Below are 56843 nucleotides of genomic sequence, written 5' to 3' on the forward strand. Positions count from 1 at the left end.
GGGGAAGAGAAAGGAAAGAGGTGGGGAGTGAGAGCTGTGATTGGCTGTGCATCTTCAAACTGGTGCCTGCTGGGGATCCTCAAAAGGGAACACAGTTCCTGAGGTTGGAGACTCAAGTGTTCCTTGTATAGCCATGGCCCAGCAGTTCTGGGGTTCCTGTCTTTTCTCATTGTTTATGGCTGCCTTGGCTCAGGAGACTCTGAATCCTCAAAAATCGAAGGTAAGAGCATGTGTGTATGTGTGTGTGTTGTGCGTATGTTCCTCCAGCCCCAAAATGTCACACAGAAACACACACACACACACACACACACACACAAACACATGCACCCTGCTGACTCACCCACCCCAAGTGATTTCAAATATCTGATAAATAACTTGTCTACCATGAGTTTTAGGGATCTATCCTGTTCTTGAAGGGAGAGAGCTGCCTAGCAGCCTTTCTTTGCAGATTTCTGCCTCTGATGCTGTCTGCTGAGGCAGCTCTCCTACCTCTATGTGTCATTGTGCTTTATTGTGTTTTCCATGCACTTTCTCTGCTTCTCTGCACCTAGTAGAGCTTTGAACAAGTCCCCATCTGCTTTTGTCAGTCCCCCTTGATGGCTGTCTGACACCCAGAACCTGCCCTATTCCATGCTGATCTGTAACTTGGAGCAGCTCCATGGGTCCTAGGAAACAAGTGAGTTGGGAGGGAGGCTGGCCATTCTCAGACCAATTGGACCAAACCTAGGAGGAATGAGTAGAGAAGTGGGCACTGAACTGGGTTCCAAGGGCTTGGGGCTTAGGAAAAGAGGAACTTTTCTTCAGTGATTACTAAGACACAGAGACTGAATTCAGGGGGTGGGGATGAGGGGATATGGGGGGTGAGGACAGGGCTTGACACTGTATAGGGCTTCTCCTCAGATTTTGGTGCTACTCCAAGGAGCTGGACAATCACTACACTGTGGCTTCATAAGGAGCCAGGGAGGAGGGATTGGTATCCAAGACTATCGATCCACAGGAGTCAGTAGCCATTTCTGTAAAAAATGTGTGCATACATCTTAGAAGGCAAAATAGGGCTAATGCAGATGATGTGAGGGACTGATGCATTTTAACTTTAAAATCAGAGAAACATGTTGAAAACCTCTACCTCACTTGTGGCTGCTATGTACACATCTTTTGCCAACTGCAGCTCCCTTCTGTGAAAGGTGAGGGACTGCCTCATCACAGAGCACAGACCTTAGCTAAACAGAGAACCCACTGGTGATTGGGTCCCACTTCTAGAGCTTTTGATCCAGTATGTCTTCTTGGAAGCCCAAGCATTTCTAAGATGCTCTCATGATGCTTATATACATCCTTAAGTCTGACCTTCGAGCTTTGACCTCTTTTATTGGGCATGTGAAGGGTAAGAATATATGTAAAATACTGATTGGTAGCTGTACAGTCATAGGTTATCTACAGTCAAGCAAGGTCACAGCTCACTTGAGAGGACACTATCTATGGGCACCCAGATCTATTCACCACTGATGCCTGCTTGGGTGTGGAATTCATCAAACAGAAATTCTTCAGTTCTTAGGAATTTTAAGACATTGCATGAAAAACCTTCAAGTGCTTTGAAAATGCTGACACATGTTGAGGATTAGGGTCTATCAGGTGATACCATCACAGCGCTTGTGTTTTATTACAGGTGGAGTGCAACAAAGGGGTGGCTGGCACCGTCTATGACTACGGAGCCAACACCTTAGATGGTGGGGAGCATGTCCAGTTCCGGCAGTATGCAGGAAAGCACATCCTCTTTGTCAACGTGGCGTCCTTCTGTGGCCTGACAGCTACGTATCCTGGTAAGAACTCAGATCTCAATTTTCTGTCAGCACTAGCTGGTCACATCACCGTACTGTGACTGGAGAAGGTTTTCCGTGTTGCTGGGACTGAGGGATGAGTAAGAACAATGACTCTGTGAGATGGGAATGAATGGGAAGCCTAACTCTTCCCATTCTGCCACAGTGATGCCAGGATTATCTCCATCCTTGAAATCTAAGGTTTTCCCCAAGAGTTGCTGGACAACCATTAAGAACGCATCTGTGGTTGAACAAGTGGGCATTGTTGCCCAGCTACCACAGAGAACAAGGAAGCTTCTCATAAAGGGATAGAAAACACTCAAGCCATGTGAGCTGGCATCAGGTAGTGTGGAAGGATTTAAGGAACTAGACGGCTGCTCTGGATTAAGAGTTGTCAGGAAATGAAGAAGGGGGCAATTATGTGATTGGTTATCTTTAGAAATCATATCTGTATGGTGAGAGAAACAGAAAGGCTAAAGCTGTAACTGGTAAAGCAGAAGCCATTCATATTGGCAGGGTGATATGTGGTCATCTTGTGGTGTAAACACTGTGTGTGTGTGTGTGTGTGTGTGTGTTCAGATATGACTGTGGAGCAGTCTTGATTTGCCATGGTTAACAAAGGTTGTGTACTGGGATGTTGACATTCTCTTGAGTTGATAGAATACCGAACCCTCCCTGTGACTCCTAGGCCACATTGGAGATTGGTTTGCATTAAGCCAAGAGTGAAAATGGGAGTTATAATACAGATTATGTGGCTGGGGATATGGCTCAGTTGGCAGAGTTTTTATCTAGCACGCACAAAGCCCTGGGTTTGGTCCTCAGCATTGTGTAATAATGCACAAACCTGTCATCTCAGCCCCTTGTGAACTGGAGGCAGAAGGACCTCAACCATTGATTAAACCTCATCCACTCGATGGCTTTTTAAGACCCTGTATCAAAACAAAAACAAACACCGGGAGGCTAGGGAGATGGCTTGGTACATAAAGGGCTTGCTGAAAATATATGAAGACCTGCATTCTGTCCTCTAGAACCAAGATAATTTCAAAAGTTTATTGACTAAATTGCTGCAGGTAAATGGACCAAAGTAATGCAGGAACAAGTTTTTACAAATTCTACACATTGACATGGCAACAAAGTTGACTAATGAAAAACAGCAGGCTCTGTTTAGAAACAGTTTTTGAGACAAGATCTCACTTTCCAAGTCATGTTTTAATGGAACTATAGTAATTACAAATTTCAGGAATTTCTCCTTTCTAAATACTATTTAAATTTGTATAATGCAATGTCTCATCTAGGACACATGTGTCATCAAATTTTGGCATTTTGAAGTTATCATTCAGAGGAGGATGCTTGACTTAGCCATAGTTATATTTAAGTGATACACACACACACACACACACACACACACACACACACACACCCACTTCAAGGCTTGGGCAGTGCTGGACTGATGGTCATCTCAGGCAATTATGGTGATGCAGATCTCTAAGACCAGCACTGGGAAGGTGGAAGCCGGAGGGTCAGAAGTTCAAGGTCATTCTTGGCTACACAGTGAGTTGGACGCCATCCTAGTTATACACGAAACACTGTTTCAAAAATTAGTTTCATCTAACATTTATTAAATATATATTTCCATATAAGATATACAAGAAATGTACTGAAACCTGAAGACACTCTCCGTCTGGGAAGAGGTTCTGAGTGGAGACCCCAGCTAGCAGAGCTGAGGCTGAATGAGCTCAATGTCTGGTTCTGAGGTGGAACTCCAAACTGAAAATAACTGAGGACAGAAGAGTGGCTCTGGCGAGCACACAGCTAAGAGGCTCTTGATCTGTGAGGAGCAGTGGAAGATGGGAGGCCTCAGGGTAGAGAATGCCATGCAAACAGGCTTCATGGCATTTTTTGTTGTTGTTGTTTGTTTTGCTTTTTTTTTTTTTCTTTTTGAGAAGCTGTCTCACTATATAGACTTAGTGGCCATGCCCCTGCCTCTGTCTCCCACTTGCTAAGATTATAGATAAGCACCACCATATGCAACCCGACTCTGATTTTCTGTTTCTTTCTATCACTTCTAATATGCAGCAGCAAAGAGTCTTCTGGGAAATCGTCAGGAGCATCAGAGGTGCCATCATGAGACTTGGTGTGGGGGCAGGGGAGAACACATTCATTTTGTTTGCCTTTTCCTTATTTTTCATAAGTCAAATCAGTCTGTCTGTTTGCTTTAAGTAAACTCTGTGTGCAAGGTGAAGAGCAATTATTTGGGAAACCCTGTGCCACAAAACCAGTAGCCACGGAGATGAGTTCCCAGAGACGTTGTGTTGTAGTGATCGGCTCTTCCTACTTACTGTCTGCAGCTTTTCATAGTCCTCAGTGTATTCACATGACGCGAGTCACATGACGCGAGGGTCAGCACAGTGGGTCCTTCACATCTCGAGTCCTCAGTAGGAGCTCTGCAATGCTGTTCATCCTCTGCCTACAGAACTGAACACACTGCAGGAGGAGCTGAAGCCCTTCAACGTCAGTGTGTTGGGCTTTCCGTGCAACCAGTTTGGAAAACAAGAACCTGGAAAGAACTCAGAGATCCTCCTTGGACTCAAGTGAGTGCCGTGTGGGGCCCCAGAGATGCCTTTCCTCATCTGCCGAGTTACCTTCCCATTCTGGAATCTTCCAGGGGAAGGTGATAGAGCAATGGGTTGAAGAATGTCACCATGATGCCTTGAATTCCATCTAGCCCAGCCAGAAATGCCCAAGTACTCGTCCCACACTCGGCTCCACTGAGGGCCAGAGTAGGGAAGATCTAAGGAAAAGATGTTCAGGGAAAAGAATAGAGATGTGCATGGAAATCTGAAGTCAAAACATCCCCTCCCTACTGTCTTAGAATTCTTCAGTTCCACAAAGCCCTTGCTTGGAATCTTGAGCCCAGAGACTTGTCTTCATCCCTCTCTTTCTGCAGTCCTTTCTGTCCCTTTGTGAGGACCACTGGTAGCCATTCCTATTCCTCCTTGACTTAATTTGGATTCTCTTGAGAACGCTTTGCTTCACTGCAGATACGTGCGACCAGGCGGTGGCTATGTCCCTAATTTCCAGCTCTTTGAGAAGGGGGATGTGAACGGAGACAATGAACAAAAGGTTTTTTCCTTCCTTAAGGTGAGTGAGCAAGCATGGCCACACAGAACTCTCTGGAAGCAACGGGGCTGGCATTGAGGATGAGCTGGGATTCATAAAAGGGAATAAGCTCATGGAAATGAAGCATTAGTCTCAAGCAGAGAAAACATACATGATAGCGCTGGCATAGACTAACCTCCTCTGATGAATACTAATGATTTGCTTATTTAGTGAGCATCAGTCAAACCCCTACTTTTTCAAGGAACTGTGAAATACAAGTTAACACTTATTAATAGGTTAATCTCTTATCTAAAGGATCTACTATAAAGTCAGGAGATGACATAGACAAGGATAGGAGAGACTGCCAAAGGATAAGAATTACAGAGTAGTACAACCACAATTGCTAGGAGAAGACCCTTCCCCACATGGATCACTTAGTCACTTGTCCCAAGAGTGACACAGCTGTCCCTGTGGATGCCTTCACTCATCCACAGTAACTGAAACAAAAGATCAACTTACTGGACATAAAAGGCAATTATTTATTCCAATAATGTACAGTTAGGCTATACCACACGAGCTGCTTTTTACAGCACAGAAAATGACCATGCCAAAACATGGTGACTCATTTCTATAATGCTGGTACTCAGGATGCGGAAGCAGGAGGATGGCCGTGAGTTCTAGATTTAGTCTAAATAGTCCTTTCTAGGCCAGTCACAGCTATGTAACAAGGCCCTCTTTCAAAACAAACAACACAGTGATATTATCCACACAGAGTTGTGTAATAGAAAAGTCCTACTGGGACAGTTGCTCATGCCTGAAATCTCAGCACTTAGGATTATATATAATACTTTTGTATTATTATATTAAATATATAAAAATATATACTCACCCACCACCACTACAACCCTTTCCCCTACCAAGGGCTGACCTTGAACTTGGAGAACCACCTACTTCTGCCTCCTAAGTGCTGGGATTAAAGGTATGTGCTACCATGCCAGACTGAAGTTATTCTTTTACTGAAACCTCTTGATGAAAGCATGAGACTAGAGGAGAGGCAGGAAAGTGGGGTGCTTTTCACTGTCACCTTCTAACCTGGTTAGAGTGCCTTGGAGTGCTAGTGGCAATACACTGACTGTCTGTGATGGGCCAGAAAACACATGAAGGAGTTTAAATGTTAAGATGTACAAGTGGTGGGCAGAGGAGACTGGACAATGGACAACAGAAGCAGAAATGAGACCATATCTCCTTTTTTCTTATCTCTGCTCCAGAATTCCTGCCCTCCTACCTCGGAAGATTTTGGCTCTCCAGAATATCTCTTCTGGGATCCCATGAAGGTCCATGACATCCGCTGGAACTTTGAGAAATTCCTGGTGGGACCTGATGGAGTCCCTGTCATGCGCTGGTTCCACAAGACTCCTGTCAGAATTGTCCAGTCAGACATCATGGAGTACCTAAACCAAACCCGTACCCAGTAGGACACACTTTGCAAATAGTGCCTTTGCCCCACTCCTTCACCAGCCTCCATATGACCAAAGTCTGCGTCCTTACTAATGTGTGTGCAAACAGCTCTGGTAAACATATACAGACCTTTATTTGTGGTACGCATATACATGCATTGAAAATTAAGTCAAAGAAAAATAATCCACCCAGATATCTGACTATGATATATCTAGCTTTTCTAATCTAGTCCAAAAGGCAGTCATATTTTTGCATTGATGATTCGGACAATCCCATATATGTAAAAAGTGATCTACAAAGATCCTAATCTACCATTCACCGCACTGTCGGGTTGAAGGAAGTGGGAACAGGTGGCCAGATCCTCTGGGTCCCAGCCTCTTCTCCAAGCTGGGCATGCTTTGTCAAGTTCTCCTTCTGTTTGGCCCCTTGGTACCATACCACCGATGTAGTTTTCTTAGGGAATTCTGAAGGCTTAGAGAGCAGAAACCTCACTTCACATGAAGGGGAGGAGGGCATTGCCACCACAGTAGGTCCCAAGGTCCTTCTGGCTCAGACCTTACCAGAGCCTTTCTGAGTGCCTTTTTGTTTGTGCATTCAGGTCATGGCACCTGGGTATAGATGTCCCTCACACCAACTGATGACGCTTGCTCTCACCCAGAGTCTTCCCAACTTCAAATTCATTCCTATTATCACTGTCTCCCAATGATAACAGTAATAGTAATAATAATCTAATAAACAGAAGAGACCCACAGCAGCTGGACTCTGAGTGATGTTTTTTAGGACATATGTGCTTTCCTGACCTCTCCACTTACATACTCCATTCTGGTTTTCTCAGAAGTGTTCTAGAATCTTCCTTCACACTGCTTTTAGCAGGTTGTCCAGTAGGCACATTGCTGTTCAGATCTAAAGCACAGATCTATGTATGTAGCCCAGGCTGGCCCTGAGTTTCCGGTCCTCCATTCCAGCACTTCAAGTAGCTAGGATTACAGGTACTGCAGTGATGTCCAGTTCCCAGACTGATTAGAGGCCAGACTCTGTGCCTCCTATTCTAGTCACTTAGCTAAACCCTATAAGCCAAAAGAGAACCTCTTGCTTCTGAAAGAATCTCTCTCTCTCTCTCTCTCTCTCTCTCTTCTCTTCTCTCTCTCTCTTTCTCTAATTAATTCATACTTATTATTCAAATCTGAAAACACATAAATACAGAGCAACATGTCAAAAAGTTATAAAACCTGATCTTGATCAGAGGTGCCACAGAGGAAGTGCTGTTGGCAATGGGTAGCTGGTACCGTGGTACATTTGTTTAGTAGGAGAAGTAGCTCCTCTGGTGTCTGTAGTTTCCTGGCCCTTGAGTGTCACAGGGTCAGGTCTAGTGACAGGCTCTAGGGCTTGTCATAGCTACACGAATAGAGGACCTTACAGGGTAGTGGCTGTGAGTTTTGAGAGTGTAGAGACTTCCTGCTCCAGGTGTTTAGGGTAGGGGCTTATTACTCTGTGATTTGCTTACTGACAGTCTGCACATGGGAGCATTTGTAATCTTCAGCTTTTATCTGGAGCTGGTGGTGGTAGCAGTCAGTACCAGCTACATTTCCCAAGCCTTCGGTAATGGGGTCCCACAGCTAGTGTTACAGCTTTTGATTCATGGGTGGTCAAGCCCCTTGGTTCTTACAGCAGCTAATGTTACAACATCTGGCCTAGAAATTTGAGACATTTGATTCTCAGGGCTTAGAAGGCTTCCTGGAACTCTTCTAGCAATGGGGACTGGCACTCTCTTTCCCTCATCTCCTTACAGCCCATGTGCAGTGTGCCTGAGAATCTGGGATGTCTCAATTCTGCTGCTAGTCTGAAAAATACAGATACTATACTGTTGGGAGCTGACTTTTAGCAGAAAGCAGCTATCACTTTGCAGCCATCTCTAGCCATATACCCCTGACAAGAGACTTGTTTTTCAACAGCCTACAACAGCTGAGCACACTCTGATAAACATCTTGTTTATCCCACATATCTTGTTTTGCTGTTTAGTGACCCCAGCTGCATGGTGCACGTGGTAAAGTGTCTTCAGCTGTGTTCCCCTGCTTGTGCTTATAAATACCCAGGATTTCCTTGCAATGAGAGAGACAATAAGGAGACAATAGAGGAGACAATAAGAGAGAGACAATAAACAGGTCACACACTCTGTTTTGTCTCCATTCTTCGAGTCTCTTCCCCTTCTTCCCCAACTCTCTCTCTTGACCAGAGCACTTAGCCCCAAAGTGTGGGGCAGTGCAGACCACAACACTATACCTCTGAATAGGAGGAAAATAAACACATTCTGAGGCACCTACACTAGTGATTTTTCTTGGCAATGTGGCCAAAATACAAAAGCAACTTGAAGGAGGAAGGGATTTTCTCTGGTTCATAGTTGATTATGCTTCTGACAGCTTGGTGGTATCTCCCTGGCAGCAGAAGTGTGAAGTAACTTCAGAGAGCTCAGCAGGACAGGCTGTACCCCATAAGGCCTGCCTTGTAGTGACCTACATCCTGAAGGTACTACAACCTCCCCCAAAGCCACCATCAGCTGGGGATCAAGTGTTCAAACACAGGAGTCTATATGGACATGCCATACCAAACCATAGATAGCCAAAGCCAGGGGAAGCAGAAACCGAAGTTTCCTTGCTCTGTGAGATGTGAATTTAGGTTTGGAGTGTGTCCAAGTGATAACAACAATAATGGTAATAATATAAAAAGCCTTTATAAAAGGGAACAAAACTTTTTTTTTTTCATTTTTCTCCTCACCCATTCTTATGACTGATCTTAGTTCTCAAGGAAAATTATGCACAAAGCCTCCTAGAAAGGGGCAAACTGGCTAGGCGTGTCAGCATGCTGCAGTACTCTGAATATTAGTATTACTTTTCTAGTTATCACCACCATAAGTATTATTGCTGGAGAAATTTCCTTAAGCCAGAAGTTCCCACAACCTATCCTGTAATCAGATAAGCTGTGATTACCCCACAAACAACCTAATGGGAAGTTAGCATCACTAAAAGTGTGGGTCACAGAATCTTTAATGAGGGTCCTTGCTCAGAGAACCCGGTTCTGGGACAATAAACCCACTTAATCCCTGGAAATTCCAGTTTCCTGCTGCATTTTCGAGTCTGTGGCAGAAAGTTCTGTTCTGGGGTTTCCTTACTTTTAAAACAGAGCTATGTAACCAGGTTGGTTTCAGACTCAAGGCAATCCCTCTGCCTCAGTGTTGGCAATGCATATGTACACCACCTCAGCTAGAAGACAAAGGGCTCCCCATCCCTCACATCAGCCTTTCTCCAAGGGCCCCTCCACCCTAAGAAGATGGGTTCTGACTGCCCCACCTCTGTAGCCTAGCAGGTTCCCAGAGCCCCTCCTTTATCCCCAAACCCCTCCTTTTCTCACAGCAGTCCAGCACCGCCAGCTCCCAGGCTACTCCGAGGGAATTCTAGTCTCAAGCCATTCTAGTCTCCAGTGTCCAGGGTGTAGGCTCCAACCTCCCCATAACCCCTCTCTACCTCTTTATGAGTCTTTATGATTCTTGGAATCAATCTGAAGAAGTTCAAAGAGAGTGTAACCCTGCAGACACCTCTAGCTGAAGACTGCCTTTACGCCTCGCCCAGTAGCCAGCAAATTTGGCAAGCGAGGCGCACTACGTATAGCGGTTTACTTTTCATGCAACAGCTCAGCCAACGACTTGCACACGCACACAGGCGCTCACACACGCGCCGCACTTTACACATTTACTTTACTTCGCTGTGGATGGTCTTTGTCAGTTACTCCATAGCCAGATTTTTCTCCCTGAAATGCCTTGTCCTTGCGATAAAGAAAAATATCTGACCCTGACTCTCGTGTGTGATGTCTTCGTTCTGACCAGAGAAGACGCAGTATCTTTTCTCAACCACCTCTCTGGAAAAAGAAGAAAAAGAAAGAAGAAAGAAAAAAAAAAAGAGGGGAGCATCATTAGTATAAACTAATTCCCCACTAATTCTCCCAACCGAGCAGAAATAAAGTGGGATAGATTCATCTGTCTTTCCCACCTGCCAGGACACGGCTCCATGGCTTAGCTGGTTAAAGCGCCTGTCTCGTAAACAGGAGATCCTGGGTTCGACTCCCAGTGGGGCCTCTTCTGTTTTCACATCTTCTCAGTAGAAATGTAACTGTTACAAAGTTACTATCTTTACAAGATTGTAACCCGGCATGGTCCTCATACTTTTTAAAACAACACAGTTTTCATGGAGATAAACCAGATTCAAAACTTGGCCCCAAGAATAATGCATGGACAGGACCTCAATCATTTTCATAACTTTACATTAAACTATAGTAAGGTTTAGGGGCAGCCAAAATCATAGAAAACGCACGATCGATCCAGATTAAACATCTTCAGTGCAATCGGCCATTGTAAAGGAAAACTAGAACATTTGAAGGGAGAGGCCGAGCACTTCAACCATCCCCTCCCTTTTTACGTCGTAGGAGAGGAAACTCGGAAACTTCCACATGCTACGCAGGCACCTGACCACCAAGTCACACGGCCAGGCCAGCTCTGTCTTTGACATTGTGAAGAGGACACTAGGAAGAACACCTCAGTTACCTCTTAAGAAAAATAATCAGCATTACAGATGATAGCCTGGAAACTACAATTTTCTAGACCCAAGTATGCCTAGAGCAAAGGAGATTGAGGCAGAGAGAAAAGAACAGCTTGGAAAACTGAGCCCACCAAGGGCTTCATAAAAGGTTTATGCCTCCTCATCTCGCATTGTCTCATCCACTAACTCAACAAACATGGTTTGTCTTTTATGTGTTAATTATATTTCCAAAGAGGAAATACACCTGTGAACAGAGCTAACTGAAAACCCTGGGGAACCTTACATGTCAGTGGAGGAGAGGCTTATACACAAACACAAATATATACAATAAGTAACTGTGAACTACTGATGAAGTCTGGGGCAGAGGGTATGGACTATGTATGAGGTGGGGCAGGTACTTAGAGAGTATCCTGTCACATGAAATCACTGGCAAGTGTTCTTAATTTTTTATACATTTATTTTGTGTGTGTGCGTGTGCGAGCATGTAGGCATACGGAGGTTAGAGGACAACTTGTGGAAGTCAGTTTTCTCACCATGTAAGTTCTGGGGACAACTATGTCATCAGGCTTGTTGGCTGGTGCCTGTACCCCTTGAGCCATCTCACTGGCCCTGTTTTAATTTTTTTTTTACCCAATGAACACTGTCACAATATTAACAGTATATACAGTAAGTACCATAAGTAGCAATGTAAAATAGTAAGAAATTGCCCTTAGCTGTGCCTGGTCTCATCTCTGGCCATTTTGTTGGGGACCCTGTTGAAGTAGGTACCAATCTTCATTTTCAACCCTCAGCTGCTGCACATGGTGGTTGAGGCAGCACTGACAAATTACTTTAGCTCAATGGGCAGGAGTAACAAGCTCACCAAGTAGAGTTGACTGGAGTGGATGGATAAACGTACATAAAACATCTGAAATAGACATCTGACTCATACATAAGTGGTTAATGCAGTTCAGTATGTGGTAAGATAATTGTTCTAATCTTAATTAATTGTTTGTGCAAAAGCTCAGTTCCTCCACCTATACATACCGTTTCTCTCTCTCTCTCTCTCTCTCTCTCTCTCTCTCTCTCTCTCTCTCTCTCTCTCTCTCTCTCTATTTCTTTCTTTCTTTTTTGGGGACAACTTTCTCTGTAGCCCTGGCTGTCCTGGAACTCACTCTGTAGACCAGGGTGGCCTCAAACTCAGAGATCCACTTGCCTCTTCCTTCCTAGTGCTGGGATTAAAGTTGCATGCCACCACTGCCTGGTTTGTCCCTTATTTTAAATGTATGAACATTCTAGGCATGTTTTGATATCCCCACTCCCCAAAGATAAGTCTTTAATCCCCTGTATCTGGTATTAATGAGACTTTGTTTGGAAATAAACTCTTTCTCTGTATAAGTAATCAACTTTTGTTGTTGTTTTGTTTTATTCTGTTTTGTTGTGGAATAGGGTTCCTTATAGCCAAGGCTGACCTTAAACCCTGATCCTGACACCGTCACCTCCCAAGGGCATCCTGCTTCATCTAGCAGGAAGAGTGGGCTCTGGGTTTTGATAATGATCTTACTGTATTAAGGTGGGACACAGCCCAGTGCTTGGAGCTTTTGTAAATGTAAAGAGGAAGATTTAGACTCAGGGATAGGCACATAAGGGAGAGACTGTGTGACGATGGAGACAAATTGCAGAGACTTATCACAGTCAAGGAATGCCAAGAAGCTTGTGTTAAGTAAGCATGATAGGGTGTCACTTTTAGATGAAGCTTCTCCAGGGGGTCCCCACACAACAGGCACAAATAAAAACTGGAGTCTCCCTGCTGCAGTGGGTCACTAAGGAAGAGACTGGGGTTCAGAGGCAAAGAAATGAAAAATCCAAATGCTTTTTTGTTTTTTTCCAAGCTTGGTTTATTAGTGGCTGGTGCCTACTCATTAGCAGTCTGTCCTGTCGTGGAGTACTGGAGATTGAGGTCTTATGCTTTTGGTGGTTATGTGTCTGAGAACGGCTGTTAAATTCTTAAGAGATGTTTCTGTGCAATGTTTTGTAATCATAAGCCTGGTTTCTGTAAAAGCTCACTGAATGGTTGTGACCTGTTGACTGTTGAGCTAAGATTTGGTTTTGTACACAGAGCAGAGGTATTGGTCAGAAGACAGTCTTCCTTATTCTGTCAAAAGATCACTGAGAGCTGTTGGTTATCCATGGACTCCTAAGCTTAATAAACCCTGTTGGTCTTGAGTGACTCATACAATAATGAAACCTGACGTGGTCTCACTCATGTCTGTAATCTCAGCACTTGAGAGGCAGAGACAGGAGACTTATTTAAAGACAGCCTGGGTTACATAGAGCAAACCTGGCTTATCCCCCAACCCCAAACAACCAATAATAACAACCTTTGTACTCTCCACCACAATAAAAGACAGATTGTGTTTCGAGTTTTAAGACCTGTGTGTCCCTGCCCATGTATTGGTAATGGAGTACATCTAGTTGTTAGTTTGTCCTCCCAGAATGAAGTTCTTGATCATCAAAGGTGGGTTAGTGAGGTAGGTAATGAATGATTCACTCATTATAGTGTCACTGAATTGACAGCTGGTCCTAATGTAGATGTTTCTTTGGACTTGTTATGGCTATGTCATGATGTCGAGCCACTTTGGTTTCCTATAGGCCGCAGCTGTGGCGGAGAAATAAACAGAACTGTAGAGTAGGTAGCCTGTGGCTTGTGGCAATCCTTCCTCAGCTTCTCGAAGGCTGGGATTACAGGCATGTACCACCATACCCTCTCTAATGAGTTTTACTCTTAAATGTCTTAAATTTGAAACAGCTATAAAACTCCTAGCGACTCAATGCAGTAGTGAAAGCAGTTGAACTGTATTCCGGATCTGTTAATTCTCTGGTTGGCTACCGATAGAAGCTCTGGAAAGGGTTCTGTGATTTATTTTCTCAAACTCCGCCACCTTCTGGTAGACATCTGAATCTGCAATTCCTGGTCAATTGACCCCAAGTCGTCAGAGACTTGAGACTTTTCCCAGCAGAGGCCCTGACTTCAGGAGAACAAGATACTATATTTGACCTATTTGAAACCTCTAGATTTGTGTTAGTTTTCTAAAGGGTCACTAGGTAACTGACAGATTTATGATATTAGGCGCAGTTTTAGCTTTAATGCATTGTGATAGGCATTTTAAAAAACCGTCTTGTAAAGGAGTACTAAAGGGCTACGACCTCATTACACTCTTGGTGTACGTTAGTTGTTTGAATTGATGTGTCCTATGATAAAACTGTAGGTTTGAAAAACTGTAACTGCCCGAAGGCTTCTTAGTTAAAAGTATTTGCCCTCTCTGAGGCTCGAACTCAGGACCTTCAGATTATGAGACTGACGCGCTGCCTACTGCGCTAAGAAGGCACTGAGTTCCAGTTTCTGGGTAAAACTATTAATCCTAATTTTCTTCACATTTCTGTGTTCTTTTGAAGTTAGATTGTTTTCCCCACCACCACCTTCCCCACAACAAAAATTAAAAAGTGGTGTGCCATGTCCACCGCCCCACCCCGAGCTGCAGGAGACCACTGACAGCTGCAATGCAGCCCATCAAAACCGTAAACTCAATTAAAACACTGAAATCTTGTTCCTGTGCGTCAAAGGCAGTTCGTGAGCGTGAGCTTTTTAGAGGACAGCGGAGGCGGAAACTGACGGAGCCGCAACCAAGATTGTTCCCTAACCGCAGCACCTGAGCGCCCTCTATCGGTCCAGGCTCCAAACAGAGTAATAAAGAAGAGAAAGGAAAGATGGCCAGAGGGGAGAATAGGAGGGGGGAAACAATTCACGTAGTTTTCTTTTATGTGTAAGTTACTTAAAAGCGCTGTAATCCGCAGAATTGACCTCACAGTATCATCTAGGGCACTATCCACTTGTCACAAATAAGTTGTCAGGAAATACTAGTAAGAGACTCAAATAAGGACACAGAACTTTGCGGTCAGTCGGAAACTCATTCGTTTTTATGTATTTTCTAGAAATTAAATCTTTTGCATTTGAGGGTTTTTGTTTTGAGACAAGGTTTCACTCTGTAGCCCAACCTATCCTGGATCTCAGTATGTAGCTCCAATACTCTGGCTTCAGTCTCTCAAGTTCTGGAATTTAAGAAATAAAACTGTTATCAAAAGTTTTTATCATCTCTGCTTCACTGTGAGGAAAGTGCTAGGGGCTTAACCCAGTTCCAATGGTGTGGGGTTAAGAGAGGCGTAGTGAGCACTCAGTCCTGCCCAACCCTTCTGGAGCACAGCGCTTTGGAGCAGCTATATCACCGGAGCCCAGGGTTCCAATCAATCTGCATTGTCTTTGCTCATACAGGCAGGCAAAAGCTTTCCTCACATTTTACATTTTCCAGACCTGTTTTGCTGCCTTCTTCACTTCACATTGTTGCCATCGTTCCCAAACAGTTTATCCCTTCTCTGTTGTGTCTCTGTGATAACCGATTTTATGGAGTTGTGTCCGTGTATCTTACCATAAAGACCAGGTGACAAATAAACAACTCATATATCGTGTTGTGTAGCAATGTCCTATCCCACATGAATTCTTATTAGTCCTCAGGATGTTAAGGGGAGGCAAAACAATAAGCTGTTCTAAAGGGAGATAAATATTACATACTGCTTTGAAGCCCTTCAACTCACAAAAGGAGTAACTCAATGACTTCAGGAAGTCCCTGAAACTGACCAGCTTCACTAGGCTCCTCCTTCCCCAAGCATACACATATAAGCTATAAGTACTTTTGAGAATTTCTGAGAGAAGCAGCACTGTCTAGAAGAGTCATAGATCAGCAGAGACACCTGGAAAAAAAACAGAGATTAGCCAAGATTCTCTGAAGAGGCTCAGACCAGCCGAGCTGTCTGAGACAGTCTCTAATCTATTAAGCTTTTTGTGAATTGTATAGCATGCTACTTACTGGTTCCCAGTGTTCCTGGCTGTCACCATGCTGAGATGGGTTGTTGTAGTGTAGCCCCATAAGTAACACCTCACCTGTCTTCCTAAGGAAACTGAATAAAACTCGTTCACCAAGTTGGACTTCAGGGTTATCCTTCCGTTTATGTCAGTTCCCTATCAGGTGAGAAGGCACTTGTTCATGCCTTTCTAGCAATAGAAATCCACATGTAATCCACATGGCATTAGTATGTAATATTAGAGAACTTGTAAAAGAAAGTACAGTGGCTAAATATGTTATGGTGACAACTGTCAATTCAGCGTTTACTAAAAGCCAGATATTTTTGTACACACACACACACACACACACACACACACACACATATTTGTTAAAATATGAAATACTCTCTCTCTCTGTTTTTTTTGTTTGTTTTGTTTTGTTTGTTTGTTTGTTTTTTTGAGACATGGTTTCTCCGTGTAGTCTTGGCTGTCCTAATACTCACTCTGTAGACCAGGCTGGCCTCGAACTCAGAAATCCGACTGCCTCTGCCTCCCGAGTGCTGGGATTAAAGGTGTGCGCCACCACTGCCTGGCCATCACCTTTTTTTTAACTTCTGATTTTTTAAAAATAAAAATCAAAGTTATACAAGATTTCTAGCTTGGCATTTCTAGTAATTATACTTGTGGTTTCTCATTTTTAAAAAAATTTTATCTATTCAGAATTTGTCCTAGTGTCATATGTGGCATGCTGGTTTAAGCTCACATGCTCCTGTACACAGTGGTCCAGTTACCCTGACATTATGCTGTGAGCAGTCCACCTGGGATGGCTACTCTTAATTGTCAACTACGTAGACTTTAGAGTTAACCTAGAAGACAAACTTTAGAGTTAACCTAGAAGACAAACCTCTGGGGATGTCTGTGAGGTAGGAAAGCCAACCTTGAATACAGGAGACTCTTCCATTGTTTAGGGTCCATGACTGAATACAAAGGAGACAGCTAGATGGGACACAGTCCAGTTGGCAGAGTGTAGTTTCTACCCCCATTGCACATCTTACGCCTTTCGGGGACCAGAACTTGGGTTTTGGTTTTGTTTTGTTTTTTTTTTTTTTTTTTTTTTTTTTTTTTTTTTAGAGAGAGAAAGAGAGAGAAAGAAAGAGAGAGAGAGAGAGAGAGAGAGAGAGAGAGAGAGAGAGAGAGAGAGAGAGAGAGAGAGAGAGAAAGAGAGACAGAGGTTGGATATTTTAGCCACAATGATGAGAAGTGAAATTAAAGTGGAATCTGTTTCTATTTGAATTTGAGCTGCACCTCCAAATATTATCCTCTTGTCTAATGCCACATGAACAAATTTTATCCATTGGTATCAGCTGTTTGGTTGTCACATCCTGAGGTACTTTTTTTCTTTTCTTTTTTATTGGATATTTTATTTACATTTCAGATGCCATCCCCTTTCCCCATTCCCCTCCCTAGAAAAGCCCTATCCCATGCCCCCTTTTCCTTTTTGCGTTTATACATTTTTTTAAAATGTTAATCAAAGGCTTTATACGTTTGGTAATGCTCAATCAGAAGTGTAACCCAATACCCAACCTAGATATATCAACTATCTTTGACTGGTGGAGACACGTGAACATCTGCCTCCATGTCCCCCCCTCTTTCTCTCTCTTTCTCTCTCTTATCACCTAGTTTCTCCTCTCCTTCTTCTCCCCCTCTCCTTACTCCTACTCTTCCTCTCAGTACTCCTCCCACCTTAGCTCCTCCTACATATCACCCTTCCTGTTAAAATAAAACTTTTCTCTAAAAATACAATTAGAGCATAATTATACCAATTTGTACCAGTGAGGTACAAGATAGTCCTAATACCCAGTCCATCATTTTGTTGACTAACCAGCACCTCTGTCATCCCTCCTAACTAAAACACTTAGTTCTGAACCTGACTTTTTTTCTTGGCTTTAGAATGATGTCAGCTGAAAACCATCCACTCAAATCTTTTCTCTCAAAGTAAATAGCCAGGATTGGCTATGAGACTATAAGTTTTCAACCCCATAAGAAATCCAGAATAACTCAGTTAACTGAAATTATGGGAAGCACAAAGCATAGCTTCTAAAACTTAGCCAATTTATAGATACCACTGAATACCTGGACAGTCCCTATACTACAAAACATTGGAGCATCTGATCGTCAGCCTTCTGGCCCAGAATCATCTGACAGATCTTAGTGATGCAGAATTATTAAGGGCTGATTACTCTGTCTTGGCAGATATAATCAGTCGACTATTCTGCAAGTGTGTCCTTTTCTGGACAGTAATTTGTCTGTAGATGGAAAGAGGCAATTCTTGCCTAGTGGTTGTCTCACCACAACTGGAGTAACTCCAAAGATGCTCAATTTCTTCTTAGAATCCAAGACAGGAAGCTGTCAGGAGCAGACAGGTCTCTAATCAAAATGAACATTAATACAGAAATGTTTGTAACGTCAATTCTGTGGACTTCTGACGTTTTGAAAACCAACTATCCATGTAAGGTAATCTGGACTGTTGTCTGTTAACTCCTCTCAGCTATTTCTAAATAAAATATAGAAAACACCCTATCAATAAACTCAAAGCCATGAATTTGCTATAGGCCCTTAACTCACAGGCTAACCATCTCAAATAAGTTTAAAAAAAGTTAAAGAAGGACTGGGTCTAAGCCTTGTATTCCTAAATTGTGTTATACAGGTGCAATGCCTATGAGAGTATCAATATTCATCTCACTTTTATATCAATAAGAAGCTTGTACCAATGAAAACCTTAAATTTGAAATCAACGTAAATTTTGTACCATTTAAGAAATTATAACTTCATCTTGATAATAATTATACAGATTTCTACCAATAGGTTATGGCTATGCAATAAATCCTAGCTAATCCCCCCTGTTCCAACAAAACCACTACTTTTCCTTAGAAAGACAGCCCAATATTAACCACCTCAGTCCCCAAGCCCAGGGAATAGGGGTGCCGACTCTTCATTAACTTCTTCAAGCTGATAATGGGTGTTGAGATAGTAGAAGAGGGGTGGGGGGAAAGAGTAAATTGATAAGCCTCTGACTCTGTGTCTTCACTGCATCCAGATGGAATTCCAGGACATCAGAGGTTTGAGCAGGTCTGCTCAGCTTGCTTGATGAGTAGATACACCAAGGCTGTGTATTCTGCAATATACAATTCTCAAAACAAATTTTAGTATCAAGATAATTTTTTTGCAGGGGTCATTGGGCTCTATTTTATTAGTGAGGGGTCTCAAAATTTTCTATTTCTTTCAAACACACTTTCAAAGTTGTCCTCTGACTTTTACATATTTTGTGGCACATAGTTGATAATTTTTTTAAGAGGGCTGACATTTTATTAAACATGTTGGTTCTAACAATTTTTCTTTTTTTTTTCCTTTTTTATTGGATATAATATTTACATTTCAAATTTTATCCCCTAACCTCATTCCCCCCACCACCCAGGAACCCCTTATCCCATCCCCCCTCCTCCTGCTTCTATGAGGGTGTGCCCCTACCTACCCCCACTCCCACCTCCCCACCCTCGAATTCCTCCCCACTCAGTGTTCAGCCTTCATGGGACCAAAGATCTCCTCTCCCACCTATGCCCAACAAAGCCATCCTCCCCTACATATACAGCTGGAGTCATGGATCCCTCCCTATATGCTCTTAGGCTGGTGGGTTAGACTCTGGGGGGCTCTGGTTGGTTGGTATTGGTGCTCTCCTCATGGGGCCACCAACCCTTTCAGCTCCTTCAGTTTTCTCTCCAACTTCTCCATTGTGAACCCTTGATCAGATCAATGGTTAGCTGTGGGTATCTGCCTCTGGGTATGTCAGACTCTGGGGGACCTCTAAGGAGACAGCCTTATCAGGCTGCTGTCAGCATGCACTTCCTATCATCCACATCATGGTCTATTTTTGGTGACTGCACATGGGATGAATACCTGAGGTACTTTTATGGGGCCTCTGTGCATTTTCTTTACCTTTGATAAACTTGATGAGGTTGGCTGTAGCTGCTTAGTCTAGTCTAAGGGCAATGGGGAACAATCACCCACCCTTTGGCTACATATAACAGTGGCCACACTTCTGTGTAACCCTGACTAGCCTGGAACTCGCTTTATAGACTAGGCTACCTTGAACTTTGTCTGTCTATGTACCAACTGATGGAATTAAGGTCACAGTGCCGCCATGCTCAGCTCAGCGCTCTAGTTCTTTACATCTTACTCAATAGACTGCAATCTTCATTGAAAACTTTGAATGCTTTAAAGGGCATCTCTGTACTCACTCATTGGACCTACACATTAAAAAGGCACACCACCCTGTACCAGATAGAGGAAGATAGCCTCACTGGGATTTCTCACTACAGAATCCCCACTCAGACCTTCCTTCTGGGTAGGGAACTCATTTTTGGTTACATGCTTCAGCAGCTACTATAGGGGTCCATGCAACCACTAACATAGCAAGAACTCACAGTATCCCATACCAAATAAGGAAAGATAACCATTCCAGGATATGCACTCGCATCCCCTGCATAGATGCTCCATCCTTAGTTGCAAACCTTGGTACCAATAACTATAACCATGCAATTACTCCTCCCTGATTCATCTCTGGTTCTGCTGGATCCAGATTACCATGTCAATTTTTGTTTGACAGACACAACACACACATGTATCCACCCTAGGAGGAAGCCATGACAGACCAACATAGTGATTGCACTAATATCCGATTTTGTAAACAATGCGTTTCTTATTGGAACAGGCATATAGTGAGAAGTTACAAGGAGCAGGGGAAACTTGAAAGCAGCTGATGATTTTTCTATTGCATACACAGCTTACCACAGATTCATAAGGATCAGTAGGCACCTCCTCCCCTTACAAGGAAGCTGCACCCTGATAAAGACATTGTAAGTTAAAGATATTACAAATTCCTTATCACAAGAATAAAAATTGATTTTGACAATATGGTCTATTCTTTAGACTTTGGAAGAAATATATACTCTTTTTCTCGTTGTCTTTGTTTTTCTGAGATGGGGTCTCACGTCATCTAGGCTGAGCTCAAACATGCTATGTAGCTAAGGTTGAACTTGAACTCCTGATTCTCTTCCTTCTGCCTTCTGTCACAGTCATGCACTACCACAAAGGGATATACACTCTTATATACAGCTAGTGAGAATATAAAACAGTAGGATTTTTATAGAAGAGAATTTGGGAACAGCTAACAAAATTCACATGTATTCTAATATATATTATATGTATATATGTATACATATTATATGTGATGTTAAGCCTGTGGTCCAGCTAATCCAACATGGCTGGCTATAAAATAACAGTCCAATAATACAGTAGTTGCTCAGTCCACGAGGCTGGATTTCTCAGCTGGTCTTCATTATCCACAGGAATCCTGAAGAAATAGACTCCAATGCTACTTAAAGAATGGACTTGCTCGTGAGGTGAGAGCAGGCAGGCAAAGATGAAAAGCTTTCTTCTTTCATGTCTTTTACATAGGTTTCCAACAGAAGGCATGGCTCAGATGAGAGGTGGGGCTTTTCCAGCTCAAAAAATCTGGATAAGGTGTATCTTCCTACCTCAAAGATTCTGATCAGAAGTTGAACTTCTCACTTCAAATTAAACAAAAACCCTTTACAATTCTGCTCTCCACTTTCAGGTTTTAGATAATTCCAGATGTAGTGAAGCTGGCAACCAAGAATAGCCACTACAACGATATATATGTGATGATAGAGAAATAATAGATGATGGATTGATAGACCAATCGATAGATGATAAATCAATAATGATAGAGTAGACAGATGAAATAATATAGGATAGACAGATATTGAAGGACAGGAGATTAATAGAGAGAGGATAAATGATAAATAGTGGTAGATCCATAGAAGATGAATTGATGGTGGATATCTGACAGACAATAGACGACAGGTAAATAGTATTTACTTGGCTTCTTTCCTTAAAGAGTTTACTTGTTTTCTTTTTCCTTTAAAAAAAAAAAACAGGAAAATCTGATTGTTTGTTTCTTTGTTTGTTTAAATTTGTTTTCCCTAATGGCCTGATCTCTGATGGTCAATTATTCGAGTATTTCTTATGTGTTAGTTTCTTTCTCTTTTAATTCTTTACTGAGGTCTATCAATTCTAAGTTTCTCTTTTGCACAAATTCTTCACCTTTACATTTTGCTTACTTTTATTTATGCTAATTCTTCAGAGTCCCTATGACTTTCCCCCCCTTTTTGTTACAGTTTCATTTGATTTATTTTGTGAGTAGGAGTTGGCGTGCCATAGTTGGTGTGGAAGATAATACGTAGAGACCAGGGACTGGGGTTGTCAGTCAGGCTTGCTGTCTTACAGCCCTGTTCTGTGACTTTCTTAATCTCTTTTTAATCTTCTGTTTTTAAAATGTTAAGTGACAGATTACACTTCCTTTATGGACATACATTTATCTTGCCTGACTTTCTTCTGAATCTTTGTTTAGTTAGTTTTTAAACATACGTATTTTTATTATTTTATATACAGAATATGTATATATGCAGGAATGCAAGTGGCCACAGAGGCCAGAGATTTCTACTGGGGCTGGGTTACAGGCAGTTATAATCCACCTGATGTGAGAATTGAACTCAGGTCCTCAGGATGAGCAGTCTGTGCCCACTAAGCCAGCTCTCCAGCTCATACTTAGGGTTTTTGTTGTTGTTGTTGTTGTTGTTTTAAATCTAGGGTCTCACATAGTCCAGCCTAGACTCGAACTTGCTTATGCCTCTGAGGATGAGCTTGAACTCCTGTTCCTCCTATTTCAGCTTTCTAATAGTGCTTAAGTTACAGACATGTTCCCCTGTGACTCAGGTAGTTTCAGTATATGGTTGGTGCATCACAGATGCAGAACTCATGAATAAGAACACATTGATTAATCAGAATCTGAATAAATATAATGTCATAATTTTATGAGAAAAGCATACCCATTGCCTTATAAAATTTATTAAAGGCCTTCAGCATGGCTTTCTTACCTTGGAACTTTTACATATCTGCCAGCTATATAAATAAAAACATAGAGACTTACATATTTTAAAGCTTAGGCCTTTAGCTTGGGTTACCTCCCAGCAAGTGCATCTAAATCAATCTTGTTCTAGCCCATGACCTGCCACATGGGTAGTTCTTTACCTCTCTCTCAGTCCTTGGTTTCTTCTAGTGCCCCTGGGCAAACATCTGGCATCTGCCTACTTCTCCCAGAGACCCTCTCTCTTTGCCCAGAAATTCTACTCTCTCTTCCTGCTTCAGCTATTGACTGTTAGATCTTTATTAAAGCCAATAGACAAATACCAAGATCTGACTAGTACTTAGCTCTCTGAGCCGCTCCATCATACACATAAGCGGGTATTTTGGTCTTTCCAGAATATGCTTTGTTACATAGTGGCCTGGCTTCTTCTTTGTCCTTTCTTTTTTTGGAAAGGGAGAAAAACAAATGTCCCTGGGATTTAAGTCTTTTCCTGGACTCAGATGTAATTTTATTGATGCTAGATAATCCAGCTCTGTTTTATCTGTTTTGCAAATAATTTTCCAGGTATTGCCAATTTTTTGTTTCATGTGTTTTGTTTTTTCAAGACAGGGTTTGTGTATGTATGTAGTCCTGACCATCCTGGAGTTCTCTCTTTGTAGATTACTCAGAGATCTGCCTGCTTCTGCCTCCCAAGTGCTGGGATTGAAGGTATTTGCCACTACCTCTTAGCCAGAATAACTAAATTTTAACGAGTCATTTATATTTGTTTATATACTTTTAGTCTCCAGAGAAGGCTTTTGGCCCTCAAAGGGATCAAAGAAATTAACCCCAATGGAATACAAACTTTAGTTCTGCAGTTGTAAAAGCAGTCTGATTCTCTAATGTGGTGACTCTCACTTGACTTGCCTAGGGAACTAGTTAAAATACACTTGCTTTGGGACTCATTCTCAGAAATTCTAATATTATTTGGTCAGTGGCCTAGAAATGCAAATTTTAGTAAGCCTTTTAAGTGCCATTGGCAAGTGACTTTGCAAAACACTGGGTTATCACCGTGAATAGGACGATGATCTTAAAGTGAGGCCCATCTGCACTAGCAAAACCTAGTACTGAGACATAAATTACACCGACAGCACTGTGTACTAACTCATGACCTACACCAACAGTGCTGTGTACTAACACATGAACTACACCAACAGCACTGTGTACTAACTCATGACCTACACCAACAGCACTGTGTACTAACTCATGACCTACACCAACAGCACTGTGTACTAACTCATGACCTACACCAACAGCACTATGTACTAACTCATGACCTACACCAACAGCACTGTGTACTAACTCATGAACTACACCAACAGCACTGTGTACTAACTCATGAACTACACCAACAGCACTGTGTACTAACTCATGACCTACACCAAACAGCACTGTGTACTAACTCATGAGCTACACCAACAGCACTGTGTACTAACTCATGAGCTACACCAACACTATGTACTAACTCATGACCTACACCAACAGCACTGTGTACTAACACATGAACTACACCAACAGCACTGTGTACTAACACATGAACTACACCAACAGCACTGTGTACTAACTCATGACCTACACCAAACAGCACTGTGTACTAACTCATGAGCTACACTGACTGCGCTCTGCCGTGACTTAAGTGTTGCATCTCTCCTATGATCACATAGACAGGAGCAGTTATTTACTGGAATTCAATATACCCAAATTTTTCCATATAGAATATCAATTAACCCAATAATCCTCTTAAATAAATATTGCAATCTGCATTTTAAGGATAAAGATACAGGTTTAGTGTTCACTGTAACATACTAAGTGGCCAAGTTCAGTTTCAAATCCAAGACTGTCTCATTTTGGAACCCATGACCTTCTTGTCATATTTGTCTTCTATTTCTTTAGAGTCAAGGGTGACATTTATAGCCATAGGTAAAACAAAACTGAGTAACTTAGACTAGTCTCAAACCTTAGCTTTTCCTGCCTGAAGGGTCCTAAAATAATTTTGATATTTCTTCTCATGAAGGGAATGCACCAGCCTAGTAAAGTGTTGTTTAATTCCACTTACTCCTGAAGGAAGAAAATATAAAATAAAACCTCAGATATCTATGTAAGAGGTTCTCTATGAAGAAGAAACAGATCAAGTCAGGAATGGTGACACATGTCATTGCTGTCATTCCAGCACTTGGGAGGATCAAGGAAGAGAATCTGGAGTCCTAGATTCTCTACTACATACTGAGATGGAGGCCAGCCTGGGCTATATGAGACCCTAACTTAAAATACAAAAACGAACTAGAATGGAAGGAGGGGAGGGAGGGACTTGTAGGAACATACAATTTTTTCATCTCTTAAGCTTTATTATGTTGTTTCTGCTGTGGATATTGTCTTCTCATCCTCCAGTTCTTCAGATTCAAGAGTAGAGGTGGAGAATAGAATGGGCATGGTGGCATACTCCTGCAATCCCAGCACTTGGGAGCTGGAGGCAGAAGGCTCAGAGTCAGAGATATCTTCAGCCACATGGTCAGTTCAAGGCCAGACTCAAAACAAAAAAGAAGAAGGAACTGTTTGACATACAGCTCTGAGCAATTCAATAAGGAACCATCTAATAACCTTGGCAGGGCAGCCTAGGTGTTCCAGAAGGGGTGGGACAAGAGTCTTTAATCATCTTTAGAGTTGCTGCCTTTCTTCTACCTCGTTCTGTGGAGCAATTTACTCTAAAAAAACCCAGATTTTTCAGGTGATAGAGATGGGTTGAAATTGTACCAACTCATGGAAGAAATAAAAAGAGAATCTTAATGTTTTTAAGGCAGTTAAAACAAAAAATATAAATCCTGACTATGGTGAGCTTGAACAAACAAAATCTGCATCTGTACTCCATACACTATCAACCTAAGAAAGTCCACCTGTGCTGTTTGCAAAACCTTCACTTAGTATTTGAATTGAAAAATGTGAAAAGTCTTATAAATCTTAACAAATTGTTTAATTTCTTCAAGCTTCAGGCTATAGATGAGGATAATAATAGTTCCCACTTAAGCTACTAGGGACCTTCCTGTAAAGTGTCTATGGTGTTCTAAATGATTATTATTATTGTTACTATTTTTATTGTGTGAGTGTGTGTGTGTGTGTGTGTGAGAGAGAGAGAGAGGGAGAGAGAGAGAGAGAAGAGAGAGAGTGTGAGTTCTTATTCATGAGTTCTGCATTTGCGATGCACCAACCTTATACTGAAACTACCTGAGACATAGGAATACATGTCTACATGTCTATAACACACATGCACACATGCACGCACACATGCACGCACATTTGAGTACCAGTGGAGGCAGAATAAATCATCCCCAGAGTTATAGGTAGCTATGAGCTACCCAATGTGAGTGCAGGGAATCAACCACTGGTCCTCTGCGAGAACAGAAAGTGTTTTTGTTTTGTTTTGTTTTGTTTTGTTTTGTTTTGTTTTGTTTTGTTTTGTTTTTCTGTTGAGCTATCTCTCAGGTCCTATTATTGTTGTTATTAATACATTTCTGAAAATTGGGGAAGCAAATTCTTCTCTCCCTTGGTAGTCAAATGAGATTAGTGGATAGAAAAATCTGACGCAATCCCTAATTGTAGCCAAAGTGGTAAATATAAACCGGATGCTCCAGGGAGACTTGTCTACCAGCGGCAGTCTCTCAGGGAGGGCTGGCACACTGGGTGAAAGCTGGTTTTATCTTCTCCTGAGTCAACCTTAGAACCAGGAGAGAATTTTTTTTTTGTCACATGACCTGCCACATCGAAACTTTAGAGGTCTTCTTGGGTCCCTAGCCTGATCAGACCCATTTAAATTCTCCCTGACCCTGAGGACTCTGGTCTGTCAGCAGCATTTCTCCTGACTATATTTCTATAGCTGATCACATCTGCTTAATAAATCCCAACAAACAGAGGTATGTGCTGGTGATCTCCCTTTCCACCAACACAAGACTAAAATATCCCTGGGTTTTGTTTAGTTTTTTATGGTTTTGAGAGGAGGAATACATGAATGTTCTGGGGTACACATGATCAGCTAGGCTAAGTAAGATACTTCAGCTAACTGAATTCTTGCTCTAGCAAAGAAACAGCCAACTTCAGTAAAGAATGAGAGAGAAGGTTGTGGTTGAACAGACTCTTTAAAACATAACATAATGAAGAGCAATTCAAGAATCAAATTGTGCGAACAATGGACAAGTCCAAATTCTTGAGGATGTTTTTGAGGAAGACAGGATGTCATTCTCTTTCTCTACTTTATCTGTGAATGCCTGCTTTCCTCCAATGACTCTTCTCTGGTTAGACGCAGTCCCTTGTCACTGTCTTTTTGTCTCCATATGCCCCTGGTCTTGGTAATTGAACTATTATAGCTATCCCAAACACAGGTTCAGGTGCTTTATGATTTCTCAAATCACTGGCTGGTTATGTTAACCCAGAGGTAAAAGACCCCTGGAGACTCACTCAAGCTGATTCTTGTATGCCAAACTTAATATTTGCCTTCTAAAGATATTTGTGATTTAAGCTGTGTATCCTACGCAATGTTCACATCAATGCCCTTCTCTTTCTGTCCATTCCATTGCCAGCCTCCTAGCATCTTGGATTGAAGTTTGGGTTTCTAACTCCTCTGTCGTATAGCCATGCCTTGCTCCTGTTTGTCACCACTGCCTTGCCTGTTAATGCTATCCCCGTGCAGGTTGCCCTCGACTCATCCCCAGTTTCCCATCTCTTCTCTCCTCTCATTCTTCATTGCCCTCTGTAGTAAGTGTCCTTAAGACCCAGTCCAGCCATCCTACTCCTGTCCTGAAATACATTTTTTTGTGTTTTTATTGTTTCAGACATGGGTGTGTGCTTCTGAAGTCTTTGGCCATCATTTATAGGTATTGGCACTTTCTAGTCTTTGCTATTTTCCATTTTATTCAAGGCACATAGTCAAGATTTTAAAAATGTAATACCATGAGCTTGCAGTGGAAAAATAAAACCAACTTTCTCACTCATAACTCACACTGCCTGATCTTTTGGGGAACAATCACGGCTGTGAATAAGGCTGTTCCTTAGGAAATCACTGAGCCACGGGTGGTGGTAGCCCAGTCCTCATCACCTGTCCATTATGATTAATTGACATCAAAATGTTCTACAATCTTCCCATGGTCCTCTATCACACATCACACGGATTCTAGCAGTGTCATTCAGACCTGTCACTTCATAACCAGGTTTTGATCATATAACAACAACAACAAAAAACCCAAACCAAACCAAACCAAACCAAAAAACCAAAACAATTAAAACAGCTTCCACAAACTTGTCCAGTAAATGGAAACACATCTCTCTTGTCATGATAAATTCATATGTAATTTCTTTGGTTAAACTTTCTTAGAATTAATCCCAACATGTGGTATCTAAATCTCTATCCTACAAGGGAATGTCTATGTTAATTTTCAAATGTATTATTCGTTTCCTCCAGCTTGTCTTTTAATTGACTCTAAGCTTTTTATGCATATTGAACATGTTACAAGGAGAATCCTCTTTTATTTGTCATATAACCTTCTCAGTGGGCAAGTAAGTGTTTTTTTTTTTTTCCAAAATTTATTTTAGAGACATTTTAGGTGAGTAAAAGAGTTGAGCAAAGGTACAGAGATTTTTCTTAATCCTGTCACCTCCATGCATGTGTATTTTTTCCATGACAAAGGACTATTTGTTGTAATCAATGAGCCAACATTGATGTATTGATTGCTCCAAATCCAGAATTTACGTTGCAATTAACCTTTGACATTGTACAACCTGTTCATTTGGGCAAGTTAACCTTGGCATTTATCCATCATTACAGAGAGCATGAGCACAGAAGCCATGGAGTAGTTTCACTGTCTTAAATCTTTGGTGTTACAATGATTTTCACGCTGTTAGTCACTGGCAGCCAGTGGGGGCAGCCCCCCCACTGGCTGTCATCCCCACTGGGGATGACATTATCCCCACTGGGGGATGACATTATTTCAGAATATAGCTTTCTTTCTTTTCTTTTTTTTTTCTTTTTTTGGTTTTTCGAGACAGGGTTTCTCTGTGTAGCCCTGTCTGTCCTGGAACTCAGAAATCCGCCTGCCTCTGCCTCCCAAGTGCTGGGATTAAAGGCGTGCTCCACCACCGCCCGGCTATAGCTTTCTCAAATTGGCTTCTCCAGTGTCTTTTCATGGTTTGAAAGCTCAAATTTTAGTACTGAATAATGTTCTGTTATTTAGATGTACCATGGTTTATTAATCCACTCACCAAATGAAGGATATTTTAGTTATTTCTAAACATTGGCAGCCATGAGTAAAGCAGTTATACACATTTGTGTAAAAGTTTTATATGGACATAACTTTTCAGCACATTTGGAGAATAGGAAAGGGCTCAGTTTCTAGCTGAGTCTGACAGCTTATGTTCAGTGCTATAAGAATACGAAGAGCTGTCTTCTAAGTAACTGCACCACTGTGCATCTGGGCAGCAGCAAATGGGAATGCCCATGGCCCTATGTCTGCCCAGCGTTTGTTCTTGTCTCTGCCCTAGCTTATCTACGTTATAGCATTTGATGTTGTTTGTGTTCTAGTGTTTGGTCTTGTTTATACACCACCATTTGGTCTTGTCTATGTACTACAATTTGAGCTTAACTGTGTTCTAGCATTTTGTGCTGTCTGTGTTCTAGCACTTGGGGATGTCTGTGCCCTGCACTTGGTCTTGTCTATGTTCTAGCACTTGCCATTGTCTGTGTTCAAGCTCTGGGGACTAGTCTAGCATCAGATTGATTAACCCTAAATTACACACTCCCTTAGCTGTGAGGAATCCAGGTAAACAACATACTGCCACCTCCATTGGCACCATTGTCAGACAAAAGGAATACTTAATCAATATGAAAAGTTGACCCTCCCTTTTTTCTACTGACAAGTTGTTCTCCTAACACAAAGAAGTGAAGAAAGGACGTACCACTTTGCCTGAATACTGATTTGTTCATGTGTTTCAGATGTCTCAATGAGAAGTTTCTTCTCGAAAGAGAGAAAGGAGAGGAAAGCGAGCATTACATAGAACAACTTTGTCCCCAGGAAGAATTTTCCAGATGTTTGAAATGTTACCTATTAATTACTGTATTTATCACCACTGCTGTGATTTCTGTGGATGGCATATACCGGCTTTTTCCCTGTGTGTGTGTGGGGGGGGAGTAATTTTTTCTAGTACTTTCAGAATTTCTGCCTACTTGTAATTTTTAAAGTCATCCTTTTCTTCCTTGATTTTATCAGGCCTCTCTCCTTTGAAACTTCAATGAAGCTCATTGATGGAAATTTCCCGGATGATTTCATTCTTATGGGCTTGACCAAGTACCCATGGCTGGATCTTCCTCTCTTCTTTGTCCTCCTGACCTCCTACATGTTCACATTGCTAGGAAACATTGCTATTATTTTGGTTTCTCAACTTGATTCCCAGCTCCAAAGTCCCATGTATTTCTTCCTTACCAGCCTTTCATTTTTGGATCTCTGTTTTACCACTACAACTGTCCCTCAAATGTTGTTTAACTTACAGGGACCTAACAAGAACATCACTTACATAGGCTGCATGGCCCAGGCCTATGTGTTTCATTGGCTAGGCTGTACTGAATGTGTCCTTCTTGGTATCATGGCCTTAGATCGCTATGTGGCCGTGTGCAAGCCTCTGAGGTACTCTGTCATTATGGACCACAGGCTCTGTCTTCAGCTGTCTGGCACTGCTTGGTTCACTGGCCTGGCCAACTCACTGCTGCAGTCTACACTTACCATACAGTTGCCCCTGTGTGGAAACCGAATGCTGGACCACTTCTTCTGTGAGCTTCCTGGGCTTATTAAGATGTCTTGTGGGGATACCACAGTCAATGAGATTACTTTAGCAGTGGTGGCCACATTCTTGATAATGGGTCCCCTCTCCATGATACTTGTATCTTATAGTTACATTGCCCAAACTGTATTTCGAATGCCTTCTGCAGCAGGGAGACTCAAGGCTTTCAACACTTGCTCATCACACCTGCTGGTGGTGTCTTTATTTTATGGACCAGGGATCTACATCTATATGCAACCCCCAGAGGATGGCTCCCAAGACCTCATCAAGGTCTTGACTCTGTTTTACTGTGTCATCACTCCCATGGCTAATCCATTCATCTACACTCTGAGGAACAAAGATGTCATAGGAGCTTTGAAGAGGCTTCTGAGGAAGGCCATTTCAGCTAAGGGGATATAAAAAAGCATTTCTTTATTCTGAATGGAAAGGTCCAACAATACTGTGAAACATCAGTCTGCTTTGTCTGAAGTAGGGAATTGTTGCCCTAAAATTTGTAATCTCATGCTGCGGCTTCTAGAGTGGATTACAGGCGTATATCACCACACCCAACTTATTTTTTTTACATCAAAACCACCCTCACACCTCCAGTGCCAGGAATGGGTTACATCTTGATGAGTTGTTGGCCAAAGGGGTCCCTAGACTCACCCAAACATTGAAAGTTGTTGTTAAGGCTATTATGTAAAGCTATTATGTAAAGTATTATGTAAAGTTATTGTTAAGGTTATCCTCCACAACCTGATGGTAAGGCTCTCATATTCTGATGGTTAGTAATGACATCATATATATCATATATATCATAGAGCATTGAAAAATTGATCTGGCACCAAACTAGAAGCTTCACTGTTGAAAGGTTCTAGACACACTACTGGAGAAGAAAAGTAATATCAGCAAGCTACAGAACCTGCAATCTATAGCAGCAACCACCTGCAAAAATACGCTGGTACAGTAGTGGCACTAATGGGAATAACCAAGTACTTTTTAAAAAAATTAGATGGAACCCACACCTTACCCTACTAATGAGATCAAGAACCTGAGACTAGATAGATCATAGGCTTAGGGGAAAACCTGCTACTATATTATTCTGCTAAGTAATAATATAGTATAATAATAATATAATAACAGCAATAAAATGATACCAATGACATATCAAAGCTATGCCCATTTGCTCAACTCTCATCAGAGAAGCTTCTTTTTGTGTTAAAATGGTAATTAATGCAGAGACCCACAACTGAACAACATGCAGAGAAGGAACCACGTTGGAGCACTCAACCCTAAATGAAATGTCTTTGTCAAGCCCTGCCTTGCAAGGCTTGAGGATCTATGCATAAGAGGAGGCTAAAAGATTTCAAGATCCAGAGGTGGAAGATGACTCCAAAGAAACAGTGTCCCCTAGATATAACAATGTTGACTCACAGAGACGTGATAGCACACACAGGCTAACACAAGCTCAAGCCAGACAAAACCCCTGCATGGAGAAGGGAAAGTCACAAAATCCCATCTCTAACCAAGAAGGCATTTGAAATTGATACTTGCTAGGAGTGGGGAAATCAGTCCCCTCCCTCCAACAGAGTGACACTGAGGTAGAGCAACCATGCTTCAGGGCAGGCCCCATTCCCAGGAGTGGTTGGCTAACACAAAATGGGCTCCATGTGTTTTGTGTGCGTCTTGTTTTGGCTTATTTTAGTATTTTTTTGTCTTACTTGTTTTTTGTGTGTATTTTCCTTTATTTGCTTGTTTTGAGAGAGGGAAAGAACATAAAGAGTATAGTTGAGGGAAAAACTATGATCAAAATACATTATATGAAAATTTTAAATATTAATAAGCCCAAAAAGTCAAGTCAAGATAACTTTTACTTATGGCCATACTATGATTACCTTCATAAAAAAAATACTTGAAGGTTGAGGTGAAGATGCTTTGGAAATTTCAGTATCAAATTACTGGACAATGAAATGCCAAGAGCACATGAAGTCTTTGGACAAACAGAGCTAAAAGGAATAACCTCAAAAAGCACTGTACTGTGGTAGAACTTTAAATAATGGTCAAAATGCTGTGAGTTTTTTTTAAGTATAAAATTACTCTTATGAGTTCTTACATGGAAGCATTGAAAGAACTTTTCAAATAAAGAAAAGGAGACATCAAGATCAAAAGGAAGTGATAGCAAATAATACCTCTGATTCCATAAAATGCTACTGTGGTCCATAATTAAATTGGGTCTGTACTACGTATCACAAATTGTAATGAGCTAAATGTTAAAATTGTGAGGTTATATTTTTATTTACAAATATATTTTTACTACAGTTATTAAAAATGAGTATGTATATGCTGGTTGAATGAATGGAAAATAAGGGAAAAATTTGATGACCATAAATGATAAATGTGTATATCAAGGTGAAAAAAGTCCTATGCTAGGTATGGAGGCCCAGGCCTCAGGAGCAGAGGCAGGTGGATCTCTCTGAGTTTGAGGCCAGCCTGGTCTATGTAGCAAGTTCCAGGGCTACAAAATGAAACTGTCAGAAAAAAAAAAAAGTTCCCAAAGTTAGAACAAACTGAAATAAACAAACAAATTCATAGGCTGGGGCATTGGGGGGCAGGATGAGGGGACAAATGAGAACAAAGTGTAACACCACACTATGAGACGCTGAAGCAGCAGGGGAACTTGGGTGGTGTAGAAAACAGGGAGCCAGCCTCTTTAAGAGAGGAAGCTGCTCCTTAGCCATCCGTTCCCCACTTTTTTCAAGAATCTTTGAACAGGTGTGAATGACTAAAGGCTAATGAGCGTGTCTAATGAGGGAGAAAGGCAGGAGGGTCCAGGGGACCTATGGAAAGTCCCACCTCTGGGGACCCTCCCATCCTCTTGATGACAGCTGTTTGTCCATCTGAATAAAGTTTGTCCTTCCTGCTCTTCTATCTCCATGGCCTTTGCCTCTTGTGTCCCTTGCATCTTCTTCTGTTACTTCACTTTCCAGTCATGTTTGCTTTCTTTGGGTGTACAATTGCTTTCCAGGATGTACAATTCTTTGTTCGCCCCACAGAACATATGACATAATGAAACCCACTATCTATTCTAACCTAAAACATGAATTTTAAAGCAAAATATTGTCTTTCACTATCATGCCAGGTTTGGTGGTTCACACATGGAATCCTAACACTTGGGAGGTAGACACAGGAAACTCAAAAGTTCAAGGCCAGCCTTGTCTCCACAATCCCCCATCCCCACCCCCAACAGTAACAATTCCAACAAAACAAATGAAGAAACAAAACAGAACAATATCTACTATGATAGGTGATATCCACATGTAACAAACAGCAGGGGAGGCACTATTTTAAATGGTTCCAGACACAATGCTAGTGAATGTATGTAGAGTGATATTGTGATAGGTGCACACATTGTGAAATAACAAAATCAAGCTAATTATAAATGTCCATAATATAGTTACTTGTTTTGTTTTTCTTGAGACAGGGTTTTTCTGTGTAGCCCTAGCTGTCCTGAAACTCACTCTGTGGACCAGTCTGGCCTTGAACTCAGAAATCCACCTGCCTCTGCCTCCTAAGTTGCTGAGACTAAAAGTGGATGCCACTACTGCCCAACAGCAATGGTTTTCTTAATGGTAGACCTATTCTTAGTAATGTTTACCTGGGATGGGGTGTACGTGTGGAAACATGATTTACAAAAAAGCCAAGAGCTCGTTTTATCTTTTTACTAAATGGGAAATTTTATTAGATTTTATGTTTATATATTTTATATGTTTTTCCATTGGACGAAGCTTCTGTTTGTTGGTTAGTCAATTATTGCCTTAACCATAGAAAAATTCTGTTTAGAGAATTACTCCTATTTGGGACATGCTATTAGATCACATATTGGATGTGTAATTAATTTCAATGGGCAAATATTTAAATCTGTTCATAAAGTTTGGCCTATTAGAAAACAATTAAGATTGTCAGAATTAGTTAAAGCTTTGGCTTTCTGTTAAGACTTCTACATTGTGAATAGCATCATGATCTCCTCGTAAAATAAGTACTTGACATCCTGTACAAAAACATTTAAACATGAACTATATTAGCCATCTGTGTTAAAGAAAAACACATAGTTTAAAAGACTTTTAACTATGATAATTAAAAATTTATAATTAGTTACAGGGTCTTCCTCAAAGGATAAGTATAGCTAAATGAATTCATCCATCAAAGAGGGAAAATAAGAAAATGATCTTCATATCAAAGACGTCACTTGACTGAAGGAAAAAGACTATATTCAGATACTGATAATCCACTCGTAAACTACACAACTTGAAGTGATGAATTGTCTCACACCAGACATAGACCAAGGTCACCTGAGAACATGGTTATGTATTCTCCAGGGATGACAGACAATATTTGTCTTTAATTCTATTGACAATCGAGTATCCCAAGTAATTGAATGTTTCTCTAAACTTTTATGTCTTATAAATTCATTTATAGTTAGATTTAAAAATTTTTTATGATACTTAATAACATTTGACTTGGCATATTCTTAAGCATTATAAAAACCATGCTAATTTGGGCTGTAATAGAGTTGTAATGAGTATAATATGTCTTCTTATTACTCATGGTTTTTCATTGTGACTATTTATTCAGAAGTCCTATATTACTTAAAACTAATTTTTATGTTTATAAAATTCAAGCATTTTCAGTCTTTGTTTAAAAAAAGGGTTTTGCCATTATTCAATATAATTTGAATTTTAAAATCTGGTTACATTTTTATAAAAATTTATCTATTTTTATTTTATGTACATGGATATTTTGCCTGCATGTGTGTCTGTGTACTACATTCACGCATCGACCACAGCAGAGAGCTGGAATCCTCTGGAACTGAGATTACAGATGTCTGTTCAGTGCCACATGTATTCTGGAAATCAAATCTGGGGTCTTCTGGAAGAGCAACAAGTGCTGTTAACCAATGAGCTAGCTCTCCAGCTCCCCAATGCTAGTTTTTAAATATTCCCAAATAAATTCCATTTTGGGATCAGATGTTAAACAAACAAAATAACTTCAACCCCATTTACTCAAGTTAGAGACGCTTGTAGGTTTTAGTTAATTGTTTTTATTCAAATATATATGAAATGCATCAATCTCTAATAACAACATTCATGGTGTTTTATACTTTGAGTACTGATGTCTCTTAATCAAATTAGTGTCCAAGGTATCCTGTACTACAATTAGCAAGGTTTACAAACTAAGCAATACTAGTATACTGCTAATAAGAATGAAATTTACAATACTACTACAGTGATTCTTTAAAAAGTTCCATTTCTGTTTTTAACCACTAAAGTAAAGAGTAATATCTGATTATTGCTTACAAGGACTATAAAATCATGACTGCTTAACAGGTCTGGTTTCTTGTTTCTCTCAATCACTGTTAGTAACATTTGGTACATATCTTAGGGTTACCAATGCTGTGATGAGACACCATCAAAGCTACTCAGGGAGGAAAGAGTTTATTAAGCTTACACTTCCACATCATAGTCCATCACTGAAAAAAGTCAGAACAGAAGTTCAAACAGAACAGGAGCCTGAAGGCAGGAGCTGATGCAAGGCCTTGGAGGGGTGCTGCTAACTGGCTTCTTCTTCCTGGCTTGCTCAGCTTGCTTCCTTATAGGACACAGGACCACCAGCCCAGGGGTGGCATCACCCACAACGGTCTGGGTTCTCAACCTTTTATAAGTAATTAATAAAATCCTTCACAGGCTTGCTAACAACCTGATCTTATGGAGGCTGTGGTGGGTTGAATAGGCTTTGGCCAGGCAGTGGCACTAATAGGAGGTGTGACTTTGTTGGAGTAGGTGTGACCTCGTTGGAGGACTTGTGTCACTGTGGGGGTGGGCTTTGAGACTCCTAGCTGCCTGAAGATAGTTTACTCCTGTTTGGCTTCAGAACAAGATGTAAGTTGACCCTGAACTCAGAGATTTGCAAGGCTCTGACTCCTAAATGCTGGGATTAAAGGCTCATACCACCACTCTTAACTTGTTCTGTACCAGTCTGGGTTTGAACTCAGAGAAATGCTTGCTTCTGTCTCCTGGGATTAAAGACATGTACTATCATGCCTGGATCTAAGCCTTTCATGGCCACAATTCCGGATCTAAAGCCTGTGTTGTTGAACCCGATAAAGGTTATTGAAGGTAGTTCCAAGATGGCATCCACGGTGTTATGTGCACCTTGGCTGCTTGACCGTGCACTCCCACAGATGGGGTGGTTCATGTCGAGTGGCGCCCATTGCGAGGAATGTTCAGCTCATATGTGGAAGACCCTCACCTACTTTGTGGCTGCCCAGGGTGGGAGTGAGCATGCTCAACGTTTTCCTGAAGTCGGAACATGAAGAGCACAAGAGACCCACGTTTGTCCAACTCTGCATCAGGACCAAGGCCTTCCCCTGGGGAGACGGTAACCATACCCTCTTCCACAACCCTCAGGTAAACCTACTTCCAACCGGTTATGAAGATGAGTAAAGAAAACCTGGACATTCCCCCAGGCAACAAGGGACCACAGCACTGATTTGGACCCTTACTCTGTGTGTGGACCATGAAAGCCCATTGGATGCTAAGCTTGTCTTTCCTTCTCTCAGATGGTGACATTACTCTGATCTTCCATTCCTTTGCTTGTAAGAGGAAATGGCTTAAATAAATAATTTAAACTTAGGGGGGGAAAAAGGTTACTGGAGTTGATCCCATTGGCAGCGAGTGCACATTCCTCGCTACCTGCCCCAATGTTCTGGCTTCCCAAATAAAAGACATCCCCCCTCCCCCCACATACATCCTTTATATTTGGATATACCTTAAACAGTTCAATGGCTGAGCCACTTCCTAACCTCAACATTGCTGATGTACGAGAAACACTGGTCCCCTCCCTTTTAGAAAAATAACGCTAGTTTTCCTCACTTGTTATTCCAGTGTTGAGAATGGGACTTGGGGTGAAGATTAAGCCTCAAAGAAGGAGATTTCTAAAGAAATGAAATCTCTTGTAGAATCATCTGGAATTCAGAATGATGATGCTACTCAGGCCCCTGGATGTGGAGACAATTGTGACCATGAGGGCAGATTGGAAAAGCAGTAGTTGAGTTCATCAGTAGAAAGATGTAGAGTTAGTGGGGTCCTGTATCTGCTCTGCCACATGGCTTTTGCTGGTATTGAAAGACCCCCAAACGAGGACCCTCACCCAAGTCCGGACCTGCACGAACCCAAAGACACACGAGAAACCATCTTGATGCAATTGCAGAGGAGGTTTAATGACGAGGGCCCTTGGGCCGGAACATATCTCACACAGGAGATAGAGATTCTGACCCTGGACCCAGGAAACCTGGGATATTTATCGGTAGGGGTTGGGGAGAGCGGGAAAATTTGGCGCGGTTACATATGATTGGTTGCACTTTCTCGCGGCTACACATGATTGGATATTTCAAACATCAGCAACTTGCAGAACTGGCAGAACTTGCAGCACCTAGGACCTTCCAGAAAGGGAGGGAGAGAGAGGTAAACACCAGATAGCCCATTACTCACTTGGGCTTGTTTGGACTTGTCTGGGCACGCCCTTGCATGCCTTTATTTTTGGTCACCCTGCCCCTGTAGGGACTTAATATTTTATTATGACTAAATTTAACAAATTGTTGGTGGTCTTTGCTGACCATGAATGTTTCAACGCTGCTTTCAGTATCAGGCTGTAGAGAAGCCTTGGGGACACTGCTGGGGTCGGGGGTGGGGGTGGGGGAGTGCAGTCTGAGGTGCAATACAGTTGGGGGTGGGGTCCTCAGGCCTGCGACGGGGCAGGAGCTGTCTGGTTCTCAGGCTTCCGGGCACTGCTGGATGCTGCAGAAGAGCTGAGAACTGTGTGGGGGTCCAAGGGATGGATCTAGCCTGGGGCCTACGGGGGGTGGGGGGAAGAGGGGAGCTCGGGCTGGTCCTGTGGGGGGAAGAGTCCTTGGTTTGTTGGCTGGTTGCTGGCTTGGGCTTGACTTGGCTTGGTCATGACTGGGAGCACAGAGAGGCCTTCTACGGGAGATTAGATGGCCGCTCTGTAAGTGAAGGTCTGCTCCATGGCTCCCATGGCGGATCCCAATGAGAAGAGGTAGTCCATGGTTTTAAGGCATTTATTATCATGGCGGAAAGTGGATGAGTAAAACTGTACCCCACTTCTCAGGGCGGGCCTGAGGTTAAATACCTTTTGCAGGGAGGCATGTCCAGGAAGGAGAGTTTATTGGCTAAGTCCTCCAGGCCTTTAGGTACTTCATTAAAATGGAGATCTGTCTTGAGTCTATGTGACCACGGGTCATGTCTTCTCCCTGTGGAGGGGCTTAGGGTGTTGCCCTTACATGAATGATGACCACAAATCTATGGAGGGCTGTAGCCTTGTGCCAGGAGCTTGGTGTTGGTGTCTGGGAACTGTAGAGTGAAAAATTATAAAGGCCATTTTATGAAATATGTGTAGATTTTTTGCCTTACAGAACTGAAAATAAGATTTCAGGCCTTCACATTCCAGGTGAAGGACACTTGCTGGATTACATTCCTCAAGCCTCGCCCAAGGCAGGAAGGCATTCCTGATTACAGATAAAGATGCTACCACCTAGGTGGGGCCCTAGCCCTATAGCCGGAAAAAGTAAAGATAGCAATCTGAAATGGCCGGATAGGGCACAATGGCATGGTAAAAACCACATTTTTGGGAAGAATGCAGGGCGATTTCCACATGACACTAATCATTTAGAGTGAATACCTCTGAATTGTTCCACTGTTTTCATGTTTTGTATCTTTAACAACCCCATCCCACTCCCCTGGTTTGTGGTTTTTCCCTTTAAAACCCTCCAAGGACTGGCCGAGGGGGTCGGACCTTGACTCCAGCGCGAGTACCTGGTCAGACCGCTGGCTGCCAGCTCTTTCCCTAATAAACCTCTGCTGATTGCATCCAGGTATGGTTTCTTGTGATCTTTGGGTGGTCGCGATTCCAGAGGCTTGAGGAAGGGTCTCTTGAGTATGGGGCTCTTCATTTGGGGGCTCGTCCGGGATATGCGACCACCTTAATCCAAGAACCACGCTGGGAGGTAAAGGGACACCGCGGTTTTTTTCTGTCTGGTTGTTGTGTGACCTTTTGTCTAAATCGTCTGATTTCTCGTGTGCTAGGGTTGCCTAAATCGTGTGCTGTTTTGTCTAGGTTTGTTTAAGTTATTTGGTTTCTGAGTTGTTTGTGCCCGTCTGTCTGAATTATTTGGTTTCTGAAAAGTGCACTTCGGTTTGGACTGGCAGCTGTTTCTGTCTCGTGAGGGGCAGTAAACCATTTTTGTTTCGAGAGGAGACAAATGAGTGATTAGCAGACGTGCTGGAGAGTCACTAGCTGCTGCACCCCCAGAGACGTTTGGGGGTTCATCTAGGTGCCGGGGAGGACGTGGAATCCCTCTAGGCTGGCACAGGTTTGCATCTAGGTGCCGGAGAGGATGTGGAATCCCTCTTGGCTGGCACTGGCGATTGAGACGGGTTTTTTTGTTAGTCTTTTTGTGTGTTAACAATGAAAACTAGAGAGAAAAGGTCAGAAATGGCCACCGTGGTAGTTGTGCTCTCATGGCAGTGTGTCTATTTTTGGGTTGTTCATTGCTGGTATGTTAGAAATCTGTTAGACTTGGTCCAGCATAGGCTGACCAAGTTGTCTGAATCTGTTAAATCTGAATCTGTGAAGACTGACCGCGTTGTCTGGTTATTGGAGTCTTACTTGGAAGGCGAGAGGACTTCCAGAAGGTCAGGGGATCTGACTGTCAGGTTTCAAGAGACTGAGCGCTCCTACTTGGGAGAAGACGTGGAATCCTTCTCCATCTGGGGTCGTGACCAAATGTAGTTAAGTGTTATTTGTGCCACCCGTGGCAGGGGTGAGCTGTGTTTTATGTACTACACGTGAGAGGGGTGAGTTATTTGTGTTGTTTTTTTTATATGTGTGTGTCTTTTCTTGGCAAATCATCTGTGTGTTAGCTGTTAATCTACTGTGTTAAACATCTTGAGTTAAAAATAGGTAACATGATTGCCGGCAGAGAGAGAAATGAAGCCGCCGGTACAAGAATACAACTGCAGAAAGGCGGGCAGGTCCTTTAATAAGGGGCAGCTACCTCGGTTCGTGCTCGCGGTTCGTGTTCCTACAGCCCGCCTACCGCATGTAGGGTATGCTTCAGGTAACAGCACATGGAGGGTGCCCTCACCCAGCCCGCTCACCCAGCCCCCACTTGGCGGGCTACAACTCGTGGTTCCCCAGCACAGCAACAGCGTGCAACAGCTACCTAGTTTGGTATTCCTGGCTGTACTGGGTACCTTGAGGTCACTAGTGCAACAAATGGCGGTTTTCCACCTGCCGCCTATGAAGATAGATGAGAACCCAGGTGATAAAAGAAAAAAGAAAAAAACCTGGCAGTGGAGCCAGGACAGCTAGACAAACAGCCGCAGCAAGATTGTTCACAAGAACTGGTTAAAACTGCTTACTTAATTTAGTTTAAAACTTACTTGTGAGGCAGTCTTGATTTACACAAGAAAAACTGATAATTCGCCCTGCTCTGTGGCTAGGAGAAGGACACCAGCAGAAAGCAAAAAAAAAGGGGCCAGCAGTTTTTTTAGCTTCTGTAATAAGGAAGTTGATAATGATTTTTCCCAGTTTTATAAGTAAAGGAGTGCTTTTTTCTAAAATTACAGCTTAAAAGTTATAGGCTGCCCTGAGTCAGAAATATATATATATGAGTCAGGAATATATATATATATATGAGTCAGGAATATATATATATATATATATCTCCTTCAGTTTTGATGAATTTTTTAGCCATTACTGTTTGAGACAATTTCATTATTTGTATGAGATTTTCATTAAGATTTGGTTTAAAGATGAGAGTTCTGACAAGATAAAATTAAAGAAGTGGTGAAGACTTGTGCTCTTATGTTAGACATAAGAATGTTTACTTTATTGTTCTTGTTGTAATCAGAAATAACTCTTCAAAAGGTTTTTATAGAACTATGACCAAAGTTTCTATTTTGTTAAAAGTTAAATTCAAATAAGTGTCAAATGTAACTCAAGTTGCCTTTTAAAAATTGTTAATAACTGTATGAACCTTCAACATCGTAATAGTCCTTACTGTGAAATGCTATAGATAAAGCTATTTGTTCTGATTTGATTTCTTTCTTAGAGCTTCAGAGGTGAGCTCACATTACACCTGTGGACAAGGTTTACAGACTGAATTAGGTTGTGGTTTCTAGTGTGATGTGAACAGCAGTCATGCAGCCTCACAAATGCATCAGTCTACCTACACAGAGTTCAAAGCAATAAATAAGGTAAAAGCTTTGCTTTCACAAGACCTTTGCAGGTTCTGGTCTTCAGATTGGGGACCCCGTCAATTGATCAGGCCGTGGTCAGCAGCAGGTCAATTTAGAGCAGATGTGACTGAGACCTCCATGTGACAGAAGGTAAGGGACACCCTAAGGCCCACGCCAGATTCCGCTGATAGGTCTTGAGAGAGAGGGTTATATGAGACCCCACTAAGTTTGATCAGGACACATGAGGTTAAGCAGAGATCAGATAAGTTACCCACAGCCTTTCTAGACTAGCTCATAGAGACATTCTGTCAGTGTAGACAAGGCTCCAGAGGCTACAGAGACTACAAGATAAGTCATTGAAAGATTTAGGAAGTATACTACATATTAAAATGATTGATGGTAATAGCAAGTGAGAGAAGATTTAAAAGAAAGGAATAGAGAAGAGGAATAGAGAAGGTTTAGTGTAAGTCTAGAAGAAAAGAGTAGAGAAGAAGAATAGAGATAAGTTGTTGTGAGTCCACAGGAATAGAGAGGAATAGAGGAGACTAGAGAGAGGTGAAGAAAGAGAAAGGTGACAGGAAAGAATTTACAGAAAGCAGAAAAAAGGGATTCCAATCAAAGAGAGATAAAACTCTTTGAAAAAGACCAATATGCGCATTGCAAGTAAAGGAGCCACCCAACCTTTGATAGACACAGGGGCTTCCTCCAGGCCAATGGGTCAAAAGGTATTCATGGACTACCCGAAAATGGTGGACTAAGAGATGGGCTGGGTATCCCATTCATTTATGGTCATCCTAGACTGTTCCTACCCTCTGTCGGGTTGAGACTTACTCCCCAGGATTGGGGCCCAGACAGGCTGCAACTAACTGACAAGAACTCACGGGTAGAGGAAAGGCTCCTCCTACTGACTCCAGCCGGGAGCCGAGGTAACGTGCTTTACAGACGGGAGCAGTTTTCTCCATGCTGGTCAGAGACAAGCCAGCGCTACTGTGGTGGACACATGCCATCTGGACTGACTCCCCACCCCTGAGATCATCGGTGCAGAGAACAACCTTGGAACTTGGGGCTGACAAGAAGACCAACATCTGCATGGACAACAGGTATGCTTTTGCCACAGTCCATGCCTGCAAGGCTATATGCCAAGAGAGGAAACCCTGATGAAGCCAGCAACTGTGAGTACTCGTTGCCCAGGACACCAAAAGGGAGGAGACTCAGTGGCCTGAGGCAATAACCGGACAGATCAAGTGTCTTGATACGGCAGCCTGTTCCAGTTGTGGGCCTAAGAGATGGCCTCACTTAAAGCACAGAGTAAGAAAAAGAACTCAGATTGCTAGCCATCCTGCCAGATACTACCTAGAGAAAAAGAGACAATGGCGCACACAAGAAGGGAGAACTATACTCCCCAGAAAGCAAAGGATTTACCAGGCTAAATACACAGATGGACTCTTAAGATATGAGTGCAACCAAGCAGCTAAGAGACTTAAAGCGTATAAGGGACCTTAGGTTCTAAGCCAGAGAAATAATAAGACTTAGAATAGATAAGAAATACCTAGGAGAAAACAGCCTAGAATAGGGACCTTCTCGAGGTTTCAAGTGTCCTAGGTAATTAGATCAGATAGCAGTTTTAAGGTAAGTCAGGAATTGTCAGAGATATTAGAAGATCCACTGTTTATATTGTCTCCGAAGCTCAGGACAGGTAGAGAGAATATACAGGACCCTAAAATTAAACTACCCTTGGGAACTGGCGCTGGCTAGAGTGTCCCTTGTTCTTGCTCCATACCCAGAATGCCCATTTTGTGTGAGAAATGATTTTTCAGGCTACTAAAAGACTGTTCCTGGTGCTGTGGACCATCCGACCTCCTTGAAGTTCACCATCACCACCTGTGACTGATGCCAACTGGAGAAGATCCAGATGCCTGAACAACCCCCTACTCTTTGGCTCCAGGTCTTCTGCTATTCTACAAGGCTAAAGAAGCAGCAGGCTTTGACTCCTGAGACCACCCCAGAGGCACAGGGAAAATGCTGCCTTGGAGGGTGGGACTTAGTGTGCGTACACCCAAGGTTAAATGACAGCTTGTGATTACAAGATTGAAGTTGAAATGTGAATCTAGAGTTATATAGATTTGTTCCTTTTGCAATTTCTCTTTATTATATATGTGATTTTATGTATATGTAGACAGCTATGTGCCACAAAATGTGGAAAAGTCAGAAGACAACTTTGAAAGTGTGCTACAAAGAAAAGGAAATGTTTTGAAACCCCTAGTCAATAGAATAGAGCCCAAGAACCCCTGCTAACAGATACCTAGTGCCTAAAATTGATAAATGGTAGACTTACAGCTCCGGGTTAACACCATGTGTTTCCACTGCTATCTTTGATGAAAACAAAGATTATTGTGTACTTGTCCAGCTAGATCCTGCAGGTGCTCTTGAACTGAGTTTGAGATACACCCTAGATGATTCTGCAGACAGCCTATTTTCCTTGACTCTAGCTGTTACATTGTGACTAGGAGTGGCCATAGGTATAGAGACAGGTGTAACTACATTGATACAGACACCTCAGTACTTTCATCAGCTGAGAGCTGCCACTGATGTGGATTTGAGAGCCCTAGAACAGTCAGTAACAAAGTTAAGTTGTTACTAGACTTGCTGTTTCTTAAAGGAGAAAATCTGTGTGCTGCTCTAAGAAAAAATGTTACTATTATGTAGACCATTCAAGAGTGACCAGAGAGTAAATTCAGAAAAAAAAAGTTAGACCAGAGACAAGATAGAGATGCACCGCAACTTTGATTCGAGAGTTGGTTCAATCCTCCCTTGCTGGACCCCTTGTGATTTTACTTTTGCTCTTAACCATAGGCCCCTACATTTAAAATAGATTAGTAACTTTTGTTAGAGAAAGGATAAATGCTGTTCAGCTTTTTGTGTTGCGCCACCAATATAAGACTTTGGGTCAAGAAAATGGTAATTATGATGACACTGGAGTTTAAACTTTTCTAAAGATCCTAATCGGAAAAAGTGGGGTGAGAATAGACTTATTAATAATTGAGTTTTTATGATTAAAAACATAGCCAAATCGGAAAAAGTGAGGAATGTAGAGTGAAAAATTATAAAGGCCATTTTATGAAATATGTGTAGATTTTTTGCCTTACAGAACTGAAAATAAGATTTCAGGCCTTCACATTCCAGGTGAAGGACACTTGCTGGATTACATTCCTCAAGCCTCGCCCAAGGCAGGAAGGCATTCCTGATTACAGATAAAGATGCTACCACCTAGGTGGGGCCCTAGCCCTATAGCCGGAAAAAGTAAAGATAGCAATCTGAAATGGCCGGATAGGGCACAATGGCATGGTAAAAACCACATTTTTGAGAAGAATGCAGGGCGATTTCCACATGACACTAATCATTTAGAGTGAATACCTCTGAATTGTTCCACTGTTTTCATGTTTTGTATCTTTAACAACCCCATCCCACTCCCCTGGTTTGTGGTTTTTCCCTTTAAAACCCTCCAAGGACTGGCCGAGGGGGTCGGACCTTGACTCCAGCGCGAGTACCTGGTCAGACCGCTGGCTGCCAGCTCTTTCCCTAATAAACCTCTGCTGATTGCATCCAGGTATGGTTTCTTGTGATCTTTGGGTGGTCGCGATTCCAGAGGCTTGAGGAAGGGTCTCTCGAGTATGGGGCTCTTCAGGAACCAGGTGAAACATCTGTCTTCCCTGTAGGGTCACCAGGGTATCTAGTCTTAGCTCAATCAGGAACCAAGCTGCCTTTCACGGTGCTACATAAAGATCCTAAATCTGTGGAAAAGGCTTCACTTAGAGTTGCATTCTCATTGAGCACCAGAGAACACACACAGGCAGGCAGCGTGTGGAAGGACCTTTCACCCAGTGGTCAGGCCTGTTTCAGTGCCAGAGACTTCACACTGGAGAAACACTACCAATGCACAGAATGTAGTAGAATCTGACACCCCTTTCCCGGAGGGCTGTTTTCCCATTCATGTAAATGACAGACCCAGTCTAATGAAGAAGGGACAATGCTTCTTCTTTACCAGAAAGCCTCTGGCTAGTTATCTGATAGAGCTTACATATTCATTTATTAACAATGTTATATTTATAGCCTCTGAAATGTGACTTAGATATTATTCTTTTGACCAGTAACCGGAGTCTTACTGTTTCAGTTCTTGAGTATGAGGGGGAAGGGGATCCCGTGCCTAATGCCATCTAGACCTGCTAATATCTACCTGGTATGAATTGATGTTCCTAAGGAAAAAAACAGCCACATTTGTGTTAGATCTACAAGACTGATTGAATGATTAGAACTTAGGCACTTGTGGAGAGTTTTTAAAGTTACAGGTCCAGAGACAAATTGCCTTTTGTTACATTTAGCTCTCTTTATAACCATTCATTCATTGCCCGCCCATGTGTCTGCCTTAATGTCCTTCTGCTTATTAGGTAAATCCCTTTGAAATATACTAACAGATTACTTGGTTTCACCGATCAAAAGGCTAAGACTTTTTCAGACAGTTATAACCCACCTAACTTACATTTCCACCAACTGTTTTTTTTAAAGTTGTTTTTATTTACTACTTTCTTTTGTTCTGGTTAACTAAATCAATGTTCCTAAGCCACAGTCCGCATATATTTTGCTTAATAAATTATTACTGTCTTTGGGAGTTTGTGCTTGGTTTTTGGTTATCCTCTCCATGTACATTAGCTCCCTAAGAACAGGATGAGACTTTTTTTTTCACTTCTAGAACACAGAATGTTCTAGTATATGGTAAGTCTGTTAATCATTATTGTTTTTCAGGGCGGTTTTTTTTTTTTTTTTTGGACTCTCTTTTCAAATTAAAAAATATCTATCTATCTATCTATCTATATAGATACAATTTTAATTCTAGAAAAATAGTTGTGTTTATTGGGATACCATAGTTGTAAACATTTAAGAAGTACTGACTATGTTGAGTTTTTCTACCCAAGAAAGCGCATTGCTTCCTATTTACGTTCATATTTGGCTTTTAAAGAGTGTTTTAAACTTGGCTCCAAGTAACTGTGGCACATCTCTTGAGCGTGTATAGTTTTGCTGTTGCTTTTGTAGCGGTGGCCCTTTCATTCACAACTGTACTTATGAAGGCTGATTTTAGTGTTCATAATACCCTGTTAACTTGCTAAATTAACCTTTTAATATATTTTTCCCATTGACCGTTCTGGCTTTCCAAATTTATGATCATATTATCAGCATAAAATAAGGACACCTGAGAATTATTGACAAGGTCGTCAAAACTCCACAGGCTGGGTTTGAGGACATTGTCCACAATGGGGCAGCATAGCTGGGTTTGAAAGGATCCGGGAGAATGTCTCTTTGAGGCATCACTAATCTTAGAGATACTGAAACACAAACGCGAAACCAGACAAGGACGGGAATGCTCTACCTCCTGATTGGCTCAGTCCGCTCAGACAGAAAACCCCAACTTCTTTCGCAGGTTTAAGGACAAACCACTGAGTAGAACTCCGTGGCTCCCTAGAGTGGCTCTGGGAGTAACCCGGCTCCACCGCTTCCGGCCTTTGTGACAATCCTCGTTCCTGGCTTCCGGTTCCTGGGCGGGCTGGATTCCCTTCTCTGTGCAGGAGCCACTCGGTGAGCGAGCTCTAGCTCCAGGCTGGGGGAGGGTGCTCGCTGCTACCTAGACTGCTGGTCTTAGAAAGACGGTTGGAACCGGGGGAAAGGCCTGGTGCCTATGGGGCGCAGAGCTGGCCGAGACGCTGCAGAACTTGTTAGGTTTAGAATCACAGAACTGGAGAGGCAGGAGAAAAACAGAGTGATCTCTCCAACTTTTAACCTTTATGAATGATTACGTCCCGGCTAAAGCCAGTTCGTGAGACTGTACTGTGTATATATGATTTGTATCAGGTATGCAGAAAAATTTCAAAAGCAGCAAGGCAGGAGTACCCTATTCTTGTACTCTTATAACTCTTGTTATATTTTGTGGTACTGTTACTGAACGTCTCACAGTGTAGGCAGCGCTTGCCCTTCCCCAACACCATCTGCTCATTCTAAAATTTTTTGTTTTATTTTAGTTAGTTGTGGTTTACTCTAGGAGTAAGTGGAGGTAAGTTTCTTACTAAACTTTACTCCCTGAAGTCCTGAAACTATTTGACATCTTTTTCACTTTTGTCGATTTTTGTGAAAGTCCATGTACTTCCTGTCAATACAGAGCATTAACCTGAGGGGAGTCTTTCAACTCTCCTGCTTAAATCTTAGAATATTCGGTATCTGCTAATTGTAGTTTGCGTTTGTAATGATGACTTATCCCTTAGGTGTACTCGGTAAGAAAATTTACCAAGGAGTTATTACTTGAAACACTGATAAGTCTTTTATATAGCTATGATGGCATCTACTAGTGATACCAAGATCTGTAAGAACCAGGATGGACTTTTGGCAATAAAAATGGAAGAAGAGTGTAAGTATACCACCAGACAAGATAGGAACCTACACAACACCACTTATAATAGAGATGTCTTCCGAAAATACTTCAGAGAGTTTTGCTACCAGGAAACATCTGGACCCCGGGAGGCTTTGAGCCGACTCAGGGAACTTTGCCGTCAGTGGCTGCGACCAGACTTGAACAGCAAAGAGCAGATCCTGGAGCTGCTGGTGCTGGAGCAGTTCCTGACCATCCTGCCAGGGGAGCTGCAGGCCTGGGTGCAGGAGCAGAATCCCGAGAGTGTGGAGGAGGTGGTGACTGTGCTGGAGGATTTAGAGAGAGAGCTTGATGAACTAGGATACCAGGTAAGGAAAAAAAAAACGTAGGTTCTGTTTCCTAAACTCAATCCTGAATTTGTAGGCCAAAGTGAAGTATATTGACATTTAGGTAGATCCAAAGGGGACTTGAGTTTCATGGGAATTTGGGGATGCCCCCACAATTAGAATTGTTACCCAATATCTAACCTTTTGATAGAAATTGCTGCCCAGGACTGCTTTCGACCCATTAGTCCTCCTCCATGGTTGCTACCTCTCCTCCTTTATTCTCCTTCTCTTTCCTTCTCCCAGCTCCACCTTCTCTCCTACTGCCCAATCACTGAGCTCCACTGCAAATACAATGTAGCAAGAAGATATCCTGCCACAATGTACCAGCGAACACTATATACAAGTTACTATGTAGATTCTACTCTAGTGAGAAGACATAGAAGAAAAGAGGTTTCATAAATGTGTGAGGAGTTAGATGTTGATAAACATGCCAGAAGCAATAGAGAAAGGGCAGTAAAGGACGTGAAGGTCACAGCAGAGGAGATATCGGCCTCACAGGCCTCAAGTGCTGCAGTATGCCCAGGGTAGAGGTGAGTTTGTAGAGAAGATGCAAGAATTAAAGAAATTATATCATATACAGACTTAGAGACCATTATAACGATTTTAGATTTTGGCAGATGGAAAGTCAGTGTCTAGCTTTGAGCCGAAGAGAAATACAAAGTAAATTGTAAAATAATCACTCTGGTTGCTATATTGGGTAAATTCTACATGGTGGTGAGGTAGGCCTGTAGGTCAAAAGTAGAATTAATGGAAATCATTTTAGGAAGTTATACCTATTAACTAGAGACACAGACAGTTGGAAATCGCCCAGTGTGGATGTTGGGAACCCTACATCCTAGTCCTCTGAAGTGCAGCAAGTGTTCTTAACTATTGAGCCGTTCTCCAGCCCCTTCCTTCTTCCTCCTCTCTGCTTTCTTTCCATCTCTCCTTTCACCTCTTTCCTATACTCCATTCTTTGAGCACTAGGCAAATATGTAAAAATAACAGAACAATTAGCAAAATTTAGCAGTATCAGGGAAAATGAGAGGGTGACATTTTCAAATGACCTTAAAAAGTGAGTGAGCTCAACACAGGCTGATTGCTGTGAAAAAAGTCATTCAGGCTTAAGCAGGGAGGTGACTCTGAACACTGTACTCTTGTTTGCTGTTGTTAGAGTGCTTCTCTCATTTCTCTCAGGCCTCGGTCCAAACTGAAGAACAGGAAATGTTACAGGAGACGAAGCCTTTAGCAGCAGAGCAGAAACCCAGTGTGTCCCTTCAGTTTGTCAAAGCCAAGGCAGGGTGTGGACCTGCAGACCGTGAAGCCCAGGAGGAACAAGGTAAAGAAGGAAGGAAAAGAAGGGGAAGCAGAGCTAACAGGACCCCAGGGCTCCTTGGGGCTTCCCATTGTTTCTCATTAAAATTGGGAGGGCTGTCCAGAAATCTGATGCTCATGTGTTAACTTTTATGTGTCAACATCCATGTGTTTGTCACCCTTTAGTTATCCATAACCCTCCACCCCCTTTCTTCCTTTAAACCCAGAACCTCATGCATGCCAGACAAGTACTGTATCTCTCTAAGGTGCATCCACAGCCCCCTTTTTCTTAGAAAATTAGTAGTTTTCTAAATTCTGGCTTTATTCTGTTTAGGTTTACTTAATTTCATTCTTCTAGTAATTACAATCCCTTATTCTGACCTCTCTGCTAATTGTACACTTGGATATATTAAACAGTATTTCTGTCTTCCCCTTGGACTATATCCTTAGTTCTTGTAGTAAATAAGTTTTTGTTACATGATGTCTGTAACTCCCTAGTAGTCTGAGAAGAAGTATTTACCTTACTGAAGGACAGTAAAATGACCATGATAGTAATGGTAGAGGTGGTGAACAGATGGGGACTCGCTGCCTTCCTCATTTCTGCTAACTCTGGTTTCTAATTTTTTAATAGGTAAACTGTTCTAAGGTATAAAAGGATTTATAAAAATTATCCAGTGAAGGATTTCTGTGCCATTTAATTCATCTAGTCTCCCCCGCAATTCTGAAGTTAATTGTCACTTTTAAAATTTTTTATGTGTCCTTCTGAGATTTTTTTATAGTAAACATTTTCTTTCACATTAAGATGTGAAAATTTCACATTAAGATGTGAAGATTTTTTATAGTAAACAATTTCTTTCACATTAAGATGGTAGACTTTTTGCACTTTCAATTTCTTAACAGCCGATTAACATTAAAAAGTATAGACAAGGGGCTGGAGAGATGGCTCAGCAGTTAAGAGCACTGACTGCTCTTCCAGAGGTCTTGAATTCAGTTTCCAGCAACAGATGGCTCCTGACCATCTGTAATGGGATCAGATGCCCTCTTCTGGTGTGTGTGAAGAGAGCGGCAGTATAAATAAATAGATAGATAGATAGATAGATAGATAGATAGATAGATAGATAGATAGATAGATAAATCTATTTATCATAAATTTACATAAATAAATCTTTTTTTTAAAAAGTATAGACAAAGCACAAAGCAGGTTAGCCAGCTGCTACTGATGACATTTGTCTTTGGCATTTTCTTATAACAAATATTGTTGCAATAAATAACAGCATAGATTCTTGTCTGTACTTCTGTTGTGCTGAAAGTTACATACTGTATAATGTTAGTAGTTATTGTGAAATTGCTTTCCATTAACAATTTGGATAAATTCCTATCAGCAGTTTGAAATACCCATTTTGTGGCTACAGTATAATACCAAACTAATTAGGTAAATCCAGTGAGTGAACAATTATACCTTATGCTGGCAAGATGGCTCAGCAGGTTTAAGTACGTGCTGTGCAAAGCTGGCAACCTGAATTTATCCCCAGAAGCCACAATAGGAGAAAACCAACTTCCAAAAGTTGTCCTCTGATTTCCAAACATGTGCCATGGCATGTGCACACTCAAACAGAAAATAATAAAACAATTTAAACATTATATGTGCTGTTTAACTCATTTTGCCTGATAATGGAGTAGTACCTCTCCTGTGATAAGTAAGCACTGTGCGTCTCCTTTCTTGGAAACATATAGTTTCCCGTCTCCCAGTTTTCTGTTGTTTTATTATCTCTTTATACATTTTTGGAGTGCATTATATCTTGTACCCTAATGTAGTTTTGTAGTTTGTAGTAGAAACTCTTCGATCTTATGTAACTTTCATTTGAATACTTTTATGTTGCTAATTTCGTAAGCTGCCATTTACTACCTGGGGAATAGGTAACATGCAGGCTGCTTTTTGTAGTTTCAGGTGCTGACACTGGAAATGAGTCCAGGAATGTGACTCTAAAGCAAGGCCTCTGGGAAGGAGTGGAAGCAGAACAGAATCCCTCTAGCAGATTAGCAAAGGATGCACTTGCCTGTGAAGGAACTCGTGACCCTGGAGAAGAGTCTTCTGGTGTTTCCCATGAAGACAGCCAGCCTCTGAGTAATGAAAATGGGGTAACAGCTGAGAACTCAGACCATGCTGAACACCAGAACATGTGTCCAGGGCGCAAAGTGCATGGGTGTGATGAGTGTGGAAAGACTTTTACTCAGCACTCCCGCCTCATAGAGCATAAGAGAGTCCACACTGGAGACAGGCCCTACAAATGTGAAGAATGTGGGAAAACTTTCCGATGGAGGACTGTTCTTATTCGACATAAGGTGGTACACACTGGGGAGAAACCATATAAATGTAATGAATGTGGCAGGGCTTTTGGCCAGTGGTCAGCTCTTAACCAACATCAGAGACTTCACTCGGGAGAAAAACACTACCACTGTAATGAATGTGGCAAAGCCTTTTGCCAGAAAGCAGGCCTCTTTCACCATCTCAAGAGCCACAGAAGAAACAGACCTTATCAGTGTCTTCAGTGTAATAAAAGTTTTAATCGCCGTTCCACACTTTCTCAGCACCAAGGAGTTCACACTGGTGCAAAACCCTATGAATGCAGTGATTGTGGGAAAGCTTTTGTTTATAACTCATCTCTTGCTACCCATCAGGAAACCCATCACAAGGGGAAGCCCTTCACTCAAAGTGGTCCTACTCAGCAGCAGAGGAACCACACCAGCGAGAAGCCCTACAAGTGCAGTGTATGTGGAAAAGCATTTGGTCAAAAACCAAGTCTTACAGAACATGAGCAAATTCATACTGGAGAGATCTTATAGATGTGCTGAGGGCGGGAAGGCCTTCATTCAGATGTCAGAACTCATGGATCACTAGGGAACCCACACTGCAGGAAGGTCCTACAAATGTGGTGAATGTGGCAAGACCTTCTGATAGGAGTCAGAGCTTAGTAAGCACTAGAGAATCTGTAGTAGACGTGGTCCCTAAAAGTGTTGTGTGTGGGGAATTATTCACACAGAACTCAACTCTTATCATCAGACTAGTCACAAAAGAGCAAGAATTCTGTGTGATGACTCCAGGGAAGCCATCTGAGTGTAGGCTGCTGAGAAATACTGTATTTGTAATGTTTTGTGGTGACACTTCAGCCTTTGCTGCTCTGAGACCATAAATATTAGATGAGCACCCTCTGTGTACTGTCCTTTGTTGTGGGGCTGTGAAAGAAGGAAGTCTAACTCCAGATTTCTTAGAACATTTACAACCTAGCCCGCGATGTGGAAGTTTACCATAGTTAAAGAGAAGGACAGTGCAGTTGATGCTCAGTGTGTTTTAGAATTAAAGTAGTAGAAAATAAGTATCACAAACTTTGAAGGACAGACTCCTTGTACAGCTGCTCAGGAAAGATTTCTGAAATTATTTTTATTGAAAATAATAATGGTGAGTAGATCTGAAAGACAAAAGGAAGAAAACATTTAGGTGAACCAGGTGAGCAGAAGCAAGGGTGCAGGTAGTTTGGAAGCCAGCCTGCTAGAGAGTTTTAAGTGCTTAGCTGATGGGCATTAGATGGAAATAGCTTGTGGACTGAGTAGGAGGACGGTCTAGTAATGCTAGCCAGTTCTTGTAATGCACTGACAGAGCACTCTGCTCATTGTCTGTAAAATACCTCTAAGTACAGATATATTGTAGAAATAGGTGGTCATACATACTGTTTATCACAGCACATCTCAAGATGCTGAAGCAGGAGGATTAGGAGTTCAAGGCCAGCCTGAACTACATGAAACCTAAAGAAAAAGAAAGCAGGATGCTGGGGGCTGGAGAGATGGCTCAGCAGTTAAGAGTACTTGTTGCTCTTGCAGACAAGCCTGGGTTTGGTTCCTATCACCCACATGGTGATGGCTCAAAACCATCTATAACTCTGGTTCCATGGCATCTGATGCCTTCCTCTAACCTGTAGGCATGAGGTACAGAAGTGGTCCACACACATACATGCAGGCAAACCATTCCACACATAAAAAGAGCAGATGACAGCTATAATAACACAGGGAGGAAGACCAGAAAACATATCTGGTATCTGGCTTCTAATCCAGTCTAATCCAGTTACTCCCATGATACCCCAACGTGGGTAAACATCAATATCACCTGTGGCGTCATGTGTTTAAAATGTCTGTGTGCACTGAATGAGGCCCTGGATTCAATCTCAGATCTTTGAAGGTTTACCTGGCCATGGAAGTATTGTAGTCCCAGCCTCTAAGAAGGCTGAGACAGGATGTCTTGCCAGACTTGATAACACAGAACCTGTCTCTAAATGTGTTCCCATCCCACTCAAAATGCTCAGATGTCTAGATGTTATTGTGACTCTTGATGAGCAGGAACCACCACAGATTCCCAGAACATTTGTCCTCAGCTCCACAAGGTGAACACCATTAGGGCCTAAAACTAGAATTTGGTGTGGCCTTTCCATTATTTCAAATTTAAGTATATTATGGATGGGGAAAGGACTGGAGAGAGGGCTCAGTAGTGGTTAAGAACAGTGACTGCTCTTCCAGAGGACATGAGTTCACTTCCCAGCACCCACATGGCAGTTCAGACCTGTCCATAACTCCAGTTCCAGAGCTTCTGATAACCTCACACAGACACATGCAGGTAGAACATCAATGAACATAAAAATACATTATAAAAACAAACAAAAAATCCCACACATCTTAAAGCCTTGGTATCCTAGTTCTGTTAATACTGGGTTCTATATTCTTGAGCATTGGTGTAGCCTTTTGGTTCTCATACTTTACTGAGTGCCTACAAGATGTTGCTCCCCTCCAATAGGAGGCTGCCACTCACTACCCTTGTTGAGTCAGAACAACTGCTTTGGTTGAGAACCTATGGTGATTTTATTAGTGAGTAGTCGGGCCACATGAATCGTGGCTCCTGGATCATTTTTACTCACTATTAAGATAGCTCATTATTTTCATCTTACCTTGCCACACAAACTTCCTGTTTAAGACATTATCTCAGCACAGCTGCAGTCCACTCTTACCTTCTGTCCAGCTCATCAGTGGATTTCAGTTCATGCACAGGGGCAAAAAGGAAAGGAGAAAGAATAGTCACCCCACTCTTTATTAGGTCTCCCCTTGATCAAAATGATATTCTCATCTCCCCAGTGCCTCTTACACAGAATAGCATCACTAGGTTGGGAATTGAGTTCCTGCTCATGCAATACATTCTCTCATAGAAACGATAATGGTTTTAGTTTTATGAGATGCATGCTTCTTGTGTGTCACAATGGCTTTTGGTGTTGGAGCTAGCATGACATTTTTAAAGATTTATTTATCGTGTGTGTGTATGTGTGTGTGTGTGTGTGTGTGTGTGTGTGTTGCATGTTATGGCTTATGTGTGGGAATCAGAGGACAACTGAAGAGTTTGTACTTCCACCTCTGGGTCAAGGTCAGCCTATCAGGCTTGGCAGCCAGGATCTTTACCAGCTGAGACATCTCACCAGCCTTTTCATGACTTGAAAAACATTCCATTCTCAAGCATCTCAAAGCAGATGAGCTGTTGAGAAATAACTCACCTGGAGCTGGTGGGAACTACTGAGGAGGCTGATTCAGAAAGAAAGTTTAAGGCCAACCTGGGTGACTTCGAACTTGTCTCTCGAAGAAAAGTTTAAAAGAAAGAAAAGAAAAGGGTTGAAAATAGCTCAGTGTTGGAGTACTTTCTAAGTGTGGATAGGGCTCCACATTAAATCTCCAGTGCTAAAAGCTAAAACTGCTTACTGTTCCAGGCCTTCCCTAACATGAACACCAGGGTTGTACGAGTAAAGCAGCCGGGCTTAGCAAAATCTGCTTTGTAACCAGCACTCAGGATCCCAGATGAAGCTGGAGACCGGTAGATGTGGAGCCTATATATAGAGACCTGTATATGTGTGAGCTCTACTTGACTCGGCCTGCCTCCTGCTAATCTCTATGAGAATATCCTCCTTAGCAGGTCAATGCTGGCAGTACTCCTCTGCTCAGAACTCACAGATGTGCTACTGAAACAAAAATTAACAGCATAGTAACCAGAGCTGCCTGGCTGCTGGAATGCGTCTCTTAGAACTGCTTTTCCACTCCCGAGTCTTCACCGTTTCTTGCTTTGCTTACCATATGCTGTGACTACACAAAAGTTCTTCCAGTTTCGTTTCTGCACACTATTCAACAACTCATAAGTATTTTGTGTAAACAGACCTTGAGCCAAGACCAGAACAATGGAATATGTTACACTGAGAGTTATAGTTGGTAAACTTAACTGTGGGTGCTTTGTTCTGGCTTCTTGTGCTTAAGAATACACTGTACCCCAAAAAGAGGGGCATGGAATCTCCACATATGTATCAGAAGAGATCAAGCCTTGTTCAGAACAGAGAAAACACAATGGGATGTGGCTAGGTAAAGCCAGATTGGCAACCCAGAGTCAGGGCCAAGTGGAGGACATGACAGATAGGAGGTGTATGATTGGGGTGTTACCGTACAGTGAACAGAAAATGCCTCTCGGTGGCCAGGAAGACATCTTTTTGTAGCTATTGTTTGGTTGGAATCCCGTCACCTCCATACAAGCTGATAAACCCCATCTGTTCTTTCTCCCCCAACCCCACCGGCAAGGAGAAAACTCCAGGCAACCATGTCATGTCTCCCCAGCAACTCACCCAAGAGTGCCCAACCAGAGGCTCAGTTTTTTTTTTTTTTCAAATTTCAGTGCACCCTAGCTAACATCAGCAG

At 42.0% G+C, this 56843-nt stretch overlaps 3 protein-coding genes, 2 non-coding genes and 1 pseudogene across 5 annotated transcripts; 5 read left to right on the forward strand and 1 right to left on the reverse strand.

The window, feature by feature from the left end:
- Nucleotides 1–60: 60 nt before the first annotated feature.
- Nucleotides 61–6599, forward strand: LOC117702415 (glutathione peroxidase 6). The gene is made up of 5 exons (XM_034493587.2): nucleotides 61–220; nucleotides 1664–1817; nucleotides 4288–4405; nucleotides 4856–4955; nucleotides 6182–6599. Exons 1-5 carry the CDS (start codon nucleotides 134–136, stop codon nucleotides 6386–6388), a joined length of 666 nt encoding a protein of 221 aa, XP_034349478.1. The 5' UTR covers nucleotides 61–133; the 3' UTR covers nucleotides 6389–6599.
- A 3824-nt stretch (nucleotides 6600–10423) lies between these two features.
- Trnat-cgu (transfer RNA threonine (anticodon CGU)) lies at nucleotides 10424–10497 on the forward strand. Its single transcript has one exon. It is a non-coding gene; the product is annotated as a tRNA-Thr (tRNA).
- Nucleotides 10498–14251: 3754 nt separating this feature from the next.
- Trnam-cau (transfer RNA methionine (anticodon CAU)) lies at nucleotides 14252–14324 on the reverse strand. Its single transcript has one exon. It is a non-coding gene; the product is annotated as a tRNA-Met (tRNA).
- A 12215-nt stretch (nucleotides 14325–26539) lies between these two features.
- On the forward strand, nucleotides 26540–33486 carry LOC117702417 (olfactory receptor 2B11-like). The gene is made up of 2 exons (XM_034493588.2): nucleotides 26540–26783; nucleotides 30126–33486. The coding sequence occupies exon 2, from the start codon at nucleotides 30148–30150 to the stop codon at nucleotides 31090–31092; it is 945 nt and encodes a 314-aa protein (XP_034349479.1). The 5' UTR covers nucleotides 26540–26783; nucleotides 30126–30147; the 3' UTR covers nucleotides 31093–33486.
- A 3370-nt stretch (nucleotides 33487–36856) lies between these two features.
- On the forward strand, nucleotides 36857–37172 carry LOC117702418 (cytochrome c oxidase subunit 6A1, mitochondrial pseudogene; annotated as a pseudogene).
- A 10379-nt stretch (nucleotides 37173–47551) lies between these two features.
- Nucleotides 47552–53283, forward strand: LOC117702419 (zinc finger and SCAN domain-containing protein 12). Its single transcript, XM_034493590.2, has 4 exons — nucleotides 47552–47615; nucleotides 48296–48767; nucleotides 49962–50103; nucleotides 52021–53283. Exons 2-4 carry the CDS (start codon nucleotides 48363–48365, stop codon nucleotides 52920–52922), a joined length of 1449 nt encoding a protein of 482 aa, XP_034349481.1. The 5' UTR covers nucleotides 47552–47615; nucleotides 48296–48362; the 3' UTR covers nucleotides 52923–53283.
- Nucleotides 53284–56843: the final 3560 nt, after the last annotated feature.

Source organism: Arvicanthis niloticus, unplaced genomic scaffold (genome assembly GCF_011762505.2).
Source record: "Arvicanthis niloticus isolate mArvNil1 unplaced genomic scaffold, mArvNil1.pat.X pat_scaffold_787_arrow_ctg1, whole genome shotgun sequence".
In the NCBI taxonomy this organism is placed as follows: Eukaryota; Metazoa; Chordata; class Mammalia; order Rodentia; family Muridae; genus Arvicanthis; species Arvicanthis niloticus.

Bases quoted from the DNA above. Each gene is read 5' to 3' on its own strand.
- LOC117702419 (XM_034493590.2), top strand. From the start codon at position 48,363: ATGATGGCATCTACTAGTGATACCAAGATCTGTAAGAACCAGGATGGA. The intron at 48,768-49,961 runs GTAAGGAAAAAA...CATTTCTCTCAG, and splicing joins TTGATGAACTAGGATACCAG to GCCTCGGTCCAAACTGAAGA. The intron at 50,104-52,020 runs GTAAAGAAGGAA...TGCTTTTTGTAG, and splicing joins TGAAGCCCAGGAGGAACAAG to TTTCAGGTGCTGACACTGGA.
- LOC117702415 (XM_034493587.2), top strand. From the start codon at position 134: ATGGCCCAGCAGTTCTGGGGTTCCTGTCTTTTCTCATTGTTTATGGCT. The intron at 221-1,663 runs GTAAGAGCATGT...GTTTTATTACAG, and splicing joins TGAATCCTCAAAAATCGAAG to GTGGAGTGCAACAAAGGGGT. The intron at 4,406-4,855 runs GTGAGTGCCGTG...GCTTCACTGCAG, and splicing joins GAGATCCTCCTTGGACTCAA to ATACGTGCGACCAGGCGGTG.
- LOC117702417 (XM_034493588.2), top strand. From the start codon at position 30,148: ATGAAGCTCATTGATGGAAATTTCCCGGATGATTTCATTCTTATGGGC.